General features: G+C 38.8%; 1 protein-coding gene across 4 annotated transcripts; it reads right to left on the reverse strand.

The window, feature by feature from the left end:
* Nucleotides 1-247: 247 nt before the first annotated feature.
* On the reverse strand, nucleotides 248-44,375 carry TFPI (tissue factor pathway inhibitor). Of its 4 annotated transcripts, none has more exons than XM_005145593.4 (9): nucleotides 44,217-44,375; nucleotides 31,740-31,859; nucleotides 25,778-25,978; nucleotides 13,848-13,886; nucleotides 10,611-10,787; nucleotides 9,816-9,911; nucleotides 9,180-9,272; nucleotides 1,614-1,796; nucleotides 248-1,275 (listed from the first exon to the last, which is right to left on the reverse strand). In XM_005145593.4, the coding sequence occupies exons 2-9, from the start codon at nucleotides 31,852-31,854 to the stop codon at nucleotides 1,163-1,165; spliced, it is 1,017 nt and encodes a 338-aa protein (XP_005145650.3). In that variant the 5' UTR covers nucleotides 31,855-31,859; nucleotides 44,217-44,375; the 3' UTR covers nucleotides 248-1,162. The 4 variants fall into 4 exon arrangements, with proteins under 4 accessions (XP_005145650.3, XP_033921704.1, XP_033921703.1 ...); XM_034065811.1 differs by having other exon boundaries at nucleotides 1,133-1,275; nucleotides 1,577-1,796; XM_034065813.1 differs by lacking the exon at nucleotides 25,778-25,978.
* Nucleotides 44,376-72,089: the final 27,714 nt, after the last annotated feature.

Raw genomic sequence — 72,089 nt, forward strand, 5'->3', positions numbered from 1 at the left:
CAAGCGGCCAAGTTGCTGGACCAGGAGGGAGCCTGAAGGAGAGGTACTACCATGAAATGACACAGGGATCACAAGGCAATCTGTCTACAAACGCATCTATTCTTTGTAAAAAGATTTACAACATCAGAAAAGATAGGGAAGGAGTTTCAAAAATATCCTGCTGTCTTTTGTTTCATAGGCAGCAAGGTGCTTCTAAAAGCCTTAGTAGGAAACCAGCCACCTCTTTTTCATTTTCTTTTTTTTTTTTTTCAATCTCAGCATCAAAGATTTACCCAAGATGAGACAGGTGCCTTGGAGAAGGGCAGGAAGATGTACCAGTGTTTCAAGTCAGTCTTAAAAAAGTCCACCAAAACCCAGCCAAATAAGCCCCTCAGTCAACAGTGTTATCTCTAAAGCAACTGTATTTATTTCTATTAAGACAATTTCTTCTGGGCTTTGTAAAAATGCAGTATGCATTTTTGTAAATTATTAACTTGCTAGCCATGAATCCAGTTCAGTAGCAAGGATAAAAATCAATGATCCCAACACACATTTAAAGCTTTGCAAATATCTGTCATTGGTTTACACATTTACAACTTTAACACTCTTTATGGTTTTTGCTGTGTTAATTCTGATCTCATACGCATTTCACAATAGTGTAGTTATATGAACTTTGATGGAGTTAAATCTAGCTTGCATAACCTAAAATAAATCTTATTAAAACAAACCCAGTGAATATTTCCTATTTATAGCAACAGATCTATCTTTTAATCTACAACTGAAACAATCATGCTTGACAAGTGATTATTCTTTGACAAGCCTTATGCTTTCTTTAGCACAAAAATAGATTTAAAAAAAAGAATACTGGGGTAAAGTAAATTTGAAACTTGTCTGCTTCTTAATCATGAGTTATACACCCACACAGTCTGCTCTGTCCTGTTTCCATCTCTGACAAGTATATACAATTGAACTACAATTCAAGAGCTTTTATCAAAGTAAAAGGTTATGTTTATTAACACAAATGAGGAATACATAAGAAAAACAAGCAGTTTAATAATAGTGTAATCAAAATAATCAGTACAGTAAATATATTTAAAAGTTGTACACTAAAGGCTTTCATTCACAGGTGAATAGTAGTTTACATTTCCACAAAAATTACATTCAGTTCACAGTTCCATAAAAATCAAAGCTGTATTCTTTCAGGGTTGATTTCCCCTCCCAGAGGCTTTAGTGACTCTTTCTTTCTTTTCTTCTTGATTTTTATTAATCTTCTTTCACCTTTTTTTTTATTGAATCCTGAAGTTAAAAAGAAGAGAGATTAGATGCTGTATGACTAACACATCCAAAATTATCAGAAATGAGGCAAGTCTTGTGTTGAAAAAAATATTATTAAAAAAAGAGAACATGTCTTACCTAAAGTCTTCATATGCCTGACCAATGCCAAGTTGTCTTATTTATGTTCTTGTCCACTGTATTTCACTCTTTCTCTCTCTAGCTCTGATTTCCATTTTAACTTTTCTAAGACTTTCAACTATTTTATCAGGCCAATACTTGCTGTCAAAATTTGCAAGAATATTTCAGCATGTATAACATTTACCTCTTATGATAGTCTGTGGCAGTATGACTCCCCATACCTTTCTTGCAGATCCTCAAACATGACTTTCTGGAGGTGAAATTATTTTCATTCCCACCACAACCACTGTAGCTAAATCTGTGACATCTTCCAGTTGAGAAGTTGTAGAAAAATCTTAACTCTCTGGCTCTACAAAGTCCTCTGTCCATAGGGGTCATACACAAAGAAGGAATAGGGGGTGGTTCTAGAAACACCAAGAGAAACAAGGTTAGAGACAACACTGCAGTTTACCAGTTTTCTGATATGTTGATATGTATATGAGATTTTAAGCCAACAGAACTTTGAAATTCAGATTAAAATTTACTGGCAAGTTTTGTTCTGCCCTCCTGAAAATCCAGGATATGTTACCTAAGCACCTTTCTTTTTTATGATTACAGAAAACACCACACCAAGTGTTATTCTTTCTTCGAATTTCAAAAGCCAGCAAAAACTTACCTGAAAGCAAAGTTTGTTACTACATATTTAGTGATAAAATTGCCATTTATGTGATAGGAGATACTATTCAAATTCAATTAGAGAAGTTTTAAGTGAAGTATTTGTAGAAAGTGAAATAAACTTGGACAGCTTTAAAGATCTGGTAAATATTTATGGTAACTAATGAGTTCATTACTGCTAGACAATCTGATATCAAGTAGAAGGTAAAACTACCCAGCATTTACAGTGTAAGATTCAATACCTTAATATTAGGTTTGTTATGAATACAGAAAGCTTGACCTAAGTAACAGAAGTTGGTCTATTGGAAAACACTGAGCAATTATCAAGAAATGGCTTGTAACTTGTACAATAACAAAGGATTGTACGTGAAGAGTGAGTGCACAAAGTGATTTGAGATGTTCATGATTTACTGCTGCAGTTACGTTTTTATCATTCCAAGGAGCAGGCTGATGGTTTCTTTCTTCAGTGTCACTGTAAGTGATAGTCTGAGAACTGCAACACTGGAAGGTGAGCCTGAGGTATACAAAGTACCCTAGATATCCAAAGTACCCGGGCACTGAAGCAAGCTCAAGAAGCAAACCCATGCCAGAATTCCCAAACCTGAAGTACCTTCATCGTCTATCACCCTGGAGTGACTCATATACAAAGTCAGAACTGATACAATTGCTGCACAGGATGCAGGAAACTGAAGGGGAGCCATTGTATCATCAGTTATGAGGTACCTCAAGGAGCACCATTGCCCTTCAAGAAGTAGCAGAATTGAGATAGCTGAGATCTGAGTGCATAAATGTGAATATGCAGCTAGTCAGATGGCCTTCTTGAAGCTGCAAAGCTAGGTAGAAGTGGTTCAGAACTAGAAAAAGTAAACGCTTTAGGGAATAATCTGGGTTACAGCAGAACTGAAGACACTCTGTTGTCACAAAAGTGGGAAGCAGGTAAGTTGCTGAAAGCAAAAGTTATGAATTAAGCTGGCCAATTCATGAGGCTGACAAGAAAATATCCAAAAAGAACAGGATACATTTTACATGTTGTTGTGGTTTAAGCTGAACCCAGAATACATGGATTCATACATTACACCTGCTGAAAAGCATTCATCTGTCAAGCATAATAGCAGAACTGACATGGTGAAAAAGTACAAAAAATTGCTGGGAAAGAAATAGCATGGTGATATATAAGACAGCAAAATGAAATTAATAATAATAAGCTGTGTTAGCATCATCATACTATATAAAAAGAATCCAGAAATGCAAAAATCGAGTCATAAGTTGTTTTTTCAAGATAGATTAAATTAGTTTCAGGTTATAAAATGAGCACTATTTCTTGTTATAAACTGTGACATTATTATAAGAGACAGGTTCACCCTGGATCTAGAGTAAGAGCCCACAATATGATATAATTGATATTAAATCTAGTGTTTTATTTATAATGAACAGGGCAGCTAAATTAAGTAATGCAGTGCTTTTGGTACAGCTCTGAGAACTCTTGTACCTAGAATTCATTTAATCTCTCTAGCTGGAGAGTTTTCAAAGTACATGTTCAGAAACATTTAAAAATAAATGCTTACCTAGTTTAACCTGATAATTTTTGAACCTAAAAAGAACAAAGCAGAAAGGCTTGCCAACAAGGAAAGAGCCAAACAACATGCATTTGTTAATTATATAGTGGAATTTAAGTACATCGTAATGTAAATTACTTATCTGGTATGTAGAAGTTTCCAAAAACTCCACAGTCCCTTCATGAAGGATTTCTCACAACTGTAAGCTTTAGGGGTGCCATGGAGCCAACAACGTGGTTAGTAGTAAGGATTACCTATGTACATATAATGCAACAGGCAGAGCAGCATCCAAATGCTATTCAGAATCCTTCATGTACTCTTTCTAAAACTTACGTTGTTCTTTGTCTAGATCACTACTAGATAAATGGCCCAGAAAGCAAATGCTATTCCTGTCCATCTTCAAAATATCTGCATATTCTTTGTAACCACAGAAGCAACCAGCCCATGAAGAAAACCTCTTAACTTTGCCATACAGCAGCCATGTTTTTCAACTATATGTATAGCTGAAATATATATTAAAATAAAAATGAAATTACTTATCATAATTTCCTGTTTGCCAAGGATCATAAAAATATTAATTGATTTTAATATACTGATCACTAAAAGACCTGTTATCTTTAAGTTAGTGTAAACAAAAAATACATACTGTGTCATGCCCAGCCCAACATCTAGATTGTCAGAACAGTCTATCAGCCCCAGCTGTTAATGCTGTGCTTATACATATGTTGTTACAGTGAGTTTAGATATTATGCCTGTTCTTGATTTTCTCTCTCTAATATTTTGTTTTACAACCTCATTTTAGTGAGTGTTGTTGAACTGTTGTATCTCTTGCTTTTTCTAAGAAGGAAAAGAGAAAATGAAAGCAGCAAAATCCCACAACCCACAAAGCTACACAGAGAGGAAGGGTGCACACTGAAAAGGGTAAAAAAAAAAATAAATCAGCAATACATGTCCCACTTTCAGAATTATTTTCCCCAATTTAGTCATCACAGACCTATGAATTATAGATATCAGTTTTATTAAGAGCCTACTTGAGATAGAAATGCTGTTTGTAAGTCTACTTTTTTCTCAATTTAGATTATGTTTTATCAAACTTTTTTCACAGTGCAAGTAGCACTACACATTACATAACTCATAACACCAAATTACGAACCTGAAAATTAGCAGATGTCATTAAATGATTTCTAACTTTTTAATTGTCCTGGGTTCAGCAGTAGCAGTCATTTTTTCCTCCTTCTTAGTAGCTGGTGCAATGCTGTGGTTTTGACTTTCAGCCTGGGAACAATGCTGATAACACCCATATTTTTAGTTGCTGCTCAGTAATGTTTACTCTGACCAAGGACTTTGAGTCTCATGCTCTGCCAGGGAAGAGAGGAAGCCAGAAGGAAGCAAAGACAGAACACCTGACCCACACTAGCCAAAGAGGTATTCCATACCACATCACATCATGCTCATTATATAAACTGGGGGCAGTTACCCGGAAGGGGGAGATCACTGCCGAGGTCAGGCTGGGTATCGGTCGGTGGGCGGTGAGTGGTTGTATTCTCTTCCCTTGTTATTTCCCTTATCATTATTATTATTATTGGTGGTAGCAGTAGTGGGTTTGTGTTATACCTCAGTTACTGGACTGCTCTTATCTCAACTCGTGGGAGTTACATTCTTTCGATTCTCCTTCCCATCCCTCCAGGAGCAGTGTGGGGAGGAAGGGGGGGAGTGAGCGAGAAGCTTTGTGGTACTGAGTTACCAGCTGGGCTTAAACCACAACATTAGTACATGCAACTACATGGCCCATCCTCTGGCCTTTGATACGATTTCTACAGAAACCAACTGGTTATTTACATTTACCCAAGAAGCCTTAAGACTCTGGCTTCACTCATGTGTTCATGCTATTCTGTTTTTTCAAAATACCTGACTGAAACTGGGTTTAAATACCCAATAGCAAGCTCATAAACTCAGATTTGCTATACATATTATTTGCCAAATGTATTCATTATGAATCAGGTCATGAACAAGCTTGGGAAAAAAGAAGTTACAATTCATACAGGCAAAGGACAAGCAAAAGCTTCGAAGCTGAGCTAGTCAAACATTTCCAGGTGTAAAGTTTACTACTGGAAAATGCCAATACAATGAAATACAAAGTGTTCCTCAGAAACATGGCAATTCCATCAAAAACTTTTGAAAGAAATTAGGTCTTGGAACCCACTTTAAGCGGAGCTCGGTAACTGGAACTCCGCAACTAGCTCTGCAGAGGTTTCTCAAGTGAGTTTCAGGATTTACAACAGCAAAATACAGTGTAGATCTTTCTGTTACCTTATCCTTATGTTACTTTTTTATTTTTCTTATTTGAGTTTGCAGATGTTTTGGACTGATTTTGTTTTGGTGAGAGAATAAGACCAAAATTACAATATTTAATATTTCATTTCTGGAAAAAATAGGTAAACCAGTTATATGAAATAATAAAAGTAGACAAAAAGCAGGCTATTGTTTTTACCTATAAGACTTCTGTACCTTACCCTTCACTGCTACCTAAACAATCTCTAAACATGTTTGCTTTAATTCTTACGGTACAGCATTTTTATGAATCCCAGGCACACTCCTCTATGGTGTGAAAAGATGACCTGATCATACTTTCGAATCTCTGAAACATACCTATTCAGATATAGACTCACATTTATCAAAATAATCCCAACTCTGCCTTGCAACATTAATCATTATCTCTCAGGATTATCTGTGGTGGTGTGACAAACAATTATTAATTCATCACAGCACAAAATAAGTTTGAAATGATCTGGATGAGGAACAATGCTCACTGTATTCTCTTTTGCTAGACATGGGTGTGTGACTTTCAAGAAGCTTCAGATTTATTGCCAGATTTTTGATATATGTAGACTTCAGTACCTCATTTCTGGTTGCAGCAGAGAGAAAATAAAAGAATCTTCAGGTAGACAAATTATTACAAAAACAATGAGTCATCTGCACTTGACAGCGCTCTATAGGTATAAATTACAGCAGATTATAGTAAATAGAGCCATGTCAGTTTTAACAGCGAAAGATACAGCCCTGAATTGTCTCTGCATGCCATTCTATATTTGCTGAGTTGACTTTTGATCCTGCGCCCCACTTAGATCTCACAAATCAAATGTAGAGGATAATGCTCGTAATTTCTTACCATAGAACACTTTGTACAATCTAAAAATGAAACCTTTTATTCACAGCTTCACTTTCTCTTAACTTTCCCAGAATAAAAGTTATTTTAGATCTTGCAGCAAAGACAAGGACAAATTCACTCTCTGCAGAAAGTTTATTGCTGAGAGACAGCATTGTACGTTTCATGTTTATATGCAGGAAAAAAAAAAAGATGTTTTGTTTAGCCAAAAGAAGAGTTTAATTGAAGAGTTTAATTTTCTGAAGATCAAGAACATCTAAGTTTAATAATCTCATGTCAGAGTTATACACACCACCAATAATATGTATTTTTTCCTGAAATCAAGATGAAATAGCATTTCAGGTGTGAGGTCAGGTATTCTATAAAACACAACTTCTTGCAAAATTTTTTTAATGATGGTCATGCATATGTATCATGTAGATACATAGCCAGGACATATGCATGCAAAATTGATGTTATAGTGGCAGACCAGTGGCTTTGCCTGTACTTGAGAAAGACATCAGCAACTCCCTCCCAAACAGTCCATCCTGACCTTCTATGTGCTGTCTGCAGAAGAGGCCCAGCACCAGCTTTCTGTCCTGGCTCTTCGACTGTGGGAGGAGAGGCCAAACATTAATGCTCTACTCACTCTGCTGTAGGACAGCTGAGCGCAGCCACCACAGAGGTTGGATTCAAAGGGACTTTCAGGTGGGAAAGCGAGGCAGAAGTGAGATTCTTGTCTCACTGAGGGGAGAGCCACACTGCATGTTTGTGTGAGGTGGCTCTACCTTACAACTGCAATTTACACCTTTGCCTCTATTAATACCAGGAATGGAGGCTATGTGCTACGTGTCTATATGGAGAAACCACCTGTCAGCTTTGGCCCGATACTTTCCTCCCTCTGTAGTGGAATTGCACAAAAGCACAAGATTTTAGCTCATCCCAGCAGCCTGAAAGCTACAGTCTGATAAACAGAATAGCAGGAGTTGTCTGCACATGGCAAGCTAGTGCAAGACAAACAAAGGTTATATAGTAGGGGAGAACCTGTGGTGCCCTAAGACTTTCCACTGAAATGCACTGGTCCTTCCAAGGTCATATACCTTACCTGATCCATCCAGCTACACTGACCTCACTCACCACTGTTCACAGACCCTTTCTTCCACTAACCTTCAAATCTTCTCTTCCTCTTACCCTCATCTCTCCCTCAGAAAATCTGCTGTACCAGAAAATTCAGAGTTGATGAAGCGAACAAGAACCCTTCAATTTCCTCTGAGAAAACAGTGAATCATGCCCTGTTGCTTCTGTAGATTAGTTTTGAGGATTCATATTATGAGTCAAAACCTTCAAGGAACATATATGCTCTTATGTCCCTAGACTTATTACCAGGCCTTCAGTAAGTAAAATATTTTTCAGCAAAGTAAGTTGCCAAAAGCTTTACTGGTTTATATTTAGTCATTTTAATAACAGTGTGTATTGATGCTTTGTACATGGTAAGTGAACAATCCAACTATCACAGAAACTTACCTTAACCCAACAGTTAACATGGATCACAGTGAAATGAAAACACAGAATACAACACACATTCAAGATTTATTAGACACACCATTCTAAGCAAAAAGCACAAGAATGTTATCATACATGCCCACTATCTTACAGATCATATAAAACACAAAAACCTCAATAAGTCTGTAAATCAACTCTCAATCCCCAAAAGTACAAATAAGTGTAAATGCAAAAAAAAAAAAAAAAAAAAAAACCAGAAATACTTGGGAAGAATGCTCAGGCTTTTTCCAACTGTTTGTTGTTTCCTCTTGCATAACTGTGGATCAAAAATGACATGCCTCAAATTCAATCACCTTTTACAATATGAGAAAATACCATCAATGTATAGTGGACAGCATCCAGATGCAGACACTGTTAAAACCTAACACTCTACAGTAAAGGTCCCATCTGCATTATAATATATAATGCAAAAATACCTCGAATCATACTCACTTAGATTATGTTAGTGAAAATGAAGCCATATTATGATAAATATACAATGCCATATCCCAAAGTCCAAATATGGTCCCTTTTTTTTAATATAAAGGAGCTTCAAATCAGCTGCCAGTTAGATCCTCACAAAAATACTAATTTTTACTAAAAGAACTCTGCATCACTGCTTTTGCTCTTTTTGTATCTATCAGATACAGATCTTCAGGAAACACACACTTTCAGAAGAGCACGAGATTTGGTCAGTCTTCCACTTTCTGATATCTAAGATCTTCTAAGTAGCACTGTATCTTTGGTTTTCTCTGCTTATGAAAACATTTGACATGGATCAAAGCCCATTCTTTAGTCTCAGGTATGTTGGAAAATGGGTGCAAATGGAAAAGCAACCCAGAGTGCACATAAAAGACAAACAACTAACAACTGCAAAAACGAATTCTTACCAAAGAAAATGGGAAACTGGTTACGCTTCTCTTTTGGGGAGCTACTGTTCAGAGAGTTTGACTTCTCATTTGGTGCAGTTGGCAACAAATTTACTAAAAGGAAGAAAAAGAGGTGTGTGTGAAACTTTAAGTGATCTTTAAGTAGATCTGGTTATCTAGACACACCGAAGCTCTGAAAATAACTTTCGATTGGTACCCATTTGCCTTGCTCCATGCTGGTATTAATACCACTAAAAGACAGCAGGCATTTCTTTAAGTCTCAGAAGTGTAGGAAACTCATGTGCTGAAGTATCTTTGGGATGGATTCCTTTTTCTTCTTTAATTTAATAAATCTTTCTTTAATTTTACCATTTAACTTTTTTAATTTTACCAGTGATTTGTTTTAAATCAAACATGGTTGGTAAGGTTGTTTTTATAGAACTAGCAGACATTCTAACCTTTGCAATTATAAGCCTTTTTCAAAATATATATTACTGACAAGAAAAATAGTTATGAAGTTATTTTTAATGTTTCTGTCTTCACTGTGCTTACAGATTTCAAATAACATATATATCTTCAAATAAATGGGAAAATGAGTGGACAAGGAACATCTGCAACAAAGACGGATAACTATAAACAGCAAAAGCAAATTCTTACCAAAAATCCCAGGGAACTGGTTGGGTTCTTCTACCAGGGAACTGCTGTTCATAGTGTTAGGGTGCTCTTCAGTTGGAACAGTTGGCAATAAATTTGCTAAAAGAAAAAAAAAAAGAAAATAATAAGGAAAAAACCCAAACCCAAATTGGTACCAATGACTCAGTATCACTAAGGTAAAAACTTTGTTCTATTTAAACTATGACAATGGCCTGTAATCCTTTCTTTCTTCTTGAGTATTTATACAAATTTATGTGGAGGCGTCATGTCAGACTGCAATTCATAGGAACTAGAAGGACAAGAAAACGGATGAAGATCTATGATCTGCCTGAATGGCTGTTCTGTAGCCTAAGTTGAACATCCAAATCTTACAAAAGTGAGGGAGAGGTTTCTCATGATACTTTGGTGGGAAGCTAGCAACGGACAGTAATGAATCCCTATACTGGCACATCTTTTCACTACAAGACTTAGTCTGGAAAGAGTATATGCAGATGTATGGGTTAAAAAATAAATTAGCACTTTATATTATAAAGCCAAGCAGCTGGAAAATTTTAAATTAAGTAAAAAAGCAGGAGTCCTGTCATATTAATTACAGTTAATAGTACCTACCAGTTGGTTTATTTTATATTTTTATTTAAAATGTATCTATAATTAATGTTAATTCCAAATATAAATTATGGCCACTTTAGGGTACCCTATTGTTGCTTTTTTTAACATGCAAGATACAATATTTTATAACATTGTATAAGATGCAATATTGTTTATACAAGAATAAAACTAATGAGGACAGCAACTTACAGTTGCCTTGGCAGGTAGTCTGGCATTCTTCCAAATTCTTAAAGTTGTTCTGGTTTCCTAGGCACCCACCATACTTGAATACTTCACATAACTTTGTCTCTTTGTTATAGAAGTACCTGGAAAAATAGCCTCGGCAAATTCCAGGGTCTTTCTCTTGAAAGCAGAAGTTGGGCTTTTCTACAAATAATGGTAAATGATGAACAGGGTGGGGGAAGAAAAAATCCACATGCATTCCAAGACAACAGTAGAACTGGAGGAAATTTACAAAATAAACCTGTAACTCTGGACTAAAGAAAAAATGTAAAACAACTGCTGCTTTATTCTACTGCTTTTGTTCTATATATAACACTACAGTATCATGCTGGAGCATTAGAGGGATATTTTTATTGCTTTTTATTCTCTTTTCAAGTAGCTGGTAAATTATATCTTGCAAATTAAGGACTAATGATTCCTTTAAGTGTCCTCCTACATTAAAGCTCTAAAATGAAAATTAGTTTTTACTTTGAAATGAAATGAGATGTAAATCTCAGCTGGATCATCTGAATATATGCACACATTCTTGTCATTTATATACTCATTTTAGTCAATGTTTGTGTGAATTATACAGAAATAAGTGTTAACATAGAAGAAAAAATTTCTAAAGAAAGAGCAAAAAAATCTAACTTTTTGTCTGGTACAATCTACTGATATTAGTGGATACATGAAACTGGGAGAAGAGCAGCTATTCTTACTATCATTTTCTAGTCCGAGTTCCTCGTTTGCAGTCACACTAACTACAGTGTCAGCCAATGACTTCTGTTAGAGGAGAAAACCACATAACCATATAATAATCCCCAAATGTCAATTTCTCAACATATTCAATTTTTTATCAAAATTGTATTCTTAAAAGAAATTAATGAAAACAGTAATTATTTACAGATGTATCCTCTAATTCTCATTAGGAGATACTTTGAAATATGATTTTTGATTGAGCTGACTTGCAGAGAGGAGTGTACTTAGCCAGCATATAGGACAATTGTATCAGACATGACATGTAAAGGCCTTACCTGTGAAACTTGAAAGAATATTGAGAAAAAAACAGTGTGCAGAGTGCTGTTATTTTAATAAAAATTACTACAGCATAATTACATTGAAGTTCACAAAATTTTGAAGCAGATTATGGAGTTGCAAGGAAATTAATCTTATCACATCTGGTTTATCAAGTATCTATTAAAAACATGCTAGAATAAGAATGATATTAAATTCAGCTGATGAACATCATATGTTTATATAAAACATTATAATAACTCATAATGTTTTTCCAAGAAATAATTGTCAGTATCTTGTATTACAATTGTTATAAATCTTCACGAACAGTCAATGTAAATTTAATAGATTTCATGTAAGATTAAGCCATTAAAACATTGTATAAAGTAACTAAATCAACTATTTTAAGCATTCATGAATAGCTTAATTTTGATTTTTCACTAGAATTTCATTCTCTGCCAGTGAGTATATGTATTCTACAGTTCAGGTATTTCATGTTTCTTACTGTTCAAATGCAGCACCTATTGTGCTGCATAAAATGTGCTTATGCACATAAGATGTGCTTTCAGCTGAGAATGAAAATAAGATAGCTATGCTGACAGGTAGCAGGCAAAAATCTACCAGAGTGATAACTATTCCGTATACCATTCATTAGGAGCTCATAGACAATAGGAGCTACAGAAACAATTCATTCATCAAACATTGCATGAAATTGTGAAATAACAGAAAAATATTATTAGATAGATAATAATAAGATTATGTAGACTACAGGATTATGACAGATTCTTAAAAGCAGCTATTCTTCATTTAGAAAATCCTAATATCAAAATGGTTCTTGCAGAAAAAGGAAATTAAGTCCAAATAAGATGAGCTCACAGCTAACTTTTATAGCCACTTTTGGAGAAAGAGGCCATGAAGGCCATTAATTCTAACTACACAAACTAATATTATCCCTTTAAATGCCATATCTTTCTCCAGAGATTCAATGTTCAAGACTACATTACTCTAAACAATACTAAACATGTAATGATGTTGATGATAGCCACAAGCAGAATTCAACAGGATATATTCTGTTTTGTCTTTAAAAACAGGGAACTAGGGTCAGACCTTAAAGTAAGTAGTGCCAAATGTCTGCAGTATATGTAGAAAATCAACTGTACTAACTTCCATAGCATGGAATTACTTTTTTTTTTAACACATTAAGAATGAGAAAGGCAGTGGAAAACAGGAAAAGAAAATAATCATCTGTCATGGTTTAAGCCCAGCTGGTAACTGAACCACGCAACTGCTGGCTCACTCCTTTCCCCTTTTCTCCCCTCCCTGCTCCTGGTATGAAAGTATTACAAAGACCATCCTGCAAAGATAAAATAGTTTATCTATTTCAAAACATATGTGCAAATATTAGTATTTCTGTGAGGAGTTAAATGCACAGCAATTCAAGGAGGGATGAAGAAGTGTAAGCAGAGAAAGATGAGCTGCCTTGTGAAGAAATGTATTCATGTCTATATTTCTGAAACTCTGGCTACCAGCATTGGGCCCAATCCAGGTACATCTCTAAAGTGGGAAGGGTGGAATGAGTCTTCACAAGCTCTATAAAGTGTCAAATTTAAGGTAGCCTATGTTCCTAACAAGGATATTGAACAGACCAACACTGTTTCAGACAAATGATTCTCAGTACTTAAGCATTTGCTATTTAGGAACTCTGGGTATCTGGCATTGAAATTTCTTTAAACAGTCTGCCTCTTCAGAAATTAGAAACTTGCCCCATGACTTAATGTGTAATTAGGGGATCTGTCCTAACCTCTGTTAGCTCCTACCCAGGCAATGCTTGAAAAGTTCTCTTTCACAGTGATTTTTTCCTATTTTTCCAACAATGGAGGAAGCATTTAGATTAGTCTCAAAACACACAATAAGAGTTCTACATCACAGCCAATTCTGCAATCTCTGGAGAGTCCTTTTGTCTTTGCTGAAAAAAAATGTGTCATGATGTGTACATTTTGGGGAGAAGAGATTGCAGCTACCATCTTCAGTGACCACAACTGTCCTCAAAGTCTTTGATGAAAACAAATGGAGACTAGGAGTAAGAACTCACTTTAGTCTGACATGGCAGTTTTGGATTGCTTTTGATAACTTACATAAGGAATTTATCAAAAGAAGCTAAATCTCTTATAGTTGTATATGAGCCTTAGATTACAATGTAAACATAATTACCTTTCTTAATTTTTGTCAACATCATCTTCTGAAGTAATTCTGCAATATAAATGAAAAAAAAGGAGAAGAAAAAAGTATTAAAGTATTTAGCGAAATCAGTCCTGATAATTCTCACATATGTTACCAGGGTGCTTAACAGTAATGATGAGCACTGAGGAGGAAGAATATATAATCTCTTCCCTTCTTTTTTCTCCTTATTAGAGAAGTAACACAAAAGCTCGTTCTGGAGGACTGAAGTATCTTTTCCTTTCTATAGAACACCTACTATACTGGAAACTTGAGGATATGGAAAGTGCTGGAATCAAATTATGGCAATATTGAATTGTACAGGGAAATTCCTCTTCACTTTACTGGAACCAGAATAATGTATTATGCAATCTTACTCCTCTGGAGTATTTTAGCAGACTAACTTAACCAAAGTGCTGTAACTGCTAACACTGCTAACTGGAGTTGATGTAGTTAGCAATAAGGACCTTTTGCATGCTAATTCCTTTTGCTATACTATATAGTGTCTGGATAAAGTTTTCATAGCGCTGTTTGTCATATTAAAGCCCATTTGGCTAAGTATCTCTGTCTATCTTGTTTGCACTGTTCTTTCAGTGGATGATGAGTAGTAATGAAGTTGCTGCTGCCATTTTTAATGGAGGAGCCTGGGTTTTATTGTACTTGCTTAGGAAGCCAGATATCTGAATTCAACCCCATATCTTTACAGTGATTGAAAACAAACCTTCCTGCACTTCTAGGAGACTTTATTGCTTCATAGTGCACCCAAGCTCTTCTTAACAGCATTATAAAATCCTAGTTTCTAGAAAACTTCCCCTTGCCCATTGACCTCTTGCATAAGAACAAAGGGATAGAGTGGTACAGCTAGTGCCTTGCTTAAAGTTGTCTGCTGGAAAGCAAATGCAATCAAACTAATGAAGCAATACATTTGCTTTACTCCGGCCATCTTACATAGCTGCCACGGGCCCCTTAAAAAGATACTAACTCCCTATAGTATACGCCAAGAGTAGCAAGCAGTTCCGTAGCAGAAACACATTACAAGTACTTTCTACTGCTGAAGGCTCTTTATGCTTCAGTGGATGCACATCTTCCACAGACCTGCTCATAAGGCATCAGTGTTAATCCACAGTCTAGTCTATGCCCTTGTGTGGCATAATTCTACCACAGTTTTTTAATTTTTCTTCTGGAAACATGACTGCGTTATATTTTCAAAGCAAATCTTATCACGTAGAAATTCTGTTATGATCCATTTTCCTGCCACCTTTTGCACAACACAGCTGGCATCCTTAAATGAATATTATTTAAAAACATGTGATGCACTTTAGAGTGTTATATAATTTGGTTTGAATGTATTTCCAGTGCTTTCTATTAGTAGGAGTGCCTTCAGCATTTAAACCTACCATCTAAACCATGGACACTCACAACAGGGCATTTCATTAATTTCACTCACCTGTTCCCTTCAGGCCAAAATCAGCAATCACACTTTGGCATATGATTGCTACTCTTCTGGGATAGAACAGGACAAATTTATTGTGGGTTTATACAAGCCTAGAATATTTTAATCTTAGTACCATGTCAACAGTGCCTTTTGCTTCTGGTTTGAGTCAAAAAGCCAAATCCACAGGTAAGTTAATGTCTTTTCTCATAAATAAACTGCATTTCTGAGTAAATCTGCTGTGTAAATAATAGACATTAGATTTGCTGTGATGTCCAGAAGCTTTTATCAGTAGGTTTTTTCCCTTGTTAGACACTTAAGTAGCCTAAGATATATCCTCACTGCCTTGAAAGTGAAGACCTTTGTGCTAGTGATATTTGTTTCTACTCATATCCAGTAAACAATGCAGCACATAGACAAACTCCTCTTAAAAGTAATTTTTTCTTCCCTGAAGTAGTGAATATTGGGCCCATGAAGCAGAAAATGCAGCTGACTTCTAGGAGACCTGAGTCAGAACTAGAAATCTGAACTCTGTCTTAAGAGATCCTTGGAGCAGCTAAACTGTAGTTTGGCTCTCTGAACTCTCTTGTTCTGACTTCAGTCAGTTTTAGGAATTACTTAATTCTGGCAAGTCTTTAAAAAGCTGTTCTGATTTTAGAAGCCTGGCAATTCACTCATGTTGGCTCATCTATTCATCTATCTGTGCTTAGTACTGGAAAATCAGTAACTTTGACTATTCACATTGTTTCTTCTCATTTTGTATATATATCACACAACTTCCTTTTAGCTTTTTTTTTAGCAATCTTGGCCTTCACATTCTTTGCAGTGATAACTGCCTAAGTGTCTTAGATTTTTCTTTATTTTTAAGCATTTTCCTACCTACTTTCCTACACTAGAAACATTAAGTAAGATGAATACGCTACAAAGCTGCAGAAACAGAGCCAGATTTAACAAAAAATATACTGAATTATATGTTTTTTTACTCAACTGTGTTGGCAAAAGTGGGTTAACTTATTGATTTACTTTGTTCTATGGCTGATGGTTGATAGCATACTCTGTGTGTCACCACATTTTCTCTGCTGTTACTCATTCAGAGAATACAGAAACTATGAGCCTTTATTTCTCCAGTTCCTTCTAATAGATTCAATACTTGCATAGTCTTGGATGTATGTACTATTATGCATACACAAAACACTGTACTTGGGCTGGGTACCAAGATGTAGACACTAAGACAGTTCTCATTTTAAGTAACTGTTTTATACTATGGGGTTATGCCAGTTACATGCCAGTACAGGATTTGGTCCAGAAGATCTGTTCCAGATACTGTCCCAACATATATGTCAGAATCAAAATAACATTATTAGTCAAAATAGCAACATTAGATTGAAGAAACAATTTTATAGATCTTCACTCATGGGACATGATCAGGATATTTGGATACTTTACATTCCAAATTCTGTTATCTATCAACTCTGCCTTTTTCAGTTTAGCCCTCTGTCTTGTAATTTAAGCTGGAATTTAGGACAAACACTCCAAATTACCAGGAAGTACCATGTTTTGGATAAGATGGTGGCAGCTGCAGTCCTGCAAACAACCCTGCTCCAGGAGTGGCAAAACTGCTGTAAAGTAACCAACAGCCAGTGTGGTGACAGAAAAATATGTGCTATCTTCACATCCAAGACCCCAGGTCCTTCTGATCCTGTATGCTAATCAAGAAAAACAATTTTCCATTTTTTATCTTGAAAGACTGTATTCACTAAACTTTATGGAGGCATAACTAGAAATAGATTAATCACAATTTTCTAAACAAAACACTGTAGAAGTGAAGAAAATGCCTTTTAAGGAGGGTTGTTCTCAGAATGATGTTGCAAACGTTTATTTTTTTAAACTTATATTTATGTATTAACTGTGGAGTTCAGCAGCAAATTTTATTTCTGTGCTGAAAATTTAATATGGAAAGAAACTTTAAAGCTGGCTGTCCACAGAGAAAAAAAAACCCCAAACTAGTTAAATCCATGATACATATTATGACTTATGGAAGCCGTATGACAGAGGAAGAATTTTAAATTTAGAAATGCCATTTTTCAAGAAAACAGACAATTACTATGCAAAATATTAATGACAAAAATGGAATATTTTTAACCCCTTAAAATTAATCTGTATTGAATGCTCATGAAAATATTCAATTCTGATAGAGATACATATTATGGATAACCATACAGAATAAGTAATAATATTTAATATTCAAAAATTTGCCCAAGTTGAATTAAGTAGAGGAGGGACATCCATTTCTTTAGCCATAAACCTTTATGGGGTGATGATTAATGTAAGTCTATAACACACAGTTTTTGGTGGGTAGCAACCTTCAGCCCAAATTGGAAGCAACATGAACTCCTGCCTTCTAAGCTTCAAGTACAATATCCCTACCTTCTCTAATAACAAGCACTAAAAATGACATATTGTGGTTGAAGGAAAATACCCAAATATAGAGTACTGGCCTTGAGGTAAGAAATCTTAAATCTGTTACTGATTATAAGCTTTGTGTGTGGTTGCATTTAGGGCAAGGATTCAAGTAAGATCCTTTATGTCTTTTTTTTTTTAATTTGAAATGCTAGGTTATGTTAATTAGTAGCTAAGGAATTATGATTTCCCTATTATTTTTCATCAGTGGGATGTAATTTCAAGGCATACCTTATTTTAGTATCATTAGCACTATGTTTACACATATGACTATATGTGACTTCTGTAAACAGGGTGAGACTGTGACAGATTCTTACCAGTCTTTCCTGGAGCACACCTGGTCTCTGAGGCTTATTAGTGAATCTTGCCAAAAGCCATTAAAACGTGAGTTTCAAATTAATCCCTAGAGTAAAATGCATTGAAAAACTGCCATTCACTGCCAATCACATGAGATTGCCAGCAATTTGATGTTTTTCACTTGGACAAGTTGTCAGTGAAATTTTGTAGTGTTTTCCTATCTTGGTGCAGTTCTATAAGCATTGAATTTTTTGAAAGCAAAACATGATTTATTAGAAAAATAACTGGAACCTACTTAATTTTAGAATTTAAGATTCATATTTGTGGATTTTGGTTTTGGTTTCTTGAACGGATTGTTCGTAGTGCCAGCTACAGTAACAGAAATGCGTGGTGGTGCCAGAAGATCAGAAAATAGGTGTGAATGATGTAATGGAATAATGCCTTGACTTAGTGAGTAAATAAAATCCAGTCTCCTCACTGGAAAGATCAAAGAGATCAAGACCAGCGTTACCTCTTAGGAAGGATGGGTTTTCCTCTGTTAGCTGTTCTTCCACTATTTTCTAATCAGTGAAACTTTGTGCTCATATAAAACACTTGAGGTTAAATTTTGCTATTATTTATACATACAGTGCCACTGAGGTCTTGTTCCATGCATCCACACTATTCTGTCTCACTTTGTACAGGTGAGAAAGCACCCCTGCTTTACTCTGTAAACACCACTGGAAAATGGTGTAATTAGAGATGTCTAATAAATGTATATAGTCACTTCGTTCCCTTGCTCTGGCTGGATTTGATACAGAGGGAGAAAAGTCTGAGTCAGAGAACTGAATTACGGACTTGAGATATTCACAAAGCCTATGCTGGATAATGACATGTGTTGCTGTTGTATTGCTTTGTATTCATATCTCCAAGGAAACATCAGCTACCTGTATTTGTAGCTGAGAAACAGTATTGTCGTGGTTTAAACCAAGTCCCCCAACTCCCGGAGAGTTAGGAAGGAGAATCCAAAGAATGTAGCCCCCACGGATTGAGATAAGAACGGTTTAATAGCTAAGGCATAACACAAAACCCCTACTGCCATTTAGTACTACAAATAATAATGATACAGCAAACAGCAAGTGAAAAGAATACAACACCCCACCAGCCACCGACCCATAACTCACTCCACCCTGCCCGGCCGAGCACCATGTGCTCCCTCCTCCATTTTTCTCCCGAGACCTACCCCTCCAGCCTTCTCTTTCCCAGTATGCATCCTGGGCATCACGTGCTATGGTATGGAATACCTCTTTGGCTAGCCTGGGTCAGGTGTCCTGTCTCTCCTTCCTCCCAGACTCCCCCTGGCTGGAAAAAACCTTGAACAAAAACACCCTCAAAACATGCTCAAACCATGACATTATCCACCCCTTATTCCATACCATTCACGTCATGCCCAGATCCCACATTTTCAATACACCATCACTCTTAAGTCCACCCCTCGATCATGAGACATCTCTAAGTTGCATCTCTGGACTGATAGCCTGAAGTATCTGGGCCCACCAAAATCATTCACCGTCCCCTTCAGCAGTTCTACAGCTTGCTGCTGGGGACTCCATACAGCTGCCTTCCACCTCCAATGCTTCCAAAGCACTGGAGGGGTCCAGTGGATCAGATACCTGGCTATACTGTCCCACATGCCCTGCCACTCATGACTGTCCAGACTTGGGGACAGTCTCCTGGTGCTCCTATATCCTTGTCTAACCCTAGACAAGACCCAAACCTGACTCTGCTTAACTTTTGGGATCAGACAAAATGGCCGTGGGTAGAACACACTCTGTGTGTGTGCCACCATGCCGATCACCATTACAATCAGCAGGCAGGTCCCAAGGGCACCCAAAAGCCATTCAAAACCATCAGAACTCTCAGATGCTGCTGCTGCACTTGTCACTGGGGCTGATGTAGCTGCCGTGCTTGCCAGTTCTCCCACTATCAGCTTCTCTTCTCCCGAGTCTGGATCCTCCTCCTCTGCCTTGCTGGGAAGTGCCACGTGGTCTCCTGCATCCTGCTGGGGCTCAGCGGGTGACTCCCGGGGAATATTCTCGGCCGCTGCGGGGTTCGGAACGGCGGCAGGACTCGGTTCCTCCTCTGCCTTGCTGGGAAGTGCTGCGTAGTCTCCTGCATCCTGCTGGGAGTCGGCGGGCGACTTCCGGGGGACACTCTCGGCCGTCGGAGGGTCGGGAACGGCCGCAGGACTCACCCTCCCGGCTGCCTGATCCCCCTGCTCAGCTACCGCCCTGCTCCGCTCCTCCCCCGCCTGCTCCCGCTGCTCTGCCACAGCCGTTTGGCTCCCCGTGCCGCTCTCCCTGGCAGCCTCAGCTGCCGGCAGCTCCCGGGGCCGCTCCTTCCTGGCTTCACGCAGCTCCACACAGACGACGACGAGGATAAGGACAAGGACGGCGAAGAGCAGCGGGACGGCCTGGTACAAGTTCAAGTCCACGGCCACGTCCATCCCCCCCTGCTGCCGGAGCCCCACCGTATTACAAGCCTCCGACACAAACACAAACACATCCAATCCATACACCAAGTACCCGGCAAAATCCCGAAACAGCGAGATCCAGAGAAAAACCTCTAAGAGCCAATAAATCAGCATTGTGACAAGAGACCATAAATCCGCTCAGATCTGTTCTTATCTCAAACCCTCGGGCCCCACGTTGGGCGCCAAAAATGTCGTGGTTTAAACCAAGTCCCCCAACTCCCGGAGAGTTAGGAAGGAGAATCCAAAGAATGTAGCCCCCACGGATTGAGATAAGAACGGTTTAATAGCTAAGGCATAACACAAAACCCCTACTGCCATTTACTACTACAAATAATAATGATACAGCAAACAGCAAGTGAAGAGAATACAACACCCCACCAGCCACCGACCCATAACTCACTCCACCCTGCCCGGCCGAGCACCATGTGCTCCCTCCTCCATTTTTCTCCCGAGCTCTACCCCTCCAGCCTTCTCTTTCCCAGTATGCATCCTGGGCATCACGTGCTATGGTATGGAATACCTCTTTGGCTAGCCTGGGTCAGGTGTCCTGTCTCTCCTTCCTCCCAGACTCCCCCTGGCTGGAAAAAACCTTGAACAAAAACACCCTCAAAACATGCTCAAACCATGACAAGTATACGGAAAAAGAACCTGTGAAAACTTAATAGTAACCTTTCATTTTAAACATCTGTAACTATTTGAAAAATTTGTGGAAGTATAAATAGGTATTAAGACTGTATAATATATTATCAAGGCTATATATTTCACGCAGACAGAAGAGATGCCTTGTGAAATGTCGTTGTGGTCTATGGCTCAATGTTCAGCTGGAGACCAGGAACGAGTGGTGTCCCTCAGGGATCGGTGTTGGGACCAGTCTTGTTTAACATCTTTGTCGGTGACATGGATAGTGAGATTGAGTGCGCCCTCAGCAAGTTTGCCAATGACACCAAGCTGTGTGGTTTGGCTGATACGCTGGAGGGAAGGAATGCCATCCAGAGGGACCTTGACATGCTTGTGAGGTGGGCTGATACCAGCCTTATGAAGTTTAACCATGCCAAGTGTAAGGTCCTACACCTGGGTTGGAGCAATCCCAGGCACAGCTACAGGTTGGGCGAAAATAAAATCCAGGGCAGCCCTGCAGAGAAGGACTTGGGGGTGGTGGTCAATGAGAAAATGAACATGAGCCAGCAGTGTGCACTCACAGCCCAGAAAGCCAACCGTATCCTGGGCTGCATCAAAAGGAGCGTGACCAGCAGGTTGAAGGAGGTGATCCTGCCCATCTACTCTGCTGTTGTGAGACCTCACTTGGAGTATTGTGTGCAGTTCTGGTGTTCTCAGCATAAAAACGACATGGAACTGTTGGAATAAGTCCAGAGGAGGGCCATGAGGATGATCAGGAGACTGGAGTACCTCCCATATGAAGACAGGCTGAGAAAGTTGTGTCTGTTCAGCCTGGAGAAGGCTGTGTGGAGACCTTATAGCAGCCTTCCAGTACCTGAAGGGGGCCTATGAGGATGCTGGTGAGGGACTATTCATTAGGGACTGTAGTGATAGGACAAGGAGTAACGGGTTGAAACTTGAAGAGGGGAGGTTTAGACTGGATCTAAGGAAGAAATCCTTTACTGTGAGGGTGGTGAGGTACTGTACTGGGTTGCCCAGGGAGGTTGTGAATGCTCCATCCCTGGCAGTGTTCAAGGCCAGGTTGGACAGACCCTTGAGTGGCATGATTTAGTGTGAGGTGTCCCTGCCCATGGCAGGGGGTTGGAACTAGATGATCTTAAGGTCCTTTCCAACCCTAACTATTCTATGATTCTATGATTATATCTACTGTTCAAGTAAATGCTAGACACCCTGAGCCTTACTACCTGCTCTGACTGAAATATAACCTGTGGGCTTCACTATTTTTTCTGTTGCCTTACCACCCTTCTTTTTCTATCAGTAAGGGAAAACAATAAATTGTTTATTTACAACACCTGGCTTATTGGTATAATCTGTTAAAGTCTGCAGATTCTGAGGACTGGAAGCATGATGACCAACATTATCAAAATACTACTTAGGGTAATCATAAAACAGTTTAAGAACCCTAAAGGCCATCTAGTTCCAATCCCCTGCCACAGGCTGGGGCACCTTTGACTAGACCAGGTCGCTCCAAACCCTGTCCAACCTGGCTTTCAACACTGCCAGGGACAGGGGAGCCACAGCTTCTCTGGGTGACCTGTGCCTCACCACCGCTATAAGGAAGAATTTATTCCTGATATCTAATCTAAATATCCCTACTGTCAATTTAAAGTCATTCCCCCTTGTCCTATCCTTATGTGCCCTTGTAATGTGCACATTAGTCCCAGTCATTATTTTCACACTGGGATGGGAGACAGATACTCTGATGTCTAGAAACAACCTAGTGACACAATTGATAGCAATTTTTATTCAGGAAACACAAATGTGTTATGAAACAAACCATGTAACACATTTAAGACCTGATCTAAACACTACATAGATGTGAATTCTGCAAGGGACAGAGGTGGGTAGCAGAGACATGTACATTTAATACAGACAAAGCATGATGCTATGAATCATCTTGTCTTACATATATATATAGTCTGTTTGGATCAGAAACCCCCAAAAGCAACTTCTGAAAACAATTTTCTAATTTGAAATTTCTGGAAGCATTTTTTTGTAGCATATATCATCTTGCTGTGCTTGCAAGTGACTTCTGCTAATCCTAGAAGGTATAAATTTATATCCTGGATACCAACTCAGTGCCTACAGCACCAGCAGTTTTTCAGTTTTCTGGAAAAGCCCAGGGCTAGCACAAGTTATAAAAAACAGAGCAAACAAATAAACACCTACCAAGATCTGCATAGCAATAATGTGTTATCAGGGCACATTTCTAATAGGCAAGAGAGAGTAACAATTTTAATTTGATTGTGTTGGACATCCACAGAACAACCTGTAAACTGCACTGCAGAATTGCCCAGCATCACTGTCTTGATCTCAGTAACACCTAATGATGTATTCTGCTGCTTGGCAATGGATATGTGACTGAAAGTAGCTTCTAGTGAGAATGAACCATAGAATGGTTTGGGTTGGAAAGTACATTAAGATCATCTAGTTTCAACCCCCTGCCATGGGCAGGGACACCTCACCCTAGAGAGTGTCACCCAAGGCTCCATCCAACTTGGCTTTGAATACTGCCAGGGACAGAGCATTTACCACTTCTTTGGGCAACCTGTTCCAGTGCCTCACCACCCTCACAATAAAGAACTTCTTCCTTCTATCTAAGCTGAACTTCCCCTGTTTAAGTTTAAACCCATTACCCTTTGTCCTGTCACTACAGTCCTGATGAAGAGATCATAGTGTAAACACATTAATTAATTAATTTAAAATAATTGGAAGCAATTTAAAGCTAACTAAGGAGGAAAGGGGCATAAAGGAAGGGGGATGGTATCTTTCAGGGCTGTGGGGGGAAAATCAAACACCAGTCTTAGCTATGGCAGACACAGCCCTTCAGGTGGCAACACAGTGTCATAGTTTAAGCACAGCTGGCAACTCAAAATCTCAAAGCTGCTCCATCACTCCCCCTCGTCTTCCCCTTCCTGTTCCCGGAAGGATGGGGAGGAGAATTGAAAGAATGTGAATCCCACGGGTTGAGGTAAGAACAGTCCAGTAACTAAGGTTTAACATAAAACCACTATTTCTACCACCAATAACAATAATGATAATGGAAATAACAAGGGAACAGAATATAAAATTAACAGGGGAAAAGGAAAAAAAAACCCACAAGTGATGTAAAATACAATTGCTTACCACCTGCAGACCAATACCCAGCCTGACCCAAGCAGTGATCTGGCCTTCTGGGTAACTTCCCCCAGTTTATATACTGGGCATAAAGTGCTGTGGTATGGAATACCCCTTTGGTCACTTTGGGTCAGGTGTTCTCTCTCCGCTTCCTCATGGCTTCCCATGCCCCTCCTCACTGGCAGGGCATGAGACTGAAAAGTCCTTGATCAGAGTAGGCATTACTTAGCAACAACTAAAACATCGGTGTGTTATCAGTACAGTTCTCAGACTGAAGTTGTAAACAGCCCTGCACCAGCTACTAAGAGGGAGAAAAACAGCTGTTACAGCTAAACCCAGGACACATTTAAGAAACCTTTCCTCTTACCTCAAAGTCTAAATAAATGAACATCTAATGCATGGGTTCACTTGGGAAATGAAAAAAAACCCAACAATAACAACCCAACAAACCAACAACAAACCCTACATGTTTGGTATACTATATTAGGGTTATCGCACACCCTTGAGGAGATCTTTATTCTGGTATTTTCTATTCCTATTGCTCCCACTCAGTACTTCTCTCACTATCGGTTCCTGTTTAGACAGACACACATTCTACCTAATTCCCATGAAAGCAAGATCCATATTAGGTATACAGAGGAAACTCTCAATAAAGTTTCTTCAGACTCTAAAAACATGAACTTGTCAAAGTTCTAGATCCACTGCCATTAACATTCAATTCTAAGAATCCTATGACTTTCATGCATTCTTGAGAGGAACAGGAGTTGGTTACTTTCACAAGCCTAAAAGTTACAAGGATCATTTTTGATAGAAAAGACAACTTTCACGGATCACTTCCTTCATATTCTGCCGGGTGTCATATTTTGGATCTCATTTCCTTCTTTCAACAAAAACCAGATTTTTTTATGACAAACAGCTATAACTGACACTTTTTAATGAGAATTATTTACTACTGTAGTTCTAATTATGTTGAGTCATAGCAGATGCCCAAGATTTTGGACGGCTTCTATCAGTTCCTCAAGTAAAGGAGAAACCTGGGATTAAAGTTGGCTTAGATACTCTGAAAGCAATAAAGGACATCTGTGCTGCCCACCAGCTTATCCCATACTTAGAATAATTTTTAATTTAAGAACTCATTCAAAACAAGGGCTCTAGCTAGAAAATAAACTTTCTTTCATTGGTCTCTCTATTCCACAGGTCCATTAAAAGAAGTTATACTTATCTTTTCCGAATCCTGAATGTTTGCTTGCACAGTGTAAAGTAATTCAGATAACGAAAACTAAGCATAGTACTTGGGAACAAAATTAAAGGCATCACATTACTGTGTTAAGAGGAACTGAAGAGGGTCTCTACTTCCAAAATTCAGATGGTTTGTGGATGAGAAATAACATGCAAATAAAGAACTAATATAAGAGAATGTGTACTGGCCTGTTACCACACACTTCTTCTGACATTCTTCCAGTGTTAGGAAGTTGTTTTCATTGCCATGGCATCCACCATATTCAAATATTTCACACTCATGGCTTTGAATATTGAAGTAATAGCGCATATGGATTGCTTTGCATGGACCTTCATCTGCTTTCATGGCACAGACTGAATGCCCTAGTTTCAGTGGTGACAAAGCAGCACCTGTAATACAGAAGAGAGGTAGAACAGCTGTTATTAAGTTAGTTTGCTTCACTACACAGCATGACTTCAAAATAAGGGTGCTTGCATCTTCTGCTAGAAAGGCACTGCGTAACATCTGGCCATAAAGCTCTGACCACTCTAAACATAAATGTAGAAAGAAAATCATCATCTGCACAGGGACACAAATTTCATTTGATCAAACTGAGTGTGTGATTTCAAGTTTCAACTGAAAAAGCTCGTATTATAAGTTTTAACATCTCATCATAAACATCTCCCTCCTGTCCACTTCCCATATGAAGACAGGTTGAGAAATTTGGGGCTGTTCAGCCTGGAGAAGGCTGCGTGGAGACCTCAAAGCAGCTTTCCAGTATCTGAAGGGGCCTACAAGGATGCTGGAGAGGGACTCTTCATTAGGGACTGTAGTGATAGGACAAGAGATAATGGGTTCAAACTTAAACAGAGGAAGTTTAGGTTAGATATAAGGAAGAAGTTCTTTACTGTGAGAGTGGTGAGGCACTGGAATTGGTTGCCCAAGAAAGTTGTGAATGATCCCTGGCAGTGCTCAAGGCCAGGTGGGACGGAGTCTTGGGTGACATGGTTTAGTGTGAGGTGTCCCTGCCCATGGCAGGGTGGTTGGAAGTAGATGATCTTAAGGTCCTTTCCAACCCTAACTGTTCTATGATTCTAAGATCTAAACAGCTATGGAGCTAGTGAGCAATTCTGAACAGGAAATACTTTGAGAAATTCCTAGGAGCTCCTAAAGACATAACATCTACATAAAAATGGCAGAAAGCGGGTTCCTTGTGCTCTCTTCAATGCACTTCTAATAATGAACATAGCTTATGCAGACAATCATAGCAGTGTGGGATGAACTAGCCAAGACAGCCCTGAAGAGGGCACCATTCCTCCATCAGATTACACTTTACTGATACAATTGAAATATTCTTTTTTTTCGGTCTCACTGTTCTTGCATTAGAGCTTTCAGGAGTTAAGAAATACACAGCTAGAAAGTTAAGGTGAAAAGAAACTATATTTTTTCAAAATGTGCTATTTCTATGCCTTTCAATGTTTTCAAAGGGAATGTTTTGTAACAACACGTCATATATATAATGAAAAACACTACTGAAGTTTTACACTGTGTCTAATAAAGAAATTCTGACTGACGATCCAGTTTGTGATACAGTTCCCTTATCAATATATGGTTTAATATCTTTTCCTGCTTTGCTTTTCCTATGAACTATTTTACCCTAGAGGTCTTTGAAAGCTTTATGAGGCTTGTGTGCTTGCAACAGCAGAAAAAAAAAAAAACAGACCTAAAATTTTCATTAATTTTCCACAGCTAGTTAGAACATTAATATCTTTTAACATGTATATGCAAATGTATCCATCAGTGCCCTTTTCAGCAGTCCAGGAAACAGGAGAGGAAAAAAACCCACCAAAAAAACAAACCATGGGAGGACAAGAATTTACATGATCATTGCACAGCTTTGGGCTACTAACAAGATAAAGTTTACAGTTTTAATTTAAAGATTCCATAGAAATCAGGCTTTATGACATGGTAAAAAGGAAATTTGTATAACTACTATCTACCTCCACAGTGGATATCTGGTTTTAACATATAAAGTTTATTTTGTAACCTTTAAGTGAAATGCACAGCTGAGATAAATCCTCATAAATACTGAGGTCAGTAGAAGTTTACTAATTTTATTCCGTTTGAGTCACTTGTAACTATTAAACCTATAAGAAAGAAACAATTTTCAGCACTAAAATCTTTCAATTCATAGCATTTAAATCCTTAAAAAATTAACAACCTTTACTACACAATTGCCATTCACACAAAAATTGTAGCACACAGATCTTCCAAACATGGACAATTTGGTGTTAAAATACAGATTACAGTTATTCTTTTCAAAACTCTTATTAAATATTCAGTCCCTAAAATAGTTTGTGATTGTTTTCTCACTAGTGAAATTATATTTCCAGAATTTGAAGTCAGGAATTTGAAAATATTATTGAAGACTCTCTAATAGGAAATGCAGAAACATTTTTAGAGTCATTAGATTCAGTAAACTTCCTATGGAACTCTGCTTGCATTTATGAATTTCATTTCTTGACAGCTTCCTTATCTGAATCTTCCTGAGTCCACAAAGAATTAGAATTTAGAAGTCACAAGAGATTCCAAATTGGTCCTCAAATTAAAGATCTCCACCAGGTCTGGGAATCCTTTGGAAGGACTTAATAAAAAGGCTCAACATTGAGAAGTTGAGAGGATACTGCACTGAAAAAGGAAAATTTGGAATTCTCCCATTCAGCAGTAGGGAAAAAAATGGCTTCATAACATCAAAGTTTCTGGAATAACTCCTGAAATGGTAAAAATCACATTCAGGGCTCTACAGAAGCTGATCCAACTGAAATATGGCTGGGGTGAGGGCTGGCAGCTGACATAAGGTTGTGCCAGCTCATTTTGCTTTCTACATTATGCCACACCACTGTTGTGGGGCTATCAAAAAAGAAAGAGTGTGTAAGCATAGTTGCAAAATTACAAAGATGATGAACAAATGGCTTATTATAGTTTACCTTAGGAACTTTCTGGTCTCAACTCCTAACCTATTTCACATCAAATCCGCATAACTAAATCCTTGTTTTGCTTACCTTCCGAGGCCTTTCCTCTGCAGTCACTACACTGTTATCAGTCAGATGTACTGACATCTGCTGCATACATAAACACTGTGTGTCCTGGGTTCAGCTATAGCAGTCATTTTTAGCTTCTTAGTAGCTGGTGCAGGGCTGTTTTCGTCTTTAGTATGGGGACAATGCTGATAACACACCAATGTTTTAGTTGTTGCTAAGTAATACCTACTCTGATCAAGGACTTTTCAGTCTCATGTCCTGCCAGTGAGGAGGAACATGGGAAGCCATGAGGAAGCAGAGAGAGAACACCTGACCCAAAGTGACCAAAGGGGTATTCCATACCACAGCACTTCATGCCCAGTATATAAACCAAAATAAAGCAAAGCAAAACCTCCTCTCCTTCTCCCCTCCTCGATTTTTCAATATAATAGCTTCATTACACCATTTACATAGGTTTTTATGACAGAAGGCACTAACAGCACTAAAGCTCTGTTTTAACAATCATTTTTCCACTCCATAGTTTGTGGTAAGAGCAAAGTAATGCTGTTCAAATGGCTCACAATGAGCATGAACTTAGATTTTATGTCACTGCCTTCTTCCTCCATTCTTTCAACTTCTTACTTTTGGCAAATGCCAATAATAGGATACTGGCCAAGACTGTTCCTACACAGCACAGCCATTCTCACATTTATTGTCATTCACATGGTAGAATTTGCAATTCAATTGTAAATGTTTCTCTTTGATAAGTGATATCAATACTAAACACCTTGCCACTAAAGAATATCCCTTTCTTTTCTCCCCATCTTTATCAGTTTGACAACTTCCCACCCACACACAGTTCAGTGCTCTTCCTACCCATGTGTTTCCTACCCCTTCTTTAAGCATTCACATTTATTCTTGATAAAATTTCACATACGAATAAAATGCACATTCAACTTGTGAGTAATTTTATTCAGGCTTTGGAACACCAAGTAAAGTGCTCCCAACCACATAAGGTATTACTGACCAACATACATACACTAGTTAGTTTTATACCTTTTATTTTTGCCATTACCCTTATTTATTGGTGGGAAAATTATAGGTTTTGCCAGAAGTTAGCAAATTAAAAATCCTTTTGTATCCCATTGTATTGACTTGCAACCTTAATTATTACTGTAATTTAAATACTAATAAACAAAAAATTCCCTTGTATTCACAAAGCAGTGGTCTCCAGTGTGATCCAAAAGTATGAAATTACTGTAATAATGGATGCACTCTACTTACGTTATCCTTTAATACCTGAAATTTATTGAATTATAGAGTAAAATATGTCAACGTCGCATAACCATCTAACTCAGAAAATAAATGCTATCAGTGAAATTGCAGCATACAAAATTGCTAGTTACATTCACTGAGACCAGAATTTCACTCTTAAGAAACCACAAATAGAATTTTAATTAGCAACAACCTAATCATTTTATAGAAAGAGAGTACTGCAATTTTTTTTTAAACACTACTACAGAGTCTTCAGTAGTCGCAAAAACAGGGTCCTAGTTTAATTTCTAAGCATCACATTTGTTCGGTTTTTTACTTTCCAATACAAACCCAAAAGTTCAGAACTATTTCTCATACTAAATCAATTATTGACATCTTGAGTTCTCTTGAGTAACTGGTTGTAAAACAGCCAGTGATAAAATAATGCCCACCCCCCCAATATTTAATTTCTTTGAGATTATTTTCTTATTGTCTTTCATAAAGAAAGTAAAAAGAAGAAGAACAATTAATCCAGATTTCTTGTTCTGATAACGAAGTGTGTTATTTCAACAAGCAAGACAACTTGGTCTTTGTGAACTGCAAACTTAAGATAAGGATTTTTATAAAACTGAGTTGCAGGACAAAGTTAAGTTTGATTTTGCCCTCAAACAAGAAGGAAGTGTATGTAGTTCAGGGTTAAAGAGAAACAGATTTATTCTGTATGAAACAATCTTGACTGTGCAACATGCTAAGCATATGCTTAATGCAGAACAGCACATATCTTAAACTATAGAGACTAATTGTGACACAGTTCTAGCACACTACCTTCATTTGTAGTATAGCCTTGATTGTGGATAATTAATATTTTTTTTCAAGGAACACTGCTTCAAAAGTCTGATAATGAGAAAAAACCTGGATGTAAATTGAAAAAGACATGGAAATATTAAGTATAGTGACAACACACACAAAAAGGCTCCCCTTAGCTGCATTCCCAGTTAGGCTGCAAAATCAGACCTGTCAAATGGGAGCAGTATCCACTGCATAGTTCTTTGCAGCTTAAGAAAGAGATCACAGTTTTAAATAATTTTCTCAAAGGAAAGAAGAACATTTTGGTATAGCCCCAAAAGTCTATTTGCTTTCTCAAAGTTGTGTGGGAGTAAATTGATATATCTTTCACAATGATATCCAGTAGAGAAGTTTGATCCACCTTCCTTAATTTCAGCAAAGTGAAAGAAAACAATGATCTTACAAATGGTAAGAATAAGAGAACCTTCCGAGTTCTAATAGTCACGCTTCTGACATGATTTTTCTTATCAAAAATCTCTAACTGGCGAGTTTTCATTTATCCAGTAACAGCAAATCACTTGGACCTATACAAAGAGCTTCTTCAAATACCAGAAAGATTACTAGACTAGTAATTACATCATCTTTAGGCCAAGCTTTGCAAATTAACTGTGACTCGAGAGAGTTGTACACAGGACAGAGTAACATCGATCTGCAATGTTATTCATCCCTGTTTTGCTCCATTTGTGTGGTGCGGAGAGATAAAACCTGAATTCACTAACTGTATGATCTTAATCATTCCCTAAACATTGAACTTTTCCATGGGTCCAAAAGTAGACCTGTAAGAGAATAATTTTGATGTCTAGCACAATGTTTGATAGGATTTGAAGTTCCAAAAAAGCATGGGAAACAGAAGCCAGTATAGAAGACAATTTTCTAGAGCATAATGCAAAATTCTGAGAATCTCCATCTTAGAAATCAGTGCATTGTTAGCCTAGTTCAAATTTCAAACATTTCCCAGATGTATTGTCAAGTACAGAATTACATCTACAGTGCATTTTAACACAGTGGGTTTTGTTGTTTGAGAAAACGTGACATTTTTGTAACCTCTTACCCAGGACATCGTCATCTTCTCTGTCATCTAAGTCAGTAGTTGCATGGCCAGTGATACAGACGAACAGCAAGATAAAGGTTAAAGGTAGGGAACAGCCCTTGTTTCTTCCTTTCATCTCTCCTGTAGAACACATAAATGACAACGCACACTTCAGTCTACTCCTTGAGTGCTCTGTAAAAGTCACTAACAGGGTAGTGCATAGCCATATGCACTATGACTATGGGTAGATATAGAAACTTGGAACTTTATAAATCACGTGAGCTATGATATTATAAATATATTGTAAAAATAATGAAGAACAAGACAGGATTTATAGTTGGGCTCAGCTGACTGCAAGCCTCCTATCCTATTGCCATTATTAAAGTCATTGATATTACTTTTATTTCAAGCCACAATTGAAATCACCTCCCAGAATACATAATGATATAAAATGTAACACTTAATACTTTTAATGTCCTGACCAGTTTCATACAATGTATAGTTGACTGGCATGTACAATCCTTCCAAATAAGTTTTACTCTATCTGGAGATCCTAGATTCATTGCCACAAATACAAGATTCTATTTTTAACAAGTTATTTCATCAATTGATCGCTACCAAGTTCCCAGACTTCCGTGTAAGCTGCATTCCACAGGAGTTGGGGAACTTTTTGGGCTTCAGTACCATAAGAAGTAGTTCGTACCTTGTAGATCTCTTTAATATTGAATACTTTAGTGCAGAGCAATTTTTTTTTCTCATAGGAACAGTATAATCATAGTTGTTCACACAAAGAAACCACTCTAATTCCATAGCAGCTGTTGTGTTCAAGTTGCCAAAGATGAGGTGATGTATGCACATATGTGAGCACCTCTAAAAAACTTTTGCTTAACTGTGTTAGAAATACATATTTTCCAACTGCCTAAAAGTTCCTGAAGGATTTCTGACATCTAAAATTTGGCTAAGCCAATTAATATTGATTTAATAGAAATTAAAGATATAAAGACTAGGAAGTTCCTAGCCTTCAGACACCATTTTGTCTTTAGTGTTTTCTTTTGCACACCTTTGAACATAGATTGTCTGCATCACCTAAAATAGTGAGGGCAGGAGGGGCTACAGAAGCAAATGAGATGACCTGTCATTGTGCTTGGGATATGAAGCTATATCAGGAAGGCTATAGAGAGGATGACTAAGGGGCAGGTGACATTAACAGATTAAGTAATTTAACAGATTAAACTTTTCTCTTAATGATACATCTTTGTGAAGTCAGAAGTAAATCACAGCTATGGTGTCTAAAAAAACACTAGTAAGCAATGATGTCTCAGAAGGTGAAATCTGTGCAAAGAGAGATTACCAATTTGCCACAGCCACCCTGAACTGTGCCAGAGCTGGAAGGTGCAGTTATATCTTCAACATCAAATCAGAGCCAGAATTTTCATTTATCTCTTGACAATGTACCATTTTTTTCCTTCTGCATATTCAGCATTTTCCTAAGTAGAAATACTAAACATTCTTAAAAAGTAAGTCTTGTTTAAATTACAGACCAAACCATAAATAGCACTAATTATTTGGATAATTTTTTCAACTTCAGAAGGCGTTAGTATGTACTTTAGTGAAAAAACATCGACAGATGTCTTCATTCTTTTGTGTGTATGTGTTTGTGTAATGGAACAGAATTTTGGGATCTAACAAATTTCTATTTTAACTGGAAAGTATTACAGTGTTAACTTTTTAATTATAATGCTTTCATTGCAAAATAAACAAAGGAATACATTTATCTTTCATTCCTTCTAAGCTCAATGTTTAAGATTAATTTACAAATAAAATCCTTTATCCCATGAAGTTTATCAAAATAATTTAGATCTAATTTAGTGCTATTAATAATGATTTTTAAACAAACTTTCTTCAAAGTCTGTATTTTATTTCTATGAAGAGATTCAGAAATTGTTGCTTTCTACTATAGAGGCAATAACTACTCTTGGAATAGAAATGACCTTGTTATGAATCTGGAAATGACGTTATGCTGAGAAAATGTGCAAGAGCTACAATTGCTCATTTCCAGGTATTTTTCAAAGAAACACAAGCAGTGTCTTTATTCATGTTTCTAACTAGAACACCAGTTTTCATTCCTATATTATATACATATTAAAACTTAATCTAATAAGGTATTATTTTTCCCCTTTCCCCAGCAACAAATTTCTAGTGATCCATTTACTCCATTCAGAGTGAATAATCAATAAATAATCTACCCCCACTCTCTTTACTAGAGGAATTAATTGTGGGCTACTTAGCTGAATTCAGGATATCCCTGCAGCATTGCTATAATGAGGAAAAAACACAGCACTGTGCTATGGATTTGTCATTTCACTCTAACATGCCAGACTTAAGTATATTCATTAATACTACTGTCTACATTTACTTGTGTACTCCATCTGCTCTCATTTGCCTTACCTTTTTTTCACCATGTTTGGAAGTATCTTGTTTACATGTGATAATATTTCCATTTTCTAATGCCATCCTCCTCCCCAGCTGTTGTCCCAGTGTTATTTCACCCCTGACTTTCCTACATATTACAACATGAAGGAAAGGAAAACCATTTCTGAAATTTTATTCTTTTATATATATATGTGTGTGTGTGTATGTATATATATTATTGCTATTCACTGAGTACTTCTGTGTTTTCCAGTCAAAGAACACATATTCCCTTTCCATCTTTTTCTGGGTAAATACATTCTATAACTTAAATTGAAAGCAAAGTGGCTATTACAGACCAAGGGCAACAGAAAGCTGGAGGAACTTTGCCCTGAATTTGATCAGGTTCTGTAAAAGTGGATGAAGTTTAATGCCAAAATATCTACCAAAGCTTATCTTTATACAGTACCTGGCAAAAATAGTGTCTTAGACTTCAGACACTAGAAATACATCACACACATAATAAGCAACATTTTAACATATCAAAATAATACCATGTAAGCTGTAACACAAACCCAAAATAAACCAAGAAAACATCTTTAAATGGAATTCCACTGACTACATACACAGTGAATAGAGGTAACACTGTTTCTTCTTAGCTTTCATAGAACTGTCTGAATACGCGCATGCAAAGAGTTGTGGTCAATGGCTCAATGTCCAGTCACTAAGCTGTGTGGTTCAGTTGACATGCTGGAGGAAAGGAGTGCCATCCAGAGGGACCTTGACACACTTGTTGTGAATGCTCCATACCTGGTGGTGTTCAAGGCTGGGTTGGACAGAGCCTTGGGTGACACGGTTCAGTGCTAGGTGTCCCTGCCCATGCCAGGGGGGGTGGAACTAGATGGATCATCAGGTCCTTTCCAACCCTAACTATTCTATGATTCTATAGTCCATTCTATGGTTTCCAGAAACAGACTACCTGTTTTAATGCATCTGGCCTAATACCAGAAAGATTTTCTTCCATGAAGAGCTTTGTGGTACATGGCCTTGGAAGAATTTTATTTTTTTATCCAAAAGTTGGAGAAATAATTACAGCAATCTTTTTATTCAAACCTGATAAAATGTTTAATCATGCTTTAAGAAAGGAAGAAAATAACTCTGCACAAGGCAACATGATGTTGTCTAAGACTGCCTGTACGATTTGAGAGACATCCAAGTCATGATGTGTGTTTGACACTAACTATAATCAAAATAAATCCACAACTAAGAAAAATTGTATGTGCAGAAATATTAAGTAAAAACTTTCAAACAACTGCACAAGTATTTAACATTATAATGTAAATAAAAGTTACAAGAGTTTGATATCATCTAGGCTGGATAAATGCAGAAATACCAGCTTTTCAGACTTGATACTTAGATAGTGATAAGATTTTAGAATCATAGAATAGTTAGAATTATAGAACAGAATGAAAGAATTATATTCTCTTTAATTGTATTCTATTCATTGAACTCGAACGCTGTTCTAGAATAAACTTTAATTCTATTCTAATTAGTCTATTCTGGATAGAAATTTAGAATGGAATATAATTTTGCCTGGTTTCTCTGAGCACAAAACACAAAAAGCCCAAAACACACTTTCAATTTTAGTTTCTGAAATTACATAGGAAGGGGTAATTTTCTAAGCACATGGTTTTCTTTAGAAGTTTAATTTGTAAACATCAGCATAGTTGTGACCCTGCATAAAGGAACTTGCAAATTATCTGCAACCACAGTTGTCCATGGATTAATTCCAAGTTTGCCACTCATTTTCTATTTTTGAATTATTCCAAACGTGACAGCAAAACTCGCCCTAGTTCAGCAAAATTCAGTTTGAATTTACTTTTGGATCACTCAAGTTAAGGCCTTTGTTCTTTCCAGGAATCTGCAAAGTATTAGATTTAGATTTAGACTGCAAAACATAGTAATCCATTTTTACTCAGTCATCCAATATTCCCTCCCAGTTTGCTCCCAGTAGAAGAAAAGTAAAGGAAATAATCAGCCAGAAATTGAAATCTTTAATAAGTTTCTCATTTGAAAACAGCATTTTATATATTGTGAACTATCGTCACTGCATGATTAGGAGGATAAATTAGCATATTTTTGCAAAGAACAAAAATCTTACGTACAGTATTTCTATTCTCCTACTCAATTCCTACCATTTCCCTTACAGAGTACATTGTCAAATGTACACATTCTTGATGCTTGGGAAATTTCCAAAGAGGAAAAATTTAGGCTTTATAACTGTATATCTCCCTTACTGCAAAGTTCACTGTCCAAACACAATCTCCTTCCTCTTTCCCCAAGGTCACACATTCCCAGAACATTGTGTCAAGTACAGGGGAGGTGGAATAAAGGGGGTGAAGGTTTTAGCATTGAAATGCTTAAATCCATCTGTAGTTTAATTATGTCTTGTATTTCCTCAGGGAAGAGTGAAATCTGAGATCAAAGTGAACTTGGCCCTACTTTTTCAATTAAAAAAACCCTCCAGAAAGTACAAGTTACCTGATTTAATGTTCAGCTGCCCAGTAACAGCACATTAAGGCTGCAAGCCTGTCAAGATACTGATTTTATTTCCTTTTTTAATACTTTCTGGTTATTTCATTTATATGGAAAGCACAATTAAAAATACTTCATCTATTACATCTGGCTCAGTAAAGTATAAAATGCACATGTTTGTGAAAGACTGCCTGTCACAGGAAGGATAGGAAATGTTCTGAGTTTAAATAATTCACGTTAAATGGCCTTATTATTTAGGCCAAATTCTGAAAATCTCTGGGATTAAATGTAGTCTCTTACTCCAGAAGGGTTCTAATTTACAACAGACAGAAATCAGTCCAGCATTTCTATTGTCTTTTCTCTAGATGAAATGTCATTAATGCAAATTTAATAAATTCCTAAAACATTTCCTTAGGAACTGGCACTCTACTGCTCCCAAACTATCTACCTTTTGAATAAGACATTTTTATATCTATAACAGACAACATCTAAGTTACTTCACAAAGGAGATCAAAAGTCTATGGGTAATAATTGCATCATTTACTAGTTTAATTAAATGCTTTAATTTGTGAATGCCATTAACTTCATCAAGCTGTGATATAGGTACATAAGGCAGAGCACAAGGAAGCATGGAAGCTCCCAGGAACAGAAAGTTATTACCAGGCCTTATAAATGGGCCTTTTTTATCCTGCCACTTGAACATAGAGAAGTACAAGAAAGCTCTCAAAATAGTGGTTTGGGTTTGTCTGGGTTTTTTTTTGTTTTGTTTTGGTTTTTTTTTTGTTTTTTTTTCTTTTTCTTTTTTCCTAAAGACAGATGTGTATAAAACTCAGTGTGTTCTGCTCGCAGTCTGTAACCTCTGGAGCCAGATCTTTTATGCATGTATATAAACATTTTCTATGTGTGTATATATATATATATATATATTTTTTTTTTTACATAGCAGTGCCTTTAATGCCAATTTCTAAAGTTACCACAATGTTTAGATGCAAACATTTCTTCAACATGGTTTTTATCTCTAACTAGCTAACTGGAAAAGGCAAAAGAAAAGTGAGTGTTTCCGGCAGTAGCCAAAACCAGACAACTTTAGAAAACAGCATAAAGTGACATTGGATTGACCATAAAAGTGACTTATTCACACTGACAGCCCAGGAAATGGAAATGCACTCACAAAAACAAAGAGGGGAAGGAGGGACAGGCAAAGGATATAACTAAACAGAGGAATGAACAGCAGGAGAAGGAATGTGCATATTCAAAGGTTGAATTGAGCACAGAGTAAAATTAAAAAGATCTAATTAAACAAGATAACAGCACTTCTGATACAAAATTGGACCCTCTTCAGTTCACTATACATCAGAGGCAACATATTTGCTCTCTGCTATCTAACTACTATAACATTGATTTAGTTAGGCATACCTGCAGCATTGTCTCCCAGCTGGCAGTCAGTGAGCTCCCTTAGAAAGTATTTGATTACATGGGCTATTTTGCAGCTGTTTGAAGAGAACCATGTTTTCTCATTTACTCTGGTGTAAGTATGAAGAATGAAATAAGCATCAATTCTGTCACCTCTGCTCTGGTGCAAACTGAACAAAGAAAGATCTTACATGCCCTAGCTTTAGAAGTCTCAGCATCAGTGATGGTCTGTCATTCAAACTGACTTCTGCCAGGGCAAAGCCTAGCAGTGTCACAGCAACTTAGTAGAAAGGGAGGCAGTCTACTGTGGATCAACAGTGTGCAAACATTATTGACTGATTGAAAGCACAAGATTTTGAAATCTCTCTACTCCCCCCAACTTATCTCCCTCCGGCACCCTACAGAAGCAGCCCTAAGAGTCTGTATCACTCCTGAGGCTAGAGAATCCACCAGATTCCTTCTTCCGAACTTCAAAATTCCACCTTGTTATGAAAGAATTTTTGTCGGTAACCAATGTATCATCATTTAGTATAAATGTTGATTCGCTGCTACACTATTCCAATGTCTCATATTCCCAAGTGAAAACTGGTAAGTTAAAATAGTGAAGTGAAAATTTAGCAAAACAAAGGTCTTCGTTAGCTTTTATGCTGAAATACTGTACGACCCCCTGTCAGTTTCAGATTTAAACTCTCATTTTGGTTCTGTTTTTATTAAGGTTGTAAATTCTGCTTTGAAACCACAACTAATAAGTGAAAACTTTGTTATGTTTTGAAATCAAAACAAAAAAACCCTACCAACATTAATAAGCCTACCACAAGAACTTGTTGTAGATCTCTCTTGCCTTTTTGCTTTCCTTGTCAACTCCCTTCACGTGTGCTTTAAAACTGTTTTCCATTTCCCAGCTTAGCTCTTGGATCTATTTAGTTTTTTCTCCTAGTCAGCTAACACCTGGCACTGGGTACTTTTCCCATCCTGTCTTCAATCATCTTCTCTTGCAACACAGCTCCAGACCCTAATTTCCTCCTCCACTGAGTTCCCCTTCTTACCTGGCTCAGTCTGGGTCTCATAGTCATGGTATCCATCGCCTGACAACTGGGAAATGGATATATTCTGGGAGGCAGAGAGATGGTGAGAGTATATCTTTGCAATAGTAGCCTGCAAGTAATTTTCCTAACAACTTTATCATGCAGTGCAGAGCACCTGATGCAACAGTTCATGTGAATTACAAACTCTGAAATGAAGAGTGATTCTTAAAAATTGCTGCAATTTTTATTGGAATACTGGATTTACCTACATCAAATCATGTAACTATTAGTGATACCTTGATGGAGAACTGCCCTGGGTTCAAACAGGCTGGACTTAAACCATGACAAGGATGACTAATGGTTTTGTAGCTACTTCTACTACCCATAAGAAAAAACTTCAAAAATAAAACACATGCCACATGATCTAGCATTATCAGCTTATCACAAAGGACCTACTGAGAGCATGATTTAAACTTCAGTTTCTACCTCAGAGAAGACTGATTCAAATGGGAATAAAGAAAGAAGACATTTATTTAGATGTGGCAAATCCATTAGTCTAGCATGCGATATCCCAGTTGAGGTAAATCTCTACTCCATGTATACAACCTGTTTTCACTGTGACATAGCTTTCAACAGGGAAAGGATATAGTTGTTTGCTCCTGCAAATGTATTTTTAAATGTAGACTAAACCAAACAACTAATTTACATATTTTCACAAATCTTAAAAAACAGAACACCAACCCACCACATTCAAAACTGTACTACTGGGACAGAAATTACCTATTTGTAGCAAAAATATAGGCCATATAAACCTATTTTCAAACAGGAATACCTTCAGCATCCTAATAACAGCTACTCTCAGAGGACAAAAGCCACTATAAAACCCACAATATTAATTATGGGTTAGGAACACAGCATAGAAGTCCCAACTTTAGCATTATAAAACCTCCAGCCTGTCTTTTATTCTAGCAGTTTGGACTGGAAAGGTATAGTGTATGTTCTTAATGTCAGCTGTGCTTACTGATAAATAGTCATGTATTTAGAGGCCAATTAGTTTACCACAACCTTCTCTAATGGTCATTTCAGTGCTGTACATTTGTTATCAAGCCAGCTGTGTGTAATTTCACATTGCACAGACTACTGGATTTCACTAAAGTGGAACTATCAGTTACTGAAAATACAACAGGCAGACAGAAGAAAACTACTTGCCACACTGATGCCTCTTGTGACTGACCTATTAACCTTTTGTAAACTCATCATCACATAGCTCACATTTTGCATGTATACTAAACATAAAATGTAAGTTTCCTGGCTTTGACAAACAAGTTCAGAGCACCCTGTCTATATTCCTAGCTGGAGACACCACAAACATTTTTACTGCAGTGCATGTATGAGCTTTAGACCATCACACAGGTTACAAATGTTGCAATTACCAGTAATCAGTGGGATTGCCCCCAGATTCAGACTGCATCAGATTATTGCCCTGCAATTACTTAAAACCAACATAAAATAATGCTGGCATAGAAAAGAAAGGGTCACATACCCTTTATCTCCCACTGCTTATTCTAGTGGCAGTGCCAGCTTAAAGTTGGAGATGTCCCTTTTCATTTCAGGGGGACTGGCCTAGATGATCCTTGAAGGTCCCTTCCAACCCAAACTGTTCTATGATTCTATAGTTCTATGATTCTGTGGACCTAAAGCATTGATCAAATGAGTCTTCGAGCATAGAAAACTTCAGCCTCATCTTTCTATGCTACCCTTTCTCTCACTGATGAAAGCAAAAAACATTGCCCAGAACCTCATTATGTTAGAGACTGTACAAATACAGAAAAAAAAGATTGCTTTTCAGCCAAACTGGAAAATGTTTACAGAAAAAGCTTCTGCATCTCACAATACACTTCTGCAGACATTTCTGCGAAGCATAAAAACTGTACCAGCTAAATATTTTCTTCACAGAATACTTGTATTTCTAATTTACTTGCTGCAATTGCTATTTTCAATGTGATTGTTTTAAAATCAGTTCTTAAGGAATGCTCTAGTTTCTGGAAGAAGGCTGAACCTTTTTGTGCCCAGATCATACACTGAGTTAACATGTTCAGATGCTTAGTTTTATTTTGTCAGTAAACAGTAAATCAAATTAACCAGTTAACTTTAGAGGTATGCTTAGTTATGAATGGCACACATCATGGAAGATAGCAACAATACTAAAGGAGGAAAATGAACAGCTGTATTTACAGCAACAGGAAATAATTAAGGAAACTGAACAAAGGAGTTGTGAGAGGAAATTAAAAGGACTAAAAATAAGCCTATTTTGCTGTGAAATAACTACGAGAGGAAAGGAACCATACAATTTCCCATATGGCTGTGTTTCATTCTGTCCTCAGGGGCACTCTATGCCTATTGTAAAAAACAGTTTCATAAGAGAAACACACACAAATAGGTAATTTGTTTCTGTTTTTTAAGACAGTCCTCCCAGCTCTCAATGTGAATACCCCATCAGCTTCTTCTAATTGTTAGAAAACATGACTGTTCAGAATGTAGGCTAAAGAGCACTAGTAAGTACTGGAGTTAGACATATTTTAAACAGCTCAAAAAATGTGAGATATGAGAGTCATATAATTCTTGAGTCTCCTAAGATCTATTGATGTTGTATTTTTGGGTTGTGATACATATTTTCTGGTTCCTGTACACACACTATGACTCTGGCAGACATTCCCACAGCGTACTGAATGCAAAAGACCATAATGGTTACAAAGCACTTCAAGCAGCTATGAGTTTATTTTAAAATGCAGAAGAGAATTATTGCCAGAATCACCTTTTTAAAGTAAATGCAGATGTTAAAGCAGATTCCCAGAATGTGGAGATGGTGTTGATGTCTTTTTTCTAAGAGATTTAATATCCATGTTTCCAGAGATTATCCTAATCCCACTTATATATCTGTGGAAGCATGCTGTGTTCTCTGCCCAAAAAGTAACTCAAAATCCACAGTCAGAAGAATAGTGCAAAGGATATCAGTGCCCCTCTACTTGAGAACAACCTGAGTGATAGTATCTGCTCCTGTTTATACACTTGGAAGGGTTTTTGGAGAAACATGTAAACAGTCCTTGAAGCTAGATCTGGAATCCAGTAACTCTCCTTCTGTAACTGTGGGTCTTGTGTAGACAGAGGTGAGATTTTAAACTCACTAAAGGCTTTGGACATGTTCTCTGAAGGCCTGTTAGGAAGTTTGTTCTTTTACAACTTCGTTTTATTTCCTAGGCACTATCTTGGAGCACTTTCCCCCCCACCTCTTAAAATTTTACTTCTGACAGAGTATCTGCCTCCTTTTTGTACACTCTCCCTCATTGCCGTGTAGGTCTGACACTAAACCCTAAATTAGATACCAACAATTTATAAGGTTTTAACATTAAACTTTCAAAATTAACTCTCTGATGAGATCATGGATAAATTCAATGCCATTAGTTGTTCTATATATCCTGAGTCAAGAAGGTCATGAAACTCACAATTATTCTCCATTTAGATTATTATCTGCATGAGTAACAACTGAGTTTTCATTAGCAGTATTAGTAAATGTGGGCTCTGCACAAAAAGGCTAAATGCACTCTAAATGCCGTAAAACCACTTTGGACAGCTGAAATACATTAAATCTCCAGATTACAAACTATGCAATGCACAATGTAAGGATAGACAGAAAGATTACTGAAAGTCAATTTTAAACACACTTGAGAGTGTTGTGTTCCAGCATAAAAGTCAGGAAATTTTCAAAGAAATGGATTTATCAAAGCAGTTGCCCACATGACTACTTAATGAACCCTTTCACATGGGACACACTTGACAGGAGAAAAGGCCAGAGCAGAATGTGTTTTAATCATTTTTACCTCCTCACATTGCTCTGTGTGCATTTCACGCTAAGTCAACATGTTTAAAATCCTCATATTCAGCTTAAACACATACATTTACTGTGGATCTAGATACTTGCTGCCTTAACAATCACAAACTCTCTCCTAGTAGAGTTAAATAACAAGCAGAAGATAAAGAGCAGAAAAGGTTTAAAATTTTTCCCTAAGCATGAGCCTACCAATTCCTACAGTTTGCCTTTGCTGTTCATATCTATACTGACAGCTGGACTTCCTGCCTCTGCATCTGGCCATAAGACATTCAGGAAGTAAGGTTTATATCTTTACATGTTTTCCATGAAGTACTTTGATGACTAATTTCTAGGGTACTGAGTCACATACTCCTTTCACATACTGCTCTCCATCGGAATTATTATTGTTCTCCCGACTCCACTCTTCCCATCATTACATGTCATTTAAATTGCTTTTAGATAGCCTACAAATAGTTATTTAAATTTTAGCAATTTTTTTTATGCAAGCTAGTATCACCATTTTTAATTACACAGCTACTAAAAATGATGTTTATGTCAATTCTTCCAAGTAAAATATGAAAACAAATCACCAATAATATTCTGGGCTTTGAGGGGAGTGGTGGTAGGGTATTTGTTAAAGTGGCACCACTGTAAGCCTCATTCACTACCCTCCTCATTGTTTATATTTTCTTGAGGGTTTCAGTATACATTGTGAGTGAAACTGGCGTATAGTAAAATCAGCTTAACTTTATTCTTCTAAAATGTACTTCTCAAAATATTAACTGCTTCAAATGTTACTTATCAAATGCCTTAAAAGGATTTAAAATAGCATGGCAGACCACTCTGCCTGAATCAAGCTTCCATTTTAGCTACTGTAGAGGAGAAATTGTTTTAAAAAACAAAAGCTTTTTTCCAAACTCCAGCTATTGATAAATTTAACATATTTGTCTTTAGGATGGCTGACTTTCAAAGAATTGTCTTAGAGCTCAAAATACCTTAGTCTGACATTCTGACAACAAAAGGTTAGTTTTATTAGTAACCACAAAAGTATATTAATTGTTCTAGTTTCAAATTTACAGAGAAAAAAAGTCTCCCTTTTTGCAGCATTTATTGCTGGACTTTGAATCTAAACATCTAACTCCTCCATCTATCACATTCTAAAGAAAACATACCGGTAGGTACACCATTGCACCAGCTAAAGGAAAAAAAACTCTCTCACATAAAACAAAGTCTGTACAAAGTACTCACCAAACGCTTAGCAACAGTTCTTGAAGAAAGAATTCCTGACTCAGTGCTGAATAGGATCCTCCCCTGCTAATTCACATTGAAGGGGTGTGGTGTAAAGCTACGAAGGAAAGATTGCAACCTGATCTTCCTAGAGCAGGCTCTTGCTGGAGGATTAATCAGTTGTTCTTGCTTTTTGTGTAGCACGCGGGTTCACTCTGGGTAGAAGTCAGGGATCTGCAGCTGCGGCAAGGACGCTTCCTGTTTAGTTTTCTGATCTGTGTTGTGGTTTACAGCAGCTGTTTTCTAAACAGTACTAGTTAAAATGAAAAGCACTTTTAAGGAATGAGAAACAGTCTCATCCTTTAAAACCATAAGTTATGTTATTCATTATACCTTTCAGGCTTTGATATGGCTCATGAGGATGCCATACTCATTGCCTATTTAAGAGAAATAGGTCGTGGCTTACTTTTGGGTTTGAGTTTTGTCTGTTTTTAAATAAAGCCATGCTACTCAGCCTAGATCTGGTCTGTATTCATTACAGTATCTGGAGCTGAACTACAAAAGCTATTCTGCCTTCAGCTAGAGTATACCATCTATTTATGAATCATGCTAGTATGTGCTAAAACTTATCATTAAAGTACCATGGCTGGAGACAGGGAAGAGACTCCAGCAGTAAGATTGAGAGACCTTGTAACTTGTGACTGTAGAGATATGTGACCAGAATCTTAGTCTTGAAAACTAAGGATGAGAATTTCCTAGTGAATTAAACAGCAACAGAGAGAGAAGTAAGAGCTGAAGAACAGTAACTTACACAGTTAGTAGCTCTAGCTTAATTGCAGTTATTTCTGATCAAAGACAAAAGGGTGTGTTAAATTACTTTCATTAGAGATCTATAATCATCTGTCCATCACCATCCTGAAATAGACTGGAAGTTACAGTCAGTTAACAGGTTAACAATCTCTGAAACAAACAGAAGTGCTCCTGGCAGCTTCTTAAATCTCCTATCTGCTATTCCTGACTGTAAGAATGTGTGTAATAATTCTCAGGCAAAGTCAGTAGTCAGCTGACTCTGCCCTCTGTTAACCAGGTCAATATTCAAATGGATTAACCGTCCTGAAATGGACTAGAAGCACTCACAAAAGGGCAGTTTAAAATGCTGGAGGTGGACTTCTACCATACTTACCACCACTGCCCTGCTCAGATAAACCAAGGGGTAACCCAGCCCAGAAGTCAGTTAAAAGGAAATGGCTGGTCTGAGATTTGTGTAACATCAGCAGTCTGAAAAACATATTTTGGGTGTCTATGTGTTACGAATTAATATGTATCAGTGCTATCCATAAATCTCCTTGAGAGTAACAAGTAAGCCCAAAACAGATGTACTAAAATGACATGATAATTTAAAGAAATCTTAGTCTGTACATTTGCAATAGAAACAAACCCAACTAGATTTGTTTTAGATACTTCTTCATTTAGATACTTCTTCATGTTGCTTTTATTAGAATACATCTGTGTGGATGAACAGAGATAGTTTTAAACTTAAAGTAATTTACAGATAAGCTGCTTTCTTTTTAGTCATACCAGATACTGAATGGTCTGAATTTACTAGTCCATGCAAATATATTCCAAGTCTAGGGGCCTGACCTGGTCAAAACTACTGTAAGGAAGATGTAAGAGAATGCAATACCTTATTTTGATTAAAAGCTAGGTTAAGAAATCTTCGATAAATAATAAAAACAGGGTAAGAGTAAAAATACCTCCATGTGCAAAAGGGACACATATCCAAAAGAAAATTTCAAAGGAAACAGTATTTCATTTTAAAGTGAATATTTTTGCTTTCTATTCTGTTAATGCCTCTCCAGTTCCCACATGCAGTCATCCTAATTTAGTTTCCAGGAAGGTCTCTGCACTCCTTTGCATTATAGCTATAACACAAAAGGCTGCAGTTCAAACTGGAATCAGTTTTAAGATGGAAACAACACTTATTTGAACTTTTAGTGAGATCAAAGAATTCCATTCAGCTATGACCTGGCCTAAACAATCACATTAATCTCAGGCTTGCCTTGAAATCTGCTGATAGCTTAAGACAGATGTCAACAGTTAAAGGTCCACAGTGAAAAAAGTCCCTACAATTCTAAAAAGCATTTTTGATTCCTTATAAGAAGGGGCTTTTGTGATAAGCAAGTTGAAATTTTAGCACTAAAACTAGTAATTAAAAAGCACTTTTCCAAAGTCCTATGGGAGTCTAGAATCCTCTCAAAATGTAAAACTTGAAATCACAAAACTCACCAACCTAGCTTCTTAGGACATCACCAGACTAACTGGGGTTATTTTTATTAACCTTTTTTTTCTGCGCTGAAGAACCCAAAAGTCCTTACTTAGGAATTTCTAACCTTTGAGTATGTGGCATTATGTTCTCTCTTCATGTTTATTTAAAACATATTCTACAAGAACCAATTGCCAATACAAAGATGATAATTCAGAAGATCATCATATCACATGACTTCTCAGGTCAAGTCTCACAGTCAAACTCTGGCTAATTATGCAGTAGTAGGAACTGTACAAATTATTTAATCAGTGTGAGAAAACACCATTTATAGTTGTCCTTGGTTCTGTCTGTAGCAGTCATTTTTCTCCTTAGTAGATGGTGCAGGGCTCTGTTTTCAACTTTAGTCTGAGGACAATGCTGATAACACACCGATGTTTTAGTTGTTGCTGAGTAGCATTTACTCTGATCAAGGACTTTTCAGTCTCATTTTCTGCTGGTGAGGAGGTGCACAGGAAGCTGTGAGGAAGCAGAGACAGGACACCTGACCCAAAGCTAGCCATACCACAGCATGTCATGCCCAGTATATATTCGGGGGGGGGGGGGGGGGAGGTGGAGGAGTTACCTGGAAGGCCAGATTGCTGCTTGCGTCAGGCTGGGTATTGGTCTGCAAGTGGTAAGCAGCTGTATTCTCTCCCCTTGTTAATTCCCTTACTGTTAATATTTTTGGTGGTAGCAGCAGTAGTTTTGTGTTATACCTTGATTACTGGACTGTTCTTATCTCAACCCATGGAAGTTACATTCTTTTGATTCTCCTCCCCAACCCTCCAGGAGCAGGGAAGAAGAAGGGGGAGTGAGTGAGGGCTGTGTAGTTCTGAGTTACCAGCTGCGTTTAAACCACGACAACAGTGTATACATCAGAAGTTTATCTACCAAATTCTGCTTGTTATTCACTGATTATACTGGCATGCAGCAGTGGCAGCACAAGCCTACTATTCCAGCCCCCTTTACATGCTCCTTTGAAATTACTCTGGTTTGAGAGTCAAGGGAAAGTCCAGAAGGCATTTATATGATTCTTCTATAGCCACAACAGCTTTACTCAGAGATTACAACCCCAGAACATCACAAATTGGAGAGGTTCAGAAAAGGCTCAACAGGAAGGCCTGAAGAACAGTACACAAGACTAGTTCTAATGAATGCATTACAGATCATTCATATACTCAAGAACTTTCATAAATGTAGTGGTTTAAAACCCCACCTCAGTCTCCCGCAGTACCACACACCCGTTTTTCCCCCACCTCCCCACTCCTGGAAGGATGGGGAGGAGAACCGGAGGAATATAACTCCCACGGATTGAGATAAAAACCAATCCAGCAATTAAGGTATAACACAAATCACTACTGCTACCACTAATAAATCAATGATAGAGGAAATAAACAAGGAGAGAGAATACGATACCACCCGTCGAAACGAGCCCAACCCAGAAGAGAGCTAACCCCCCCTCCCCTTCCGGCCAACATCCAGTTACCTCCCCGAGCATGACGTGCTGTGGTATGGAATACCTCCCCGACTAACCCAGGCCAGGTGCCCTATCTCTCCCTCCTCCCTGGCAGAGCATGAGCTCAGAAAAGGCCTTGGGCAAAACCAAACATTTGAGCAGTAACTCAAAATGTACGTGCCACCAGCAACGCTCCCAGCCAGAAAGTCAAAAACACAGCACCGCACCAGCCACCAAGAAGGAGAAAAAATGACTGCTACTGCTGAACCCATGACAATAAAGAAATTTGACATGAGCACAGTTATTATTGCACTTCTGTCAAAAAAGGAGAAAAAATTAGTTACAGCTCCATTTTTCTTGCCTTCTGGAATGTCTGTCATCTTATAATCAAGCCAAGATTGAAAGGGTTGGAAGGAAAGACAATGAACTTCAAATTACATCTCTCCTATACAGTGCGTCTTTATTTGTAAAAAGTGGATGGCCTTTAGCAGAATATTCTATATTAACCATAGTGCTAAATGCATGGTATTTAGAAATGAAAATTATTCCAAAGTGTCCAATCTTGTTATTGTTTTACTGTACTAGAAGAGAGATAAAGCAGCACACACCTACGTGAAAAGTTTTGTGTGTATATATATATAATATTCTGTTTTTTTTGAGTTTTATCATTCGTGAAACAGGATTTACCATGTAACACAGGTGGAAAAACACAAAAGCATTTGTTCACACAAGCAGGTCTTCGGGTTGTAACACAAATGCCCCCCTCAGTGAGGGTGTGACATTGCTTGGTCAACAACATAGGTACTTGTGTTTGTGATGTTTTGTTGCCCCCTACTGATGTTGCTTCCTTTTTCCACTGCTTAGTTATGTAAGAATTTTCAAAGAGGCAAGAGCTTCCTGTCTCTTGCCTTCAACAAAGTCATAACTTAATGCTTCTGCTTAGTGCTTGAATTAGATGAAAGAGCATGGATATTTCTGGATCCCCATAAGGAACCAGATAGCAAGCTTACAGGAAAAATACCCACCATCATAGTCTGCTTGATGCAGTGAGTTTAAAGTCAGAGCTAATATCACAGAATCACAGAATCCCAAGGGTTAGAAGGGACCTCGAAAGATCTTCTAGTCCAACCCCCTTGCAAGAGCAGGGTAACCTAGAAGTACATCACACAGGAACTTGTCCAGGCGGGCCTTGAATATCTCCAACGTAGGAGACTCCACAACCCCCCTGGGCAACCTGTTCCTGTGCTCTGTCACTTTTACAGTAAAGAAGTTCTTCCTGATGTTCACATGGAACCTCCTATGCTCCAGTTTACACCCATTGCCCCTTGTCCTATCACTGGATATCACTGAAAAAAGCCTAGCTCCATCATCCTGACACCCACCCTTTACATATTTGTAAACACTGATGAGGTCACCCCTCAGTCTCCTCCAAGCTAAAGAGACCCAGCTCCCTCAGCCTCTCCTCATAAGGGAGGTGTTCCACTCCCTTAATCATCTTTGTGGCTCTGCGCTGGACTCTTTCAAGCAATTCCCTGTCCTTCTTGAACCGAGGGGCCCAGAACTGGACACAATATTCCAGATGCAGCCTCACCAAGGCGGAGTAGAGGGGGATATGTAGCAGACACTGTCACCATACAGGGCAAAAGGACCTTTTTCTTCACACAGACACTAATCATCTTACACAGTGCAAGGCTGTTGCTCTTGCATAATTTCCAAAAGCACTGAAAGTTGCTGTTTCCCATATGCAATGGCACAACACAGTGAACATTTATACAAGGGGATGGTCACCTACTTATCGCAGACTCCATGTTTGCACTATAAGTAGTCAGTTTTGTAGTTAAGTAAGTGTTACATTATCTTAAGATTAGCTGATCTTTTTGAGGCCACTAAAGTGTGTGCCTTCTTTTCCAGGTGAGGACATCTGCATGTTGATGACATAAAATTCTGAAACCTCAGCCAGGTTCTAAATGAGGAACCTAACTTCCTGTCCTGGTTTTGACTGGGATAATTTTCTTCCTATTACCTGGCACAGTGCTGTGTTTTGCTTTTAGTTAGATAATAACGTAAGACGTTTGAAAAATGGCTGTATTGCTGTTTTATATCTGTTGTATTATTTTTATTGTGATTTTTTAGCATTTAATATTTGCAACCCACCTAAAAATTAATGAAAGGAAGTGAAAGTGAAGGATCTTCTCCAGTGAAAGGAAAACTAGAACCTAACAGCTGGCCCTTGAAAACCTGTCTCTGTACACCTCTCTTTTTCCCCTTACTGTTCCTCTTTGCTGTTTTTACATAAAAACCATGGCTATCCCATGTCCTGTAAAGACTGAAATGAGATTGTACAGAGAGGGTGACTATTGTTGCTGATAGCAGAATTTTTAGATAGTACAATGAGGAAACCCTGAAAACACAGGCTTTACTTCTGTCCTTACTTCAAAGCTGGTAGACCTTTTAAATAATAGAGTAAGGCATGTTACTAAGGCTGTGTTGTGGTTTAAGCCCAGCTGATAACTCAGAACCATGCAACTGCTTGCTCACTCCCCCTCTTTTGACAGCTTGGGACCCTGACTACTGAATTTCCACTTTCCTCTCTATTGAAGGTCATAATCACATACTCTTAGGACTATAAGGAGCAACACAGAAATTTAATGGTCTGAAAATAAGATGTTGGTCATTGAAGACACACTGAGCTCAGGGAATTGCAGACTGATGGAAATGTAGGAACATTTTTAAAGGGGAGCACATCAATTTATCATGCTTTGCACCCAAATTTATCACAGATGTCATGTGCTTGTCTGCTTTGAAAGTCAAATATTTAGCAAGGCTAAATCTACCTTTCTGATTTCATAAACCCAGCTGCCTTATGTTAAGCAACTTGAAATTAAACTTCTGTTTTGCTCAGCAAAAGTACACTGATTCTGCAGTCAGCTGTGCTTGTTCCTGGAGAAAGTTTCCATTCTTCAGTTATCCTTCCATGAAAGCCAGGACTAAAAAATAGCTCTCCTTTTATTTTAAAAAGTATTCTTTTCTTTAAAGTGAACACTCTTTATCTTCTTCGATCCCATAGAAATTCAGTACTGGCATACTAGCAGAATATAACATTACTTTGTAGATAACATACTAAGGGGGACTAAATAGTGTTCTTAGTAATTTGAAAACTGCTTAAAACAAGCATGGGAAAGCAATGCAACTATGACTAGGGCTTAGATTTTTGGTCTTTTCCTGCTGTCACTATCAAACTGTTGTCTCATTACCAAACAAAAAGCTGTGATAAACTAGTTTCTTCTATACTTATTTCTTCATTTATTAAATTCTTAACAGCAAACAAATGGGGAACTTGGAGCATACTTAGAAGTTGAAATCCTAAATAATTAGTTGGTATTACTATCTTTTTGAAAACTCCAGAAACAAGCTACTTCTGTAGTACGGTTACTGTAATTGGAGTACAGAGCATATTATGTGACATTTTTAATAATATGGTGATTTTAAGACTCAGTTCCAATCAAAAAACTTTTGGATAACTGAGGAAATTATGGGGTCAGGTCAGTACTAGATGTCACTCATTTTTAGAGTCAGAAGCTATATGAGATTTAGACTCGCGGTGACTTCAGCTGAAACAGAGTGAAGGGCTTGCACAAAAGTGTGGTAACCATTTTGTCATCTTCCCTACATAAGAAAGATTTCTTAATTCTTTTTGGTCTTCTTATTTAATTAATCTGATAAAAATGGAAAGAACTTTCCATCATACAGCTGCATTTAGATCTGAGGTAGATCATATCTGAAGGAAAACATAATAGAAGCTATTAACTGAATTCTGTTGTTACTGTTAAAAAAAGGTGTGAAAGGCTGCTTAGTCTTGTTAAGCAAATTGTCTCACTGGATAAAGCACTTGTTTTAAAACAATTTATTCCTGACTTGACTCAGCAAATGTCTAAGTCTGAAATAGATATGGGTTAATTAAACATTTCTGTATTTTTTCTGGATTAGCTATTTATTGTGTTTTTCATTCTCATGCGGTGTCTGTTTATGCTCTTGGTGAGACCAGTGTTTCACTAAGGATCTTAGTAAATAAATCTCCTTTTTCCACTCGTGTTCTATAGTACTCATTCCAAATGCAGATCATGTCTAGAACTAACTGGCTTAGTCACTGGATGTCACTGTTGCAGCACTAAGATCTTGGCTATTTTAGCTGGAAAAAGGAGACAAGTATACTTGTGTGTATTTTATACATTCATTAGTATTATTAAAGGGTTGCATTCCTGCTCAGGTTGAAGTCAATGTGAATTTTATTGTAGGTTAAATATTTAGAAGTGTTCAGGCCTGAAGATAATTTATGCTTTCAGTAGAGACTATTCTACCTGTGGCTTTTAAGTTTTAAAAATCTGTTTCTATTTAAATTAAAAATGTTTCCTTTCTTAGTTTTTTTTTTCTGTTGCTCTATTAGCAGTTTAATTTCTGAATACATTTTCATATATACACAGTGCTACATGGTGCTACATACATACACATATATATACACACCAGTACTAGAATTACGTATATATTTATGTATATGTATGCATATATAACATCAACATAAAATTTTAAAAAATTTTACAAAATAATTTTCTTCGTAGGTTCATATAAGCAGCCCATTTAAATGATTAATTATTGCAAAAGTAAAACACCTACTCTTTGCCTTTACAAGCCTGAGGGAAAGCTAAACATCAAGAGAAACCAATATACATGCTCACAGTTTTGAAAATTTAATAACTTAAGCATGTGAGTAGATAGCTTAAAAAGTCAGTCAGACTTCTTACAGGGGTTTTCCAAAACTCCTTGAAATTTAATAAGTCAGCACCAAAGTTATTAAATTTAACAGTTTCCAACTCTTGTGTAAATGAAACAAAATGAAAATAAATGGAACCTGGTTTTAAATAGACAACCACCAAACAAACAGAATTTCTTATTCATTGGACTTTCTACTGATTTCTTAGAAAGCTTTGAACATGCCTGTACTTCCTTTGTCTTGACAAATGATGAATAGAAATGAAAGCTGTTTTCTCTCTAGTGAATTTGGCTGGGAGACACTAGTTACGGATACTTATACGAACAGAACTGAGGTCACCTATGCCATTTTAGGTTTTGATATGTCAGCTTCACACAGGTTGAATCCTCCTCTATGTTATGGCTGGGGAATAAATGAAGAAGGTACAGGACATGCTCAAACCATAACATAAGGAACAAGAATAGATGTTTCACAATATACTTTCAGAAAAGTATTTTGAGGATATGAGTAAGGGAAAGAGATGGCAACTGAGGACACCACTATCCACTGCCAGTTCTGGGAAGTCTAAGCTAATAATGAAGCATTTACCAGCAGATGTGCAAAACCTGTATCCACCCCTTAGCCCCTGCTGCTGCAGTGTCAGACCTGCTTCCTTCTGTTCACCCTACCTCAACACTGTGCTGTACCCTTTTGCCAAGAGTGCATTTCAGTATCCTTGCTCTTGTTGTCATTTCTGATCTATGACCCGCTGACTCCTAATGTCTAAACCAGAAATAGGAAGGCAATCCAAGCACATAAGCAGGAAACCCGTTTCCCAGTTCATTATTCCCATAATTTCTTGAGAATAGAAATTATAAGCAGGTTAGACACAGGCAGGCAGTCTAAATATCAGTCTATATTTCAAGAAAGGGGGAAGTACTGGATTCAAACTTGAAAAAAACAAAGCATGTTCAAAGTCCAGTATCATACAGTTTCAAAGCTAATCAGATAAAAGAAGGTTTTGTACACTGAAATACCAAAGCTCGTTATGTGATATCTACAAATTGCATGTCATAGATCTAATGAGACTGCTCTAGATAGGGCAGGCCTCTTCCAAACTCATTAAGTAAGACCTACCTTAGATGACATCAAATTATTCAATGGTAATGTTATTTGCTCCTTTCTTTTGTAGCAAAATGACTTCAACTAATATGCTGGATTCAAAGCATCCCTTACGTGCAACAGTTTCGTGACGTGCACACAAAAATACGTGATGCAACAAAAATCCAAAAGAAATTCTTTGCAAGATTGTCTGTCTCAGGAGATAGAAAATGGAACATAATGCCTTTCATAAGAGTTTTCCGTTTGGGCTTGATTGTTTCAAAATTAAGAACAAACATCTGGGGTGCTGACCAGCCAAAATGACTTCAGTGTGTGCCTAAAGGAATTGTCTTTAAAAACAAAAAACTCAAAACAGGTTGCTACAGAAAATTGTTCTTACTGCTGTATTCTTCTCATCTAGCAAGTTCAGAGAAGTTGCTCTGGTAAGTAAGTGGATAAAGGAATCAAATGAAACTGAATCCACAATAGTTCTTTAACAGAATTCGTGACAGTTCATGTGAAAAATCTACTAAGAGTACTACGAGAGGACAAGTCAGGTGGGAAAATGAGAGTGTAGTCTAGGGAAGACTGACAACAATGTAATGACCCTGGTTTACTCATTAGAAAAAAACAGTATTTATAGGTGCTTCATGGGGACTAAGTATGTCCTCAGTACAGCGTAGCTCAGCAGAATTCTTCAGAATACTCACAAAAGCTGTACATACAATGCATGGAAATCTACGTGGCTTCTATGGAAAGAGCCAAATTTAATTTCCATAGAATCCTAGTTTGCTAAGTGGCAAATTTTTAAATGGCAAGACTATCCCTTTGCAATATTGTGATCACTTTCCCTGAATTAGCCCATTTTAATAAGAAAACACATGGAGAAGGAGGATTTTTTTTATAAAGCTCATGTGCTCCTGGTAAAAGAAGATTAATAATTACTCTGCATTTAATTTCATCCTCTGCAATCTCTTTCCAGCACCATATAAATCTCCTCTAGATTCTGGCAGAAGCCTGGCAGCTTATTTAATTTCTTTACAGCGTGTGGGATTGTAGGGGTGATATTTTTGTTTCCTTACGGTACAGGATAACGAACCCTGCCCTTAGTGAAGACGCTGTAATACACATACTCTGCTCTAATACATTAGATAACTATTCTAAAACAAGCATATGAATTTCTTTCACAGAATAATTCTCATACAAACAAGCTGCAGTTGCTTACATCTGTGTTTCAAGGAAGCTCTTAATGCAAACTACTAGCAGTAATTAAAACACTGAAACAGTTTCCTCTCAGTAATTAAATGTAAATTGAACTATCTTTCACAGTCACCAGAGTGCTCTGTTGGACCATAATGAATTAAAAATATTTAAATATTCCCCCCAACAGACCTTTTCTGCCAGTGTTCTTTCAATTTTGTGGCTTGTTGGAGAAATAACTGATATATACAAGACACTTGCTTATGGTGGCTTTTCATCTATCTAGAAATTCATATAAAATTCAACCAAGTTAATTTTTCCTTCAAATACTTCATAATCATATAAAATTAAAAAAAAACAAACAAAACCACTTATACAAAAATATTACAATTATTGAAGTAGAATACTTAGCTTACTTGGAAGTGATGTGCAAAAGAAAGTATGCTAATGTTGATTGAAAATTTCCAATTTTAGAATTTTTGGTGGAAAACTAGGTGTTTATTATATACTTCCTTCCTTCTGCCCTGGAGTACACTGACATGAGTAGATTTCAGCCAGGAATGAATATTAAGAGAAAAGCTATGTATTCAAGAGAGACAGATTCTGAATACTAATTTCCTTTAGAAAGGCTCTGTTCATTCTGGTTTTTCTTCCCGTTTCATTTTACAAAAACCAATTGTGGAGTAAGATCTTATCCATTGTGCAGATAGATTAGAATCATAGAATCATAGTACAGTTAGGGTTGGAAAGGACTTTAAGATCATCTAGTTTCAACCCCTCTGACATGGGCAGGGACACCTCACACTAAACCATGTCACCCAAGGCTCTGTCCAGTGTGGACTTGAACACCACCAGGGATGGGGCATTCACAACCTCCCTGGGCAACCCAGTAAAGTGCCTCACCACCCTAACAGTAAAGAATTTCTTCCTTAGATCCAGTCTAAACCTCCCCTGTTTAAGTTTTAACCCGTTACCCCTTGTCCTATCACTACAGTCCCTAATGAAGAGTCCCTCCCCAGCATCCTTATAGCCCCCCTTCAGACACTGGAAGGCTGCTCTGAGGTCTCCATGCAGCCTTCTCTTCTTCAGGCTGAACAGCCACAACTTTCTTAGCCTGTCTTCATACGGGAGGTGCTCCAGTCCCCTGATCATCCTCATGGCCCTCATGGGTGCAAGATCTGTGGATTTTCCTCCCCAAACTTAGTGGCTTGAGGCCATAAAAAAGATCAGCACTAGTGAACTGTAGAGCAACAATTACCTGGAGGGTAAGATCCAAGCCCAGCCACTCTCCTTCAGCTGCAGTTTCCTGCTTCTCATAGCTTTACAGTCTGTACTACATTTAAGAATTTATACTTTGGTGGCATCTAGGTTAGTAAAATAACCAGTCAGTATATGTGATCTTCAAAGTAGAAGATCTGAAGTTAATCTTTTTTTAGTCACAATTTGCACCACAATCGATGCTGGTAAAATTAAACTCAATAAGGCACACTGACTGACCAAGTCTGGAAGACTGACACTTGTCTCACCAAGTCATTTTAGTGAAAAGAATGTCAGCTAAAAAGGGCATAACAAATAGTTGAGCATGTCATTGAGAAAAGCAACAACAAAATAAAGTGTGAAATTTGAAGGTAATTGGCACCACTTTTTGTTGTAAAGGTTATCACCTCCAGCAGTGAGAGGTTGGTTACATTCTAATACCTCTGTCTATATGCAACCTTGATCCACTGTGGAGAAATATAGCAGCTGACTACTACATATGCTTCATATAATGATTCATGTTTGCATATGTGTGTGGTTGGGTTAACGTTCAAAGGACACATCAGACACAAAATGTGAATGTCTGAAAAACTTCTCTTGACTCTCTTGTTAAATGTCCACTTCTGTATGTGCAGTTCTACACCTGTGGCTACTTGTATAGACTAGAAATGTAAGTACTGGTAATAGCATTGTTGCCAGACATAGAACACAATGAACAATTCAACACACTCTCCTCTGGGACACTGTGGAGACTGCAGAATCATTCCATACTTCAAATGGTGTCAAGAGGTCTCTACCATCCGAAACACCATGAGGATTGAGCTGAAGTAGTGTGAAGTGTATTTCCTACTTGGTCAGGACAAAGTAACTGTAAGTTTTAAGAGTGAATCATTTTCAGAAGATGCTTAGGTTAATTTTGCAGACTAAATTGACATAAACATCTCAATTATACTTTTAAAAAATAACTTCTCTGCTTTTGTATCCCACAGAAGGAAACTGGGTGGTCTCTATTTGCATGTAAGTACAGAAATCTTTGAACTCCTGTTCTATGGTTACATACCAGCTCCACAAAGGATGACTATAATCATTTAATCAGAAATGTGACAAACAAAACATCTCTCTTATTTGTTTCCTTACTGCTGAACTGACAAGAATACTTAGAAGTGTGGATGCTTTGTAAATAAGAGAGTCTAGAATCGGTTACAGACCCAGAATAGGGTTAGGTTCATGTATCAAACCACAAGAAGAAGATTGGTTTTTTTTAATGGACTTGCTCCAGAGATGTAAAATGATGTGTATACTGGCAAAAGCATTGTTAAAATTAAAGATTTTTCTTAATTTCTGTTAGTATGGTGCAGGGAATGGAGGATGATGTCAAGTTTAACAAAAAAGCAAATTTGAGTCTTCCTCAGAATAATGAGAAGATTCTACTATACAATTTTCTCCCTAAGCACAAGGACCATTAGTTCAATCAGTGCTATTGCTCAGGATGTAATTTTCTTCCTTGTTTTTACATATTATGTCAAAATATTATACCTAATAAAGAACATGGACATTATTTTGTCTGGTTTGTTCCATTTAAAGCAAAGATCTCACTGGTTTTTCTGGACTGTGCTTTTGGAAACGAAATATAAGAAGGTGGAAAGGTCAGGGTTAGGGTTAGGAAAGCAGAAGGAAAAACAAAAAAAAAAACCCAGAAAAAAGTTACAATTGCTAGAAGTAAGATACTAATTTATTTGAAGATGAATCCCTATGGAGGTTTTGTCAGTATTTTTGGAAATAAAAAATATTCATACTAAATTACCTCTTCCCCCATCCCCCCACCTCAGTAAACAGCTTTTTTTCCTGAAACTAAGTTGTTTATTGTTAAACATAGCTGATTCACATCATCAAAAGGAGGTCCTTTGATTTTTACAGAGAATATTCACTCTTCTTATCAGAACCTCATTCTCAACTTTCAATCCTTTGCTCACATCAAAGAGCAGAAAAAATATTCAATGGAACATCTGTGTGAATAATGGGCTACCAGTTCTTCCTGCTTATGAATATGCACTGGATGATCAATGAAGTGATCTATTGAGTAAATACATTGCCTGGGCATATGGCATATCAAGGGGCATGTACTTAAAACACTAAACATTAGAACTACTGGTCTTTGGTAAAAAGGACGAAACCTTACAATATTTGAATTTGATTACTTGCTAATGATTTTGCAGAATCATTTGTGACTTAAGTGGTAGCTTTTATTACCATTAAAAAGGGAAAATTATATTCCTTTCTCCATTGTTGTATACCAATCTAGTCTTTGTGCCTCTGAAATCAGAGAGTAACTGCACCTCTGCAACAATGCTTTGAGCCTACAGTTTTCCTCCTAGTTTGCAAATGGACCTGTATGCTAATGCCTGTAAAATGTCTACAAAGAACCATTTTATCTTTTATTTCAAAATGGAATAAAAAACGTACAGTCTGCTCAATGTAGCTTTATCAGTATGTAAAAGAACCTGCTCTAATAGAGTACACACATCCAAGATTACACAGTGGAGTAAGCTACTGGATGAAAATAGGATTTGTGATTTGTTTACTGACTATTTCATATATGAAAAAGAACTACACTAATACTCTGGTATTACAGTTGCTTATTGTGAGAACATTGCTCTTCATCCAGAATAAGCTAAGTTTAAATATAGTGGAGCACTGAATATTTACCACATCACAGGAATGGAGATACTACAGCAACCCCTGGTGAACCTTTGCAATTTTTTGGCTCTGACAGATTTTTAAGTCCACTGCTCCGAAAAGCAGCTCAGTCCTTGGAGGGTGGGATGGTGTCTCTAGGCCTCCGCTGTGCCAGTGCATGGTCAGTATTTCATGTAGATCATGAACATCACAGTTTTGTAGCATTTGCTCTATACTATATATTTTTTTATCTGCATATCTGTCATGGGTTCAGCAGTAGCTCATGCTCTGCCAGGGAGCAGGGAGAGATAGGGCGCCTGGTCTGGGCTAGTCGGGGAGGTATTCCATACCACAGCATGTCCTGCTCGGGAAGGGGACTGGAAGCTGGCCGGGAGGGGAGGGGTTAGCTCTCTCTCTCTCTTCTGGGCTGGCCTCGTGGCGGCGGGTGGTATCGTATTCTCTCTCCCTGTTTGTCTCCTCTAACATTGATTTGTTATTGGTACCGTTAGCGATTCTGTTATACCTTGATTGCTGGACTGATTTTACCTCAATCCATGGGAGTTGTATTCCTCTGGCTCTCCTTCCCATCCCTCCGGGAGTGGGAAGATGAGGGGGGGGAGGGGAAACAAAGGGGGAACTGTGCAGATTTAGTTTAAACCACGACAGTTTTTGGCGCCCAACGTGGGGCAGAAACCCACGAAATAACAACAAATCTGACAGGATTTATAGTCATTTGTCACAATGCTGATTTATTGGCTCTCACGGCTTTTTCTCTTGATCTCACGGTTTCAGGATTTTACCAATTACTTTTCAGATATATTAGCTGTGTTAGTGTTTATCAAGTATGGGTTTTGGGCTAAGGTTCTGGTCTCATTGTACTTTATGTTAATGACTTGTAATACAATAGAAGCATTGATCATGAAACTGATCTGGTTTATGCTCCCCATATGGTCACCAACTTTATATTTTGGGAGGTATATAATAGAAGTGCTTAGGAATTTCACATCTTTTTTCTCCTTCTCGGGTGGTCAACCTGTGAAGGAGACATTCTTCTATCCTCCCAGTGTTCTCTCCAGATGGTCTACAACATCATTTGAGGGTTTTGAAGTTTTTGAATGGCCTTTTAATACTGTTGAGACTCGTATGCTGATTGTGATGGGGATCACCATAGTAGCACGCATACAGAGTGTGTTTTGCTCACAGTTATTTCATCTGATTTCAAGAGTTAAGCGGAGTCAGGTCTGGTCCTGTATTGGGGTTAAACAACGAAATAGGAGGACCAGGAGATCTTCCCAGAGGCTGGACAGTTATGAGTGGCAGGGTGTGTGGGATAGTATGGGCAAGCATCTAGGTCAGTGGGCCCCTCCAGTACTTTGGAATTTTACTCCCGAACAAGTGAAGAATCCGGAAGAATTAGTAAAACACCTAAATGAGGTGTGTTGTCGCCCTGGTCATACCAGAGATGGACAAATTACAGCAACATGCTGGGGCTTGGCCTATGCCTATAGGGCCTTGATCGACACTATCCAACACCTTCAAAAGGAAAAAAATGCCCCTGGATCTGAGAGCAACACAGAAGTCAGTGCAGCTGTTCCAACTCCAAGTACAGCAGCTACACCATCCCCAGCGGCAGGTACAGTGGCTACCCAAACTACAGCTGTGACAGACAGTGCAGCTACCCCAGTAACGAATACAGCAGCTATTCAACCCTCGACTGTGACAGACAGTGCAGCTATCCCAGCAACAAGTACAGTTGCTACTCAAACTACAGTGATAATCACTGCAGCTGAACTAGAGGACCAATTCATACCAATATCGGTTGCTCCTCTACACAAGAGAAAAACCAGAAAGGAGGCAAGAAGGAAGAGGCAGGATGTAGAAACTATGCATCCACTACCTGGTCTAGTATCTGATCAGGGGTCATCATCACACAACGAAGAAGAAGAGGTGACTTCTCGATCTCGGACCTCAGCTGAGCTGCGGAATATGCGAAAAGATTTCACCCGTCAATCAGGGGAGCACATCATCACCTGGCTGCTCCGATGTTGGGATAATGGGGCCGATGGTCACGAACTAACAGGTACAGAAGCCAAGCAGCTGGGATCACTTGCTAGAGAAGGGGGAATTGACAAAGCAATTGCAAGAGAGAAAAAGTCCCTCAGTCTTTGGAGGCGGCTTTTGGCAGCTGTGAAAGAAAGGTTCCCATACAAGGATGATGTTATGAGTCGTTCGGCCAAGTAGACTACTATAGACAAAGGCATCCAGTCCCTGAGGGAATCAGCTATCGTAGAGATGATCTACCACACCAAGCTGAATAATGGGAATGTATCCATAGATCCAGATGAAGTCGAATGCACACGACCCATGTGGCGAAAGCTTACACGAAACGCACCATCGTCATATGCCCATCCATTGGCAACGGTAACCTGGAATGACATAGCACCACTAACAGTGGATGAAATGGTTCATAAACTCCGAGAATTCGAAGACAATCTTACCCCTTCCATCATCTCAGCTGTGGAAAAACTGTCTCAGGATCTCAAACAGTTGAGGGACGATCTGTCTGATTTATCTAGCTCCTCACGTGTGCCAACACGTGTTTCAGCTATTAACAAAAGGCGTCCTATTGCTCGAGAGAGAAAATATATAAGATACACACCACGGGCCACCCTATGGTTTTACCTGCAGAATCACGGAGAAGACATGATGAAGTGGGATGGAAAACCTACTTCAGCCTTGGAGGAACTTGTGGGTGAATTGAAGAGAGGAGCAAGGGCCAAGACTGATCGCCCCATGAGAGCTGCAGCTTCAGTCTCTGGTGAACAGGTTCCCAGATGGAGCGGAAGAGCTGATTTTACTCCAGCTCCTGTGATAAAGAAGAATTATCCCTTTCAACATGACTTAGGTGTCCAAGATTGTGATGACGATGACTATTAGAGGGGCCCTGCCTCCAGCCCGGTGGAGGTAGGGGACAATTGGATTTACTGGACTGTGTGGATCAAATGGCCTGGCACATCAGTCCCACAGAAGTATAAGGCTCTAGTTGATACCAGTGCACAGTGTACCCTGATGCCATCGAACTGTCAAGGGGTGGAACCCATCTATATTTCTGGAGTGAGAGGAGGGTCCCAAGAGTTGACTGTACTAGAGGCTGAAATTAGCCTGACTGGGAAGAAATGGCAGAAGCACCCCATTGTGACTGGTCCAGAGGCTCCATGCATCCTCGGCATGGACTACCTCAGGAGAGGGTACTTCAAAGACCCAAAAGGGTACCGGTGGGCTTTTGGTATTGCTGCTTTGGAGATGGAGGAAATTGAGCAGCTGTCCACCTTGCCTGGTCTCTCAGCGGATCCTTCTGTTGTGGGGTTGCTGAAAGTCGAAGAACAACAAGTGCTGTCATGGTTTGAGCATGTTTTGAGGGTGTTTTTGTTCAAGGTTTTTTTCCAGTCAGGTGGAGGAGGGGAGTCCGGGAGGAAGGAGAGACAGGACACCTGACCCAGGCTAGGCAACGACGTATTCCATACCATAGCACGTGATGCCCAGGATGCATACCGGGAAAGAGAAGGCTGGAGGGGTAGAGCTGTGGAGGAAAATGGAGGAGGGAGAACATGGTGCTCGGCCAGGCAGGGTGGAGTGAGTTATGGGTCGGTGGCTGGTGGGGTGTTGTATTCTTTTCACTTGCTATTTGCTGTATCATTATTATTTGTAGTAGTAAATGGCAGTAGGGGTTTTGTGTTATGCCTTAGCAATTAAACCGTTCTTATCTCAATCCGTGGGGGCTACATTCTTTGGATTCTCCTTCCTAACTCTCCGGGAGTTGGGGGACTTGGTTTAAACCACGACATTTTTGGCGCCCAACGTGGGGCCCAAGGGTTTGAAATAAGAACAGATCTGAGTGGATTTATGGCCTCTTGTCACAATGCTGATTTATTGGCTCTTAGAGGTTTTTCTCTGGATCTCGCTGTTTCGGGATTTTGCCGGGTACTTGGTGTATGGATTGGATGTGTTTGTGTCGGAGGCTTGTAATACGGTGGGGCTCCGGCGGCAGGGGGGGATGGACGTGGCCGTGGACTTGGACTTGTACCAGGCCGTCCCGCTGCTCTTCGCCGTCCTTGTCCTTATCCTCGTCATCGTCTGTGTGGAGCTGCGTGAAGCCAGGAAGGAGCGGCCCCGGGAGCTGCCGGCAGCTGAGGCTGCCAGGGAGAGCGGCACAGGGAGCCAAACGGCTGTGGCAGAGCAGCGGGAGCAGGCGGGGGAGGAGCGGAGCAGGGCGGTAGCTGAGCAGCAGGATCAGGCGGTGGGGGGGGTGAGTCCTGCGGCCGTTCCCGACCCTCCGACGGCCGAGAGTGTCCCCCGGAAGTCGCCCGCCGACCCCCAGCAGGATGCAGGAGACCACGCAGCATTTCCCAGCAAAGCAGAGGAGGAACCGAGTCCTGCAGCCGTTCTGAACCCTGCAGCGTCCGAGAATATTCCCCGGAAGTCACTCGCCGAGCCCCAGCAGGAGGCAGGAGACCACGCAGCACTTCCCAGCAAGGCAGAGGAGGAAGATCCGGACTCAGGAGAAGAGAAGCTGGTGGTGGGAGAGCTGGCAAGCAGGGCAGCTACATCAGCCCCAGTGACAAGTGCAGCAGCAGCATCTGAGAGTTCTGACGGTTTTGAATGGCTTTTGGGTGCCCTTGGGACCTGCCTGCTGATTATGATAGGGATCAGCCTATTGGCACACACACAGAGTGTGTTCTACCTACAACCATTTTGTCTGATCCCAAAAGTTAAGCAGAGTCAGGTTTGGGTCTTGTCTAAGGTTAGACAAGTACATAGGAGCACCAGCAGACTGTTCCCAAGGCTGGACAGTCATGAGTGGCAGGGCATGTGGGACAGTATGGCCAAGTATCTGATCCACTGGGCCCCTCCAGTGCTTTGGAAGCATTGGAAGTGGAAGGCAGCTGTATGGAGTCCCCAGCCGCAAGCTGTAGAACTGCTGAAGGGGACAGTGAATGATTTTGAGCCTGGTGGGCCCAGATACTTCAGGCTATCAGTCCAGAGATGCAACATAGAGATGTCTCATGATCGAGGGGTGGACTTAAGAGTGGTGGTGTATTGGAAATGTGGGATCTGGGCATGACGTGAATGGTATGGAATAAGGGGTGGATAATGTCATGGTTTGAGCATGTTTTGAGGGTGTTTTTGTTCAAGTTTTTTTTCCAGTCAGGTGGAGGAGGGGAGTCCGGGAGGAAGGAGAGACAGGACACCTGACCCAGGCTAGGCAATGACGTATTCCATACCATAGCACGTGATGCCCAGGATGCATACTGGGAAAGAGAAGGCTGGAGGGGTAGAGCTGTGGAGGAAAATGGAGGAGGGAGCACATGGTGCTCGGCCAGGCAGGGTGGAGTGAGTTATGGGTCGGTGGCTGGTGGGGTGTTGTATTCTTTTCACTTGCTATTTGCTGTATCATTATTATTTGTAGTAGTAAATGGCAGTAGGGGTTTTGTGTTATGCCTTAGCAATTAAACCGTTCTTATCTCAATCCGTGGGGGCTACATTCTTTGGATTCTCCTTCCTAACTCTCAGGGAGTTGTGAGACTTGGTTTAAACCACGACAAGTGCCAATTGCGACCACAACAGTGCACCGGCGGCAATATCTCAGCAACCGAGATTCCCTGATTTCCATCCATAATCTGATCCGTAGAATGGAAAGGCAGGGAGTGATCAGCAGGACCCGCTCAGCTTTTAATAGCCCCATATGGCCAGTGCGAAAATCTAACGGAGAGTGGAGACTAACAGTAGACTATCGTGGCCTGAATGAAGTCACACCACCATTGAGTGCTGCCGTGCCGGACATGTTAGAGCTGCAGTATGAATTAGAGTCAAAGGCAGCCAAGTGGTATGCCACGGTTGATATTGCCAATGCATTTTTCTCAATTCCTTTGTCAGCAGAGTGCAGGCCACAGTTTGCTTTTACTTGGAGGGGTGTCCAGTTCACTTGGAACCGACTGCCCCAGGGGTGGAAACACAGCCCCACCATCTGCCACGGACTGATCCAGACTGCACTGGAAGAGGGGCAAGCTCCAGAACACTTGCAGAATATCGACAACATTATTGTGTGGGGTGATACAGCAGAAGAAGTTTTTGAGAAAGGGAGGGAAATAATCCAAATCCTGCTGAAAGCTGGTTTTGCCATAAAACGGAATAAAGGGACCTGCATGGGAAATTTAATTTTTTGGAATAAAATGGCAAGATGGACGTAGACATATCCCTACAGAAGTAATCAATAAGATAACAGCAATGTCTCCACCAACTGATAAGAAAGAAACACAAGCTTTCTTGGGTGCTGTGGGGTTCTGGAGAATGCACATTCCAAATTACAGTTCAGTCGTAAGCCCTCTCTATCATGTGACCCAGAAAAAGAATGATTTCAAATGGGGTCCTGAGCAACAACAAGCCTTCGAGCAAATTAAACGCGAGATAGTTCAGGCTGTGGCCCTTGGACCAGTCCGGACCGGTCCAGATGTGAAAAATGTACTGTACACAGCAGCTGGGGAGAATGGTCCTACCTGGAGCCTCTGGCAGAAAACTCCAGGGGAGACTCGAGGTCGACCCCTTGGTTTTTGGAGTTGGGGATACAAAGGCTTGGAGGCCAGCTATACCCCAACGGAGAAAGAGATATTGGCAGCTTATGAAGGGGTTCGAGCTGCTTCGGAAGTGATTGGCACTGAAGCACCTTTTGGCACCCCGCTTGCCAGTGCTGGGCTGGATGTTCAAAGGCAGGGTCTCCTCTACACATCATGCAACTGATGCTACTTGGAGTAAATGGGCTGCACTAATTACACAACGAGCTCGGATAGGAAATCCCAGTCATCCAGGCATTCTGGAAGTCATCATGGACTGGCCAGAGGGCAAAGATTTTGGAATGTCACCAGAGAAGGAGGTGATGCGTGCCGAAGAGGCACCACCATATAATAAATTGTCAGAAAGTGAAAAGCAGTATGCCTTGTTCACTGATGGGTCCTGCCGTATTGTGGGAAAGCATCGGAGATGGAAGGCAGCTGTATGGAGTCCTCAGCGACAAGTTGCTGAAACTGCTGAAGGAGAGGGTGAATCGAGTCAGTTTGCTGAGGTGAAAGCCATCCGGCTGGCCCTGGACATTGCTGAGCGAGAAAGGTGGCCAGTACTCTACCTTTATACTGACTCATGGATGGTGGCAAATGCCCTGTGGCGGTGGTTGCAGCAATGGAAGCAGAGCAACTGGCAACGCAGAGGTAAACCCATCTGGGCTGCTGCATTATGGCAAGATATCACTGCCCGGGTGCAGAAGCTGGTGGTGAGGGTACGCCATGTAGATGCCCACATACATAACAGTCAGGCCACTGAGGAACACCACAATAACCAACAAGTGGATAAAGCTGCTAAGATTGAAGTGGCTCAGATGGACTTAGATTGGCAACATAAAGGCAAATTATTTTTGGCCCGGTGGGCCCATGACACTTCAGGCCATCAGGGCAGAGACGCAACGTACAAATGGGCTCGTGATCGAGGGGTGGACTTAACAATGGACACTATCGCCCAGGTTATTCATGAGTGTGAGACATGTGCTGCAATTAAACAAGCTAAACGGTTGAAACCTCTTTGGTTGGGAGGACGATGGCTGAAGTATAAGTATGGGGAGGCCTGGCAAATTGACTGTATCACACTCCCCCCAACCTGCCAAGGCAAGCGCTATGTGCTTACCATGGTGGAAACAACCACAGGATGGCTGGAAACATATGCTGTGCCCCACGCCACTGCCCGGAACACTATCCTGGGCCTTGAGAAACAGATTTTGTGGCGACATGGCACCCCAGAGAGAATTGAGTCAGACAATGGGACTCATTTTCGGAACAACCTTATAGGCACTTGGGCCAAAGAACATGGCATTGAGTGGGTATATCACATCCCCTACCATGCACCAGCCTCTGGGAAAATTGAACGGTACAATGGGCTGTTAAAAACGACACTGAGAGCAATGGGTTGGGGGAACTTTCAAGCATTGGGATACACATTTACCAAAGGCCACCTGGTTGGTCAACACCAGAGGATCTGCTAATAGGGCTGGCCCAGCCCAGTCAGAACTTTTACATATTGTAGAGGGGGGCAAGGTGCCTGTAGTGCACATGAGAAATTTGCTAGGGAAGACAGTCTGGGTTACTCCTGTTTCAGGCCAAGGCAAACCCACTCGTGGGATTGCTTTTGCTCAAGGACCCGGATACACTTGGTGGGTAATGCAGGAAGATGGGGAAGTCCGATGTATACCTCAAGGGCATTTGATTTTAGGGGAAAACAGACAATGAACTTAATTATACGTTGTTGCTTGCTGTGTAATATTATTATAGTCAATCAACTAGATGTCTTCAGGTCACCAGCGACTGGCCCTGACTTCCCTCTAACCATCGTCCCAACAGAGAATGAACTGTGATAGAACCAGATGAGTTCTGCAGTAAAGGGATGATCAACATCGGCAGGCAACAATCCAGCACTGCACACAGATTTTCCTGCTACAAAAGACTATTACAAACTTAACATCATGGACCAAATGGACTCAATTGCATTATAGGGATTGGTCCATGTATTAAGAAATGATTTCTATCTGTCTGGGTGTATGCAGATGTATCTATCTATCTATCTATCTATCTATATATATATGATGGTATATTGAAAATGTGGGATCTGAGCATGACGTGAATGGTATGGAATAATGGGTGGATAATGTCATGGGTTCAGTAGTGTCGTGGTTTAAACCAAGTCCCCCAACTCCTGGAGAGTTAGGAAGGAGAATCCAAAGAATGTAGCCCCCTCGGATTGAGATAAGAACGGTTTAATTGCTAAGGCATAACACAAAACCCCTACTGCCATTTACTACTACAAATAATAATGATACAGCAAACAGCAAGTGAAAAGAATACAACACCCCACCAGCCACCGACCCATAACTCACTCCACCCTGCCTGGCCGAGCACCATGTTCTCCTTCCTCCATTTTCCTCCAGAGCTCTCTCTCTCCAGCTTTCTCCTTCCCAGTATGCATCCTGGGCATCACGTGCTATGGTATGGAATACCTCATTGACTAGCCTGAGTCAGGTGCCCTGTCTCTCCTTCCTCCCAGACTCCCCTCCTCCACCTGGCTGGAAAAAAACCTTGAACAAAAACACCCTCAAAACATGCTCAAACCATGACAAGTAGTAGCTCATGCTCTGCCAGGGAGGAGGGAGAGATAGGGCACCTGGTCTTGGCTAGTCGGGGAGGTATTCCATACCACAGCACGTCCTGCTCGGGGAGGGGACTGGAAGCCGGCCAGGAGGGGAGGGGGGAACTCTCTCTCTCTTCCGGGCTGGCCTTGTGGCGGCGGGTGGTATCGTATTCTCTCTCCCTGTTTGTCTCCTCTAACATTGATTTGTTATTGGTACCGGTAGTTATTTCTGTTATACCTTGATTGCTGGACTGATTTTACCGCAATCCGTGGGAGTTGTATTCCTCTGGCTCTCCTTCCCATCCCTCCGGGAGTGGGAAGATGAGGGGGGGGAGGGGAAACAAAGGGGGAGCTGTGGAGATTTAGTTTAAACCACGACAATATCGTATGCCTTTTTGGAATTAAACATATTAATCCAATTACAGAGGCTGTTTGGTAAACTGGATCATGTAGAAACCTGTGAGGTACAGCTGCTCTGTTCATATGGAGGTTCCTGTTAACCCTCAAGTCTGTAGTATGCAGAATTTCGAGTGAATATTTACACTACAATATTTTTTTCCGGAATGATATAACCTGATAAGGATCTATATTTTAATTACTGCCCTGGGTATAAACATTAAGGCTTTGAAAACATAATCAAAACAAAACTAAAATTAAAAGCTCTTGACTTGGTATCTCAGCAAACAACAGTAGTAAATAGCTCACAGATTTGCGGTACACTCCTAGAATGCTCTACTTAGAAATCTGGAGCACTCAGAAATATATTGATTGCTTTAAAAAGCTCTCTCGAGAAACTTCTTTATCTCTAGTAATAGAGCAGTTACTCATTAGGTCTCTATCACCAGAAAAATACATTAAATTTATCCTCCTTACTCCCGATTTGTCTCTACGTTATTACTAAAGTCTTTGCAACACAATTAATGCTCTCTACACAGAGCAGTCTCCCATCTTAACAAATGTTTCCAGTTATATATACTTAATCTTTGGAATTACCACAGGAAACATGCAAGATATCATGACTGACTACAAAACTACCCCAGATTACAATTCACAGGTCTTAAAAGCACAAACAAAAATGTCAGAAACAGAACATCCACCAGTTCTGTTGATTATTTCAATTATCTAATCTGTTCCATCACTAAAATTTCTTCAAAGTGGAAACAATCATTTGTTAAACAAGTAGTGAATCGTACTGTACAGAATAGAAGGTTTTGTGTGCTGTATACACTTAGGGAAATTCCACTTCTAAGAAGCTCATTTAAATCTAAGACAGATTTTAAAAAGAAAATTCCAAATTAATACTAGAGCTAATGGAGATATAATGCATTTGTGTTTTGCAGGATCAATCCACAGGTCACTATCTGTCCACATATTCTGTGGCTGACAAAGAGGATTTATTGTTCTGATTATAAAGACAAATGTCTTCCTTCTTAACAGAATGACTTTTGATAACTCTTTCTGCATGTTTCAGATGTGAAGGAGAAGAGGAAATGAATACCCGAAAAGAGGGTTCCTTTTTATTTTATGCGAGGTGCCCTGTTTACCCATAGCTGCTGCAGCATTCAATGCAAAAATATCAAAAACCTTTGTTTTACTTAACCTATTTTCTTAGGATAAGCAACAGATAAAATATTCCACTCTATTACCTACAATAAGAAGGTCAATGTATGCTTATATTTATAATACTATCAACGTATTTTTGAAAAGTATAAAGAGGTGATCAAGGAGTAAGTTTCTCTGATTGCTAAGTCCTCCCCCTTTCCCTGCCCGATCACTGTAATTTTTGACTGTTTTATCTTTTATTTGTTTATGTGTTCAGGTTTTTTAAAGTGACTTACAGTCATACAAATTCCTTGGTTGGGAGTAAGTCAGGTCTTAATCAGTTACACTTAGTCAAACTCCAGAAAAGACAGGCCTTTCCAGACAATCATAGAAAAAAAGGAAAGTAATTTAATTGAATAAGAGAAATAGGGCTAGGGCCCTGCAGTCAGAAGCATTTGGGTCCTCAATCCCATCAGCTCCTGAGCGGCAGGACTGGAAACCTGGCTTTACACCACAAAAGCTAGCCAGATTTTACTCACCTACTAGAATGTAAGAAAGATTGAGCTCTAAACCCCCAGTAAAGTATACCTTTCACAGATTAAGACCTGGTTTTGGGCTTTGAGCCAAGGAGTCTGTATTAAATGGTTTAATGAATTCTTCTCTTGTGTACTCAAAACACCTGACATGCCTGAACTCTGAAGGATGTATTTCCTCTGTTTTGCAGTTGAAACATGTGCTACAGCTTTTATTTCTTCTTATTTCTTTGCAGGGTTGCTAATACCTACTAATAGATTTTAAAAACTGAAAGACAAGATATTTTCACCATTCAATTTATCCTGACCACAGAATTTTGTTAACTCTTTTACTAAATTCAATTATTGGCTATATGATATTTTTGAAATACATATCTAATCTTGATTTAAACATTTATGATCATGAAAAGTGTCCAATGTCCTTTCACAAATACCTCTGGTGGCTGATGATCCTCACCACATGCATGTTACTTCTAAAAAGAATATACTGATCTCAGTTCCTACAAAAGTAGCTGAGTTATGAAGACAGCTATTAGAAATTTATTCCTAAATTATTATAGGTGGACAAAGACAAGATGATTTAGATTGTTATTAGAATACAAGTTATTTAATTTCTCATCTTTACTTGTTCATTTCTTCCCCAACCAATACCAGGTAATAATTGACGTTACCAGGAGTACTGCAATTAGTGCCTCTGGTGCTACCAAAAGCCTAAACAATATTCAAATCAGTTCACCAATAACACAACAGAGCCAGACAAACATGCTAACTACAAAATAATGTTGTAACTACATCATTTTTCTGCAGTTTCTATATATGTTAAAGCACAAATCCCTCAAATGTTGGCTGCTCAAATAGCAGTACAGCTTCAACTAGGGATTTTGGACCAATTTCAGTTCAGTCCCAAATAATGTCCACTGAATGGCTGCTCTGTGATAGAGTGAGATAGGCAAGATGCAGCTGACATCCTACATGGTGAAACAGACTCACTAACTTACTGAAAGGCACTTTACCTGGGTTGGAATATAACATTAAAGAGTTATTAAGCAATTGTGGAAAAGGAAGATGTAAATACATTAATGCCTTCTGCAGCTTTCAACTGGGTGCAGATTCCATAGAACTACAGAAAAGGGAAGCTATAATAATTAACATTCCATAGTGATTATGGTTTTCCCAGTACAAACCTAAAGTTTCAAGACTGCTATTTTATAAGATACTGGTACTGTTTTATAAACATTCTTTGATTTTAGCTATTGCAGTATATCTTAACACAAATGCAGTTAAAAGGCTTACTGCAAAAAAGAAATAAAGCCGTTAAAAGAACTCAGAAGAACTGCAAAAGAGTCTTTGTGCATTCTTTGTGCATCAAGATGAAAGTTTTGTACAGCTGCTCTGCTGAACATTATCTTGTACATTATCTATGTACTGTAATCTTATTAAAAAAAAAAAGAATCTCTCTAACCTAAATTTCTCTCTGCAAGGCTATTAAATCATGTCTATATACAGATTAAGAGCTACATAAATTATCATAAATGAATTTGGGGAGGAAAGCATCCTTTAAATGTGGAAAAGTAGAGATGATTTACCATAAAACAGCTTTCAATCAAAAAATGGCAATCCATTAAAACTTAACCTTTTCTTGGAAATATCCTAGTAGAATGATACAATCAAATCTATACAAAAGACCAGAAACTGAAGACACATGCCGGAAGTGCCAATATCTCAGCAATTACGGCCTTACTTGAAAGTAAAAATGGTCTCAGGCAAGTGTTCTACTTATGAGTCTGCTTTTTCGTTGTGTCATTTAGACACATAAGAGTAGCAGCAACATGAGAGGTCAGGGCTTTCACCTGCC

This window comes from Melopsittacus undulatus, chromosome 8 (assembly GCF_012275295.1).
Source record: "Melopsittacus undulatus isolate bMelUnd1 chromosome 8, bMelUnd1.mat.Z, whole genome shotgun sequence".
In the NCBI taxonomy this organism is placed as follows: Eukaryota; Metazoa; Chordata; class Aves; order Psittaciformes; family Psittaculidae; genus Melopsittacus; species Melopsittacus undulatus.

What these genes read in the sequence shown, in the direction of transcription:
- TFPI (XM_005145593.4), bottom strand. Translation starts at nt 31,854, where the DNA reads ATGAAAGGAAGAAACAAGGGCTGTTCCCTACCTTTAACCTTTATCTTG. An exon ending in AGAAGATGACGATGTCCTGG is followed by an intron (nt 25,979 to 31,739) that starts GTAAGAGGTTAC and finishes TCTGTATTACAG; the next exon opens with GTGCTGCTTTGTCACCACTG. An exon ending in GACTACCTGCCAAGGCAACT is followed by an intron (nt 9,912 to 10,610) that starts GTAAGTTGCTGT and finishes TTTTTCTTTTAG; the next exon opens with CAAATTTATTGCCAACTGTT.